General features: G+C 48.1%; 6 protein-coding genes across 7 annotated transcripts in view; 2 read left to right on the top strand and 4 right to left on the bottom strand.

Moving 5' to 3' along the window:
• The window catches only part of LOC136493982 (uncharacterized protein At1g65710-like), a 4,208-nt gene extending 1,109 nt beyond the window's left edge, over nt 1-3,099 (top strand). Inside the window, exons 2-3 of one of the 2 annotated variants that reach the window (XM_066490113.1) lie at nt 1,023-2,025; nt 2,114-3,099. In XM_066490113.1, coding sequence (XP_066346210.1) covers nt 1,023-2,025; nt 2,114-3,013 — 1,903 coding nt within the window. In that variant the 3' untranslated portion in view covers nt 3,014-3,099. Of the gene's footprint in view, nt 1-901; nt 2,026-2,113 lie in introns of those variants that run through there. The other variant, XM_066490114.1, reaches the window with a different exon arrangement.
• A 27,283-nt stretch (nt 3,100-30,382) lies between these two features.
• Nucleotides 30,383-33,261, top strand: LOC136493753 (uncharacterized). The gene is made up of 6 exons (XM_066489900.1): nt 30,383-30,609; nt 30,719-31,200; nt 31,936-32,113; nt 32,215-32,297; nt 32,391-32,460; nt 32,542-33,261. Exons 1-6 carry the CDS (start codon nt 30,558-30,560, stop codon nt 32,664-32,666), a joined length of 990 nt encoding a protein of 329 aa, XP_066345997.1. The 5' UTR covers nt 30,383-30,557; the 3' UTR covers nt 32,667-33,261.
• Nucleotides 33,262-34,062: 801 nt separating this feature from the next.
• LOC136490978 (ABC transporter G family member 11-like) lies at nt 34,063-39,549 on the bottom strand. The gene is made up of 10 exons (XM_066487194.1): nt 38,967-39,549; nt 37,094-37,383; nt 36,818-36,989; nt 36,547-36,669; nt 36,309-36,437; nt 35,990-36,184; nt 35,768-35,854; nt 35,412-35,684; nt 34,752-34,859; nt 34,063-34,659 (listed from the first exon to the last, which is right to left on the bottom strand). The coding sequence occupies exons 1-10, from the start codon at nt 39,426-39,428 to the stop codon at nt 34,327-34,329; spliced, it is 2,172 nt and encodes a 723-aa protein (XP_066343291.1). The 5' UTR covers nt 39,429-39,549; the 3' UTR covers nt 34,063-34,326.
• Nucleotides 39,550-44,797: 5,248 nt separating this feature from the next.
• On the bottom strand, nt 44,798-46,424 carry LOC136492071 (uncharacterized). Its single transcript, XM_066488219.1, has 2 exons — nt 45,954-46,424; nt 44,798-45,878 (listed from the first exon to the last, which is right to left on the bottom strand). Exons 1-2 carry the CDS (start codon nt 46,422-46,424, stop codon nt 45,339-45,341), a joined length of 1,011 nt encoding a protein of 336 aa, XP_066344316.1. The 3' UTR covers nt 44,798-45,338.
• A 72-nt stretch (nt 46,425-46,496) lies between these two features.
• On the bottom strand, nt 46,497-48,981 carry LOC136494851 (protein ALP1-like). Its single transcript, XM_066491024.1, has 3 exons — nt 47,453-48,981; nt 47,160-47,385; nt 46,497-47,084 (listed from the first exon to the last, which is right to left on the bottom strand). Exons 1-3 carry the CDS (start codon nt 47,978-47,980, stop codon nt 46,849-46,851), a joined length of 990 nt encoding a protein of 329 aa, XP_066347121.1. The 5' UTR covers nt 47,981-48,981; the 3' UTR covers nt 46,497-46,848.
• An 827-nt stretch (nt 48,982-49,808) lies between these two features.
• On the bottom strand, nt 49,809-51,110 carry LOC136494793 (uncharacterized). The gene is made up of 2 exons (XM_066490978.1): nt 50,725-51,110; nt 49,809-50,629 (listed from the first exon to the last, which is right to left on the bottom strand). Exon 2 carries the CDS (start codon nt 50,573-50,575, stop codon nt 50,114-50,116), a length of 462 nt encoding a protein of 153 aa, XP_066347075.1. The 5' UTR covers nt 50,576-50,629; nt 50,725-51,110; the 3' UTR covers nt 49,809-50,113.
• Nucleotides 51,111-69,595: the final 18,485 nt, after the last annotated feature.

The raw sequence follows: 69,595 nt of genomic DNA, 5'->3' as shown, positions 1-69,595 counted from the left end.
GAAGATATTGGAAGAGTAATCTGTCTGAACCTTCTTTCGCTCCGTTCGCTGGTTTGAAACTTGGCTGAAAAACACTGTTCCAGCTGGTTTGTTGTGAGAGAAAAACATTGTTCGACTTGTTTGATAAACAGTAACTTGAGAGTGAAATCAGCCGGCTGGCTGGTCTGGTTCAGACCAGCGAACAACTGGAATGATTTGATGGATGATGCTTCTCTTTGTGCTTGTAGGATTGTAGCTCTTCTTTGTGCCTATCAACATGTACTCTGTTTTGCACTTTTGCTGTGATGTTTATTGTTTTGATATTTCTAGATCCTATGATAGCAACCTGGAATCATGTGATTGGAAATATTACGGTTTATGGGATTCCAAATTATGGGTTTATGGCAATGGCAAGTAGTTCATACACTAATTGCTCTGGCTTTTCCAAAAACAAGGTGCTAAATTATATTTATATGATATGGTTTTATGATTTATTTTTTTAAATGTCATCGTAGCGTTAGTATAGACAATATACTAGTATTTTGTTAATATCGAGTAAAGTCTACTCCTAGAAAGAATTTTGGACATGTAAATATCCAATAAGGCACAACACAACAAGGTTTTACATTTAAAAAAAAAAAAGACATTTGCATCAGACAGAACTCAAAAAAGCGTACAGGTGGCACTAGTACTCTAGACAGCAGAGTTCCTCACTCCCCGTCCGGGGCCGCCGTCTGCTGAGCTCAACGGCTTTCTCCTGTGCTGCGTGCGCATCGTGCGGCGGCCGCTGTGGGCGCAGACCCCGACGAAAACGGCAGAAAATTTGAATTCCCTCTGGCTCCTCGCCGCCGCACCATGCTGCATCTCATGTCATCCTGTGTGCACCACGAAACGCAAAACTCCAATCCACGCCTCCCAAAGCTCTACCCCTCAAACACCACCACCGCATCGGTTCGCCGTTGAGCCGGTGACCTCCCTCTCCCTCCCCACCGCATTCCAAGTTCCCATTCACCCCGTTTGAATCCCATGGGGCTCTGTTTCAGCAAGAAGCAGCAAGCGAAGCGCCGAGACGGGGAGCCGTCGAGTGACTCCAAGAAGAGCGGCGGCCGGAAATCCGGCATGGACACAGTGTTTGTCGCCGATGCGAAGAAGGCGCCTCAGGCAAAGGCGCCGGTGCCGCCCAAGAAGGCTGTAGCCAGGCCGGAGGAGCCGACAGCCGACAAGAGGACGGTGTTCGTTGTCAAGGCCGCGGCGGCGGCTGCGGCCGCCGAGGTCGCGGCCGCCTCGAAGGGCGGGCGTGAGGAGGCGGAGGCGAAGAGGGCGGCGCCGGAGGAGGAGCCGAGGCCCGTCGCCGTGGGCCGGGCGCCGGTGCGGACGTCGAGCTGCACCAAGGAGGAGGTGGACGCGATCCTGATCCAGTGCGGCCGCCTCAGCCGGAGCTCGTCCGCGTCGGGGAAGGCGCCGTCGGGCGAGCACCGGAGGTACGCCGGATCCAAGCGGAGCTACGACTTCGACCACGAGAGAAGGGGCGGCGGCGGCGATGTCGACGAGTGCGATTGGGGCAGGGAGGGGGCCGTGGTGGCCAGGTCCTCCCCGCGCCGGAGGACGCCGGAGCGGAAGCGCTCGTCGAGCCACGATGGCCGCACTGGCGGCGGGAGCGGGAGCCGGAGCCGGAGGATTAGCCGGTCGCCGGGGCGGCGGGCGGACGTCGTCCCCGCCGCGGGGAGCTCCGGGACCGGCGAGCGAGGCGCGAGGCAGCAGCCGGGCAAGATGGTGTCGGTCCCGGCCAGGGAGAAGGGGCGCCCGCCGTCGCCCGTGAAGGCTGCGTCGTCTGGCAAGAGGTACCCATCGCCAAGGTCGAACTCGCCCGCGAGGGCAGCGGCCTCGGGGAACGAGAATGCCGGGGCGCAGTCGACGCAAGGGCCATCGCTGAGCCGCAGCTCCTCGAGGAAGGCCGAGCAGTCGCCATTCCGTCGCAACCCCATGGTGGAACTCGACGAGAATGCGCTCGGCAACAACCACCATCACAATGGCAAGCCTCTAAAGGTATGGATCCACGAAAGTTAAGAATTTTCCTCCATTGCCGCCCTCAGTTTCCCCACCAAATTTGCTGAATCTTCCAAATGACTTGCAGAAATCCGCTGATGGTGCCGTTGCAATTGCATTGCCACAGAAGACCGCGGAGCGGGCAAAGGATCAGATCCCCAGCTACCAAACTGCGAAGGAGGAGATTGTGGAGGAGGCCGTGGCTTCGGACACCAAATCAGCGCCAGCAAGGATGAACGCGACCCACTCGGTGAGCATTGTGGCCGAGAACGTCACCAATCCGAGGCCGGGGAGCCGGTCGTCGAGGCGGTCCTCACGCGACTTCGAGCACAACGGCAACACCTACGCATCCCTGCTACTGGAGGACATCCAAAACTACCACCAGCAGAGCACCAGCGCTGCCACTGCCACTGAAGCGCCGACCTTCGCGCTCCCGGCGTGCGTGTCGAAGGCCTGCTCGATCCTTGAAGCGGTCGCCGACCTCAACTCCTCGTCGTCCGAGAACAAGAGCTTCGAGCTGGAGAGGTCGGTCAACGACAAGGAATCCGTCAACGGGAGGTACGGCGGCAAGGGTGCGGGCACCACCCTCGTGGTGGAGTCGGAGGTCAGCGTGAAGGACGACCTCATGGAGCCGAGCATGCACAAGTACGTCTCCGTGCGTGACATCCGCGGGGAGACCGAGCCGCAGGAGTCAGCGGGGAGCAACAGCTTTGCCGGCAACGCCTGGACGTGCTCGTGGGAGCCCAATTCCGTCGACTCCACAGACCGTACCAGGACGGCCTCGCAGTCGTACAACGGTGACGAGGTGGAGCAGTCATGGCAGAGCAAGCAGAAACCGTCGTCCTCCCAGGAGCCCAGCCACCGTGGTTCTACTAGCAATGTTCAGGTCCAGCGCGTGCGCGGTGCTCACCGCCTCAGCGGCAGCAGCAGTGCTATCATCGGCCAGTCCGATGTTCGCGGTGCCTCGGCGACTTCGTCCATCGCTTAAGGATGCAACTGGAGGTTTTAGGTGCCATGCTCTAGTTGGTCATGGTAGTTCCTGGTTCTCAAGTTGTAATGGCAAGATAGGTTGCTGTGTTCAGACTAGTGTTTAAGCATTTGAATTCTTTGCTTAGTTTGATGATATACATTGTTCAGATGTAATCAGGAGTGACATTGGCAATGTATACTCTTTCGTTCACCTGTTAATCCGTAGCGTTCGGCTGATGGTTTCGTTCACCTGCTTATGTTCTACTTTTCTTTATGGGTGTGAAAATTTTTGTTTTGTAATTGGATTTGTCTCTGTCACTATCAAATTATCAATATACTTGTATCCTGATTTCCCAAGTTCATATAAACTAAGTTGCTTAGCACCAGTTTAGTAAGTGAGAGGTAACTTGTCAATTTTTAGCAAGTTGCTTTCATAGTTCAGTCGGTAAGTCGGTTAGAGCTCCCACAAACACCCAGCTCAGTAAGTGAGAGGTAACCTGTCAATTTTTATCAAGTTGCTTTCACAGCTCAGTTGGTTAGAGCACCCGTTTAGTAAGCGGGAGGTCTTGAGTTCAACTCTGAAAGCAATTTTTTATAAAATTTATTTTTACATTGCATTTTACCTTATATTGAAATGACTAAATTTATTTTTACATTGCATTTTACCTTATTTTCAAATTACTGGACTCTCATATTTTTTTTCAAATTTTATTTCTGCATTGCATTTTACCTCATTTTCAAACGACTGAACTCATATTTTTCTGAAGCTCTTTTTTAAGATCAAACTCATTTCTTACCTCATATTTTTTCATACACTTTTTTTGACCGAGCTCTTTTCTAACTTGTTTAACAACCTAGCTCTTTTCTTACATTTTTAATAACCGAACTCTCTTGTTTCCAAGCTCTTGCTAATTTGTATTGCGATTTTTCTTACCTCTTGTTTTACTCCCTTTATCCATAAATAAATTAATTAGTTTAAAGTCAGTCATTTTTATTTTAATTAATTAAATTCATAAAAATTCAAATATTTATGGCCCAGGACTCTCTTCTTTTCAAGCTCCTTCTAAAGTTTTTTTTTTGTCGTGGGCTTAACATTACAGCCCATCTCTATATAGGAATCCTGCAATTAAAAACGGGCTAATGGATAGGGCCACGTCGCCCGTTAGCCCACTGCCCGTCCTATCCGGCCAAGATGCAATATCAACCGTTGGATCGGGGCTGTAGCGGGTGTCTTACCCGATAAGCCGCGAAACCCTGACACGCGAATGCTCCTGAACCAGCTCGGTTGAGCACTTCGTTCCTCTGCCTCGGGCCGCACTGCTCTCCTTCTCGAAGGCCCATCAGTCTCACCCACGTGATTTTTTTTAATTTTAACACTTTTTGAAAACTAAATTTAAATCTAACACTGTAAATTTTTTTTAAAAACTAACACTTTTAGCCGCACCTATTGCCCTGGTGCGGCCAAATGCCTGTGTCGCGTCATGCATGGTGGCGGCGACCGGAATCGCGATCGTTGACGTGGCAGGGCTCTGTCGCGCCACCGATCTTAGCACGGTAGTGCCACGCCACGGCGCATGGCGCGGCAGGGCCAAATAAATATCACGAGCGAGCCCGCCCGCCCGCACGCACGCCTGCCCGCCCGCCCGTCAGCCGCACGCGCCCGCCGCCAGCGCCCACCGCCAGCCCGCCCATGCCGCACCCACCCACTCCCCAAACAGCGCCCGCGCCGGCCGCGCCACGAACACCGGCACGTCAAGGCCCCCCGCTCCTAAGGTACCTCCCTCTCGATTTCATGTTATTTTGATTATTATTGATTTAGGATAATTAGTGATTTAGGATAGTCAGTAATTTAGGATAGTTAGGGTTTTATGATTGTTATTGATTTATGATAGTTAGTGATTTAGGATAGTTAGGTTAGTGAATTTATTTATGATTTACATAGGTAGTTTTTAGGTTTGAGGTTGTGTGTTCTAGTATAGTTAGGATTTTAGGTTTAGGGATTGATTAGATATTTATTATTTAGTTTATAGTTAGTTATTTAGTTTGGGATTTTGGGTATAGATACTAGTTTACAAATGTCAGTACTTACTAATGCGTGATACGTCGATTTTGATGACTTCATGAAGTTTCGTCAAATGCTTATATTCCTAGTGAAGTTGTTTATGTTACTAGTACGTGATATGTCTGTTAATGTTACTTTGAATATATGCATGTGCTTTTATATTGTGTTCGTATTGCATAACAAGTAGTTTAAATTTTGCAATGCTACATAATGTTAATTTGAATTTTATTAATTTGAATACTCTAACGCTTTGTTTATCAATTTGTAACAGGATAGCCCCTCCCACGCAGCACCTGTTGTACCCCATTCTTGAGGTGGAGTACGATGACCAGCACCGAGCACACATCTTGAGTGACAACGATTCAGAGGTGGCCTTGCCTACTTTGAGGCCCCGCACACACACCAGGGCGCACCAGTGGGACGAGCGTTACGTGCCGTACATATGGCGTGCCGGCTTCCTCGAGCTTGTCCGTGTTGTCAACCACGGTCTTCCGCCCCTTGACCCAGTACTACTTACTGCAGCTGTAAACGTGTGCGAGTGCATTCTTTGTACGTAAACTTTCTTGTAACAAATTTGATGCAACTAATAGTTGTTCTATTCTTATAACAGGTGGAGGCCTGAGACCCATATGTTCCACCTACCTTGTGACAAGATGACATTGACCATGCAGGACGTGAAGGCTATTTTTTTGCCTTCAGTTGGGGGGACTTTCAGTGACAGAGATAGTTGACAAAGATCACTAGAGGGAGCTGGTGGCTCAATTTACTGGCTTTCTTCCACCGGACGACGAGGCTTCCAAGAAAAATAAGTGAGAAATTCAAGCCTATTTAATATTTGCATTGCTTTTCTGCAGCCATCGGGTCTCATTTTCTTTGGTCAATTTTAGGAAAAGTTTTGGTGTTTTGTTGTCCTAGATCATAGAGCGTTTTGATTACTTGGACCCACAGACTGAGGAGGCTCTGATCGATAGGTTCGCTCGAGTGTGGCTCTGGCACTTTCTTGGTGCTTTCCTCTTCCTAGACGCCTCGGGCAACACCATCAGCTGGATCTTCCTTGACATACTACGCCAGTCGTGGAAGAACATAGCGACGTATAGCTAGGGCAGCGCAGTCCTGGCATGGACGTATCGACAGCTATGCGTTGTCTGCCATCGCACCTCAGGGTATGCGAACCTTGGGGGTTGCTCAAACCTACTCTAGGTTTGGTGTTGGGAACGATGGCCCATTGGGAGACCCCTTAATACTGGTTTACCGGTAAGTACTTTGGTTCATTATATTCTTCGATATGGTTACATATGATGAGTTTATTAATGGCTAATTCATTATCGTGTTCAATGCAGCAATGGAACGGACATGATACACTCCCTACAACTCTGTTTATCTAGACAGAATCAGAGTTAGTTAGAGGGAATGCGAGGCGCAAATATAGGGAGTACACGGACGATCTCGACGTCCTGACATAGCACTAGGTTACGCTCTCTTTACTATCATACATGTGTCTTGTTCGATGTACACTATATCACAACCTAACTCAATTACGAAATATTCAGGTGCATTGGTATCATTGGGATGCTCTAGAGCTCTAGTACTATCTTAGTCCTGTCACTAGAGACGAGTTAGAGAAGTATCGCTGCAACGTCCCTCTTATTTTCTTCCACGTGGTCGAGATTCACTTGCCCATCAGGGTCTGCAGACAGTTTGGAAGAATGATAGGCTACCCACCACCGCTTTACTTTACCAACAAAGGATTACATGGGTGCGTTATCAATTAATAACAAAGCTATAATTCAGAGGTGTGTGTGGTACAACTAACATCGTTTTGTTGTAGGTATGACCGCAGGAAGAGGTACAAGACCAAGGATTGGCGCGTGACACACAACGCGCACATCCACTTGTGGGAGACTAAGGAACGGCAGTTGGTCCATGCGGGTCCTCCACACGACCATCACACCTTCGACGAGTACATACGGTGGCTTCACATGTCTACGAGGACACATATCAAGCCCCCGTACACTGAGGAGGCGATTGACGAGGACTCGGAGGAAGATGTCATCGAAGATGTGTATGACGTTACCACTAGGGAGGACACACAGCTACAGAGAGCCCCGCTTCAAAGATACGCGGTAAGATACTTGAATAGTATAATTTGTTATCCTTTTGGTATTAAATATATGTACTAAAACTGTCCAATCGCATTTCTGTACCCAGGCGACACAATTGTCAAGGATGTCCAACGAAGCAGCGTTCTGGCTTCACGAGTCTAGAGGGCAGGGACATGCGTTCTCACGGCTTTTGTGGAGGTAAACATAAACTAGTCAGTTTTGAAAATATTTCTTTAGTGTTTATGCATTTGAGAAATGCACTAACTTTAACATCTATTTATGTAGAAGGTGAATAAGAGTTGCAGGAAGCTAGCTCAGAAGCTGAGCTGTATGGACACTCCTTATGAGGAACCGCCACTCCCGGCACGGTCGGGTGGCACATCTTCAGCCTCTTTGAGGACACCAGTCGGCTCTTCTCAGCCGATGATAGGTGCCACTTCTGCGGTGCGTACACCACCACATCATAGCACTGGGAAGGACCCTGCAACCGAGGACGACGATGACGACGACCCCCTGGGCTTCCGCAGACAGCACGACTAGTGGGACGATTGACCGTAGGACGAGATCGGCATGTCTCAGCTAGGTGGTGCCCTGCTTGGTACCCAAGGAGCCTCACAGGTACTAACAAAGGTAGTTTCTTTAAATACATAGGCTACTTGAACTAATGATCATAAAGAATTCTAAGTAATCGTGCATATCATATACTTATAGGGTACGAGCCGTACGCACCGGCGACGCGACCACACCGACATTGGCTACACTCCCAATGTGTTGCCAACAAATCTGAAGAGACAGAGGCATCCGAGGGATCCTTACACTCCTAGGTCTTAGTTTATTAGGTCAAACTATTATTGGCGTTTGAAACTTGCAGGCTTAGTTGGTTATGTTATGTCGAACTTATGTCAAACCAATGAAAATATTATGTGGCAGCTTATCAACTTGCGCACGGACTTCATTTATTTGCTTCATATTCGTTTCAATGCGTCGCGGCATCACTGCATGCAAGATTAAGTAGCAACTAGTTCGGAAACCGACAGTCTCAGGGTATCTCGACGCCGGTGGCCGGCGTCTTATGCGAGGGGTCGAGGAAGCCGGGGTCCATGGTCGCGTCGCCGCCGATCCTACAATATGGGGCCAAAAAGCCAAATAAATAAGTTCGCTTAAAAAATATTTGTTTCAATCCGATCAAATTTTTCGTAATCGATTAGTTAACATGGTGGTTAACCGTATTATGAAAGACAGAAAAAATCATTGGCTTATCAAATTCTCTATTTGGCCGTGAGAAAAATTCAACAAAAGACAGAAATAAATCCAGTATTGATTTTACGTCAAGCAATACTTAGAATGACTCCCACTATCGATGCGACGCGTTCTGATTAAACCGTCCAGGTACCGCCAGGTGGGCGGCGGGCGCGGTGGCCAGGCAGGCTTGCTACTTGGCCAGGCGGGACTGGCTGCGGGGTTTTATTCGGCTCTGCCGCGTCTAGGTACCCTACAGGCCCTGCCACGTTAATGGTTAGCGAATCCAGTCGCCGTCATGTGAGCCCTCTGCCGTGCCACCATGCATGGCGTGGCACAGGCATTTGGCCGTGCCAGGGCAATAAGCGTGGCTAAAAGTGTTAGTTTTTAAAAAAAACAGACAGTGTTAGATTTAAAATTAGTTTTCAAAAAGTGTTAAAATTAAAAAAAAATCACCCACGCCGCCTGCAGTAACGCCGCCGCCACCCTCCCTTCCGCACTTCCCGTGAGCTCGCCATGCTCCTCCGGCTAATCCTCGCGAACTCGCTCGCGCGGGCGGGGAGATCGGCGAGGCCACGTGGGGGCGGCCAGTCGAGGGCGGTGAGACACGGGGACAGGCACGTGCGTCGAGTACATGCGAGCATGGTGGCCGGGGACTACGGTATGCTGCTCACGCCGCCAAGCATGCTCGAACTAGTTGCGCTGCCCGCTGGCTTCTTCCCTTCGTACGCCTCGCCGCCCGCACCTCCCTCCGCCACGGCCCTCGTCCCAGGCCTAACCACTTTGGCCCTTCCATAGTGATGCAAGTTGGGGGTCATCCCTCAACCACGGGCAGCAACACACGCAAGGAAGAAGATATTGTCGGGGACCTAATACCGGGGTACCCCAGAAGGTGGAACCAATTACCACTGAATGTGAAAAACTTCTGGACGCATAAGGGCACCGTTTCATCCCTTACTCGAGTGACAGGAGTTTGGTTCCGCCTCGCCCAATGCCTTTGTGAGATAAACTCTACCTCGCCCGAGGGCTCAGGGTTAATCTCCGTCTCTCCCGACGCCTTTGGGACAGGCTTGGTCTCACCCGAGGGCCGAGAGATAAACTCCGTCTCACCCGACGCCTTTAGGGTGGGCTCGGTCTCACCCGAGGGCTGAGGGATAGATTCCGCCTCGCCCAACCCCGGAGGGGTGAGGTCGGTCTCGCCCGAGAGATAGGAATTGGTCTCTGTTTTGCCCGACGGCAAGGAACGAGTCTCACCCTGCTCCATATCTAAAGATTGGATTCATCTTACCTGACAACTTCTCCCCATTCCCTCAAGATGAAAAGTACGGGGCAAGACAAGACGTTCGGGTCAACCATGGCTCCAAGGACCATACCCTACGCCCTGGCAGGAAAAGTATTACTAGGGGATGACGGGATAGGTGCTTTAGACCCTTCCGGGCACCGCAGAGACCGAAAGGTTGTACAGGTGCGTGCTCCTTGCCCTGTAGATTCGTAGGCGCCGCCTTCAAACCTGGGACACGGAACCCGACGAAGATATACGACAACCGCTATGCTCCAGAAAAGGATTTACTATCTCCACGAACGACGGATTTTTTGTCACCACGCTATGGACCCAAGGAGCGGCGCCCGCTTCCCGACCCCTCAGTTCCACCAAGTCAGAAGGCCTTGACCACAGCATTACGCCGGATCCCGACCCCTCGTCCCTCCGATGATGACTCACAAGAACCAGAAGGCATGTGGAGCAAGGCAAGGGGAGGCTAATAAGTCAAAACCACTGTGCTACAGCCCATACCCTGCGCAGGGCAACGTTCTGTGATCAACCTGACATTCTACGGAGACATCGATAGTATTGTAGGCACTTATCTTCCTTCGCACTCATCAGAATGAAGAAGGAGGATTGGGTAGACGTGAGCCACAAGAATAAGGTAGAGCCCTCATCCTTATAAAGCCGGCCCCTTCATCTATAAAAGGGGATGTGCTTCCTCCATCAGGGGGAGGGACTCTTGAGACCGAACAATACGACACATAGATACACATAGTCAAGTTGCTTCGAACCTCTTGACCTACCTTCAACCCTTCCATCAGAGACTTGGGACCAGTCCCTCTCTCTCTATTGTTTGTACCGCTTACTACAAACCGTTCACGGTGCTAATAACACGAGCAGCAATAAACTGGACGTAGGGACATTCGGCCCGAACCAGTATAAATCTTGTGTCCTTTAGCGCACCATCCGAGCCTAACGTGCATTACTATAAATTTACTTGTCGGTGCTCGTACGAAACACCGACAGTTGGCGCGCCAGGTAGGGGAGCTTACGCGTTCCAAATCAGGCCTCGGATGGCCACCCATGCAATCAGCTGGGCCCCGGGCGCACACGTGCGTTTCGGCGACCTGGATTTCATCATCACACTAGAAGGAGAGCTGGCGCTGACTCACTTAGCCACCCCCGTCTCTCCCTTCCATCAACCTCAGTCGTCTTAGGCTTGAGGGCCCACCAGGCAACTCCCTGGGAGTCCAGTCACCAAGGGAGGCCTCTCACAACGCCACCCTGTGTCTAGAAGGGTCCGTTCGGAGCGCCCCGATGGCGTTTTCGTTCGGTCTCCGTAACGCTGCGGCAACCGCTGGCCGCCTTCAGGCGCTACGTATGGTTTAGTCACCCACGGACATCGAGTTTGTGGGGACGATTGAGCACAATACGGAGACCCTCTATGGGCTCCTCAACGAGGAGCCAGGATCATTCTCTAGCTCGAATTCCAGTAGGGGAAGCCACCACCCTTCCCGGGAATGCTTCATGATGCAGACCCCCGAAGGTCACGTCGAAAGTGCCTCTAGGGAAGAGGTCACCCCTACAAACAACCCTGACAGTAGATCCGGGGAAGAGATGACAGCCCCATCTCGCCTAAGGATGGAGCAGCTGAGGGCTCGTCAGCAAGAGATCGATGAGGTCGGGCAGGGGCTCATTCGGGAGTACGCGGACATCAATCGCGAGATTGAATGCCATAAAGATGGGGGGGGCGCCACATCCTGCGCCGTACACCAAAGGATCCTCACCGACGATGGGGCCCTTCCTCACTTTGCCTGAGCCAGCCAGAACATCACCGCAGCAACCGCCTTGCTGCATGGCCTTCCAGAGGCCACAACGTCCGAGGATCGCCGCGCTCGCCGAGAAATTCGCACGTTGCTCGAGCGTGCAGTGGCACAGCAGGCAGAAAGTTCGTTGTCTCGATGACGCGAACCCAACACCAGCCAGCGCACGCCCTTAGTGCATCCCACCAAGGATGCATCCGTTCACCAAACACCGCCAGCCGGTAGGCAGCCCTCCGTCGTCCCAGTACATCAATGCCTCGGCCATGGCCGCGATGTACGCAGCATCATCGATGCTCGGAGATGTGCCCACGGCGACGATGGAGAAGCAGCGCGCCGCGGCTATCATCCCCGACGTGGCGGACGCTACGACAGCAACGAGGACCGGAGCCCGAGTCCCGGCCTGCCAGGCCCTCAGGCCTTCGGCCGACACATCCTCAACGCTGCGTTCCCCCTAAGGTATCAACCACCTACCAACATCCCTAAATATTCTGGCAAAACAAATCTCAGGCTTTGGCTCGAAGACTATCGGCTTGCATGTCAGGCCGGTGGTGCGAGTGATGACAATTTCATTATTCGCAATCACCTGCTGTTCTTGGCCGATTTAGCGCGAGCATGGCTGGAGCACCTACCGTCCAATGCTATTTAGAGTTGGGCGGATCTGACGGAGATCTTCATGGGCAACTTCCAGGGCACGTACAAACGCCCTAGAAACCCATGGGACCTCAAAAACTGCCGCCAGAAGGCCGATGAAACCCTTCGTGGGTACATTTGGCACTTCTCTCGACAGTGCAACGAGCTCCCTAATGTCGCCAACGCCGACGTGATAGGAGCCTTTCTGTTCGGAACAACCTGCGAATCCCTGGTCCACAAGTTAGGACGTAGGGGCCCGCAAACTACCAAGGAACTCCTAGACATCGCCACCAGTCACGCCTCTAGAGAGGAGGCGGTCGGAGCCATCTTTGATCGCTCCGACAGAAAGATGAGGCGGGACGAGGACGCCGGCGAAGGCGCCTCCAACCGTCTCGCCAAAAAGAAAAATAAGAAGCAACGGCGCGACAACTCGCTCGTGGCCGCTGCCGACCGCAAAGGTGGCCAGAAGCCCGCGGAAGGCACTCCGAACCACTTTGAGAAAATGCTCGAGGGGCCATGCCCAAACCACGCCTTCTCGGCCAAGCATCTATACAATGATTGCGGCCTCATGCGCAAATACTTGGCCGAGGGCCTCAACAAAGGGGAGCAGGGGAAGGAACCTATTCCCGCCACAGATGATGCAGAGGAGAAGGACGACGCCTTCCCAACACTGAACGGCGCCCTCATGATCTTTGGAGGATCAATGGCCTATGACTCCAGGCGCCGCCAGAAGGTCGCGCGTCGCGAGGTCTATACCGCCGGACCAGCCACGCCAGCCTTCCTTCGGTGGTCGGAATCTGCCATAACCTTCAATCGGACTAACCATCCAGATGTCGTCCCACACCCGGGAAGGTACCCGCTTGTCGTCGATCCGATCGCCGGTCCAAAGTGGCTCACCAAAGTACTGATGGATGGGGGCAGCGGCCTCAACATCATGTATGCCAAAACGCTCGACGAGATGGGTGTCGACCGAACGAACCTCCGTCCCATCCGAGCACCTTTCCATGGTGTCATGCCTGGTAGGCAAGCCGTACCACTGGGGCAGATCGACTTGCTTGTCACTTTTGGGGATCGGTCCAACTACCGGACTGAGACCCTCACCTTCGATGTAGTGGGGTTCTCGGGGACTTTCCACGCCATCCTGGGGTGACCATGCTACGTGAAGTTCATGGCCGTTCCCAATTATACATACCTGAAGCTGAAGATGCCGGGCCCCCACGGGGTCATCACCATCGGCACCTCCTTCCAGCGCGCTTACGAGTGCGAGGTCGAAAGCTGCGGACATGCATCCACAGTCATCGCCTCCGAAGAGCTCGCCACCCTCAGGGAGAAGGTCGTCGAAGAGGCACTCGACGCAAAGAAATCAACCGGGTCGTTCGAATCGGCAGAAGGCTCCAGGGAGGTCCTCTTGGATCCCAGCAACTCTGAGGGCAAAAAAGTCCATATCGGGACCGCGCTCTCCTCCGAATAGGAAAGCGTGCTTGTCGACTTCCTCCGCGCCAACAAAGACATCTTTGCGTGGAAACCCTCGGATATGCCGGGCATCCCGAGGGAGGTCACCGAGCATACTCTCTAGATCCTCCCGGGCTCCAAGCCGGTGAAACAACGCCTGCGCCGCTTCGACGAGGAGAAACACAGGGCCATCGGTGAGGAGATAGCCAAACTACTGGCCGCAGGATTCATTAAGGAAGTATACCACCCAGAGTGGTTAGCAAATCCTGTTCTTGTCTGAAAAAAGAGCGGGAAATGGAGAATGTGTGTCGATTATACTGGCCTCAACAAAGCGTGTCCAAAGGATCCGTTTCCTTTGCCACGAATAGACCAAATAGTTGATTCCACCTCGGGGTGTGAAACCCTCTGCTTCCTTGACGCATACTCTGGCTACCATCAAATCACGATGAAAGAGTCCGACCAGCTTGCGACATCTTTTATCACCCACTTCGGATCGTTTTGCTATGTTTCAATGCCATTTGGTCTGAAGAATGCTGGGGCAACGTACCAGCGCTGTATGCTTAATTACTTTGGAGACCTCATCGGGCGAACCATTGAGGCCTATGTCGATGACATCGCAGTCAAAACCAAACGAGCTAACCACCTTGTCGCTGACCTGGAGCAAACCTTTGCAAAACTCTAGGCAAACGGCATCAAACTCAATCCCAAAAAATGTGTTTTTGGGGTCCCGAGGGGCATGCTGCTCGGCTTCATTGTCTCTGAGCGTGGCATCGAAGCCAACCCGGAGAAGATATCAGCCATAACAAGGATGGGCCTGATCCAAAACATAAAGGGGGTTCAGCGGATCACAGGGTGCCTCGCCGCCCTCAGCCGATTCATTTCACGCCTCGGTGAACAAGGACTCCCCCTTTATTGACTCCTAAAGAAAGCTGACCGCTTCGAGTGGACGGCCGAGGCTCAGAATGCGCTTGACATGGTTAAGCGATTTCTAACTAAACCACCGGTCTTAGTTCCTCCATGCAACGGAGAATCCCTCCTACTGTATATATCGGCCACCACCCAAGTGGCTAGCTCCGCCTTAGTAGTAGAGCGAGAGGAAGAGGGGCATGCCTTCGAGGTGCAGCGCCCTGTGTATTTCATCAGCGAGGTGTTATCCGACTCCAAAACCCACTACTCCCAAATCCAGAAACTGCTCTACGCCGTCCTCATCACCAAAAGGAAGCTACGCCACTACTTTGAGTCACACCCCGTGATAGTAGTGACGTCGTTCCCCCTCGGCGAGGTCGTCCGTAGCCATGACGCTACGGGAAGAACTGCAAAGTGGGCACTCGAGCTGATGGATCAGGGCATTTCCTATGCTTCCTGAACAACGATCAAATCTCAGGTACTAGCTAACTTCATCGTGGAGTGGACCGAGGTCCAGATGCCACCAGCGGCCGTCGATCAAGAGTACTAGATAATGTACTTCGACAGATCACTGATGAAGAAGGGCGTCGGAGTAAGACTAGTCTTTGTATCTCCCCTCAGGATCCACATGAGGTACATGGTTCAGCTCCATTTCCCCTCGTCAAACAATACTGCAGAATACGAAGCGCTCATCAGCGGCCTACGAATCGCCATCGAGCTAGGCATCCGACGCCTCAACGTCAGGGGTGACTCTCAGCTGGTCATCAACCAGGTCATGAAAGAGTCATGCTGCCACGACGCCAAGATGGAGGCATACTATCAAGAAGTCCAACGGCTAGAGGACAAATTCAACGGCCTCAAACTCAATCACATCCCCAGGCGCCTCAATGAAGCAGCCGACACGCTCGCAAAAGCAGCATCCGGCTGAGAGCCAGTCCCAACTGGCGTCTTTGCCAGTGACCAACACAAACCCTCGATACGCTACGTGGGGTTAGAACAAGCCGACGATGGCCCTTCTAGTCCAACCCTAGGGGCCGATCCGCCAACTGCTCCGCCCGACCCCAAGGTCATGGAGCTTGAAGAGGACCCAGCAGTGGAGTCCGACCCTCCCGATGACTGGAGAACGCTTTACCTCGACTACCTCCTCCATGACACACTACCGGTAGACAAGACAGAAGCCCGACGGCTCGCACGACGCGTCAAGTCCTTCGTTCTTGTAGAAGGCGAACTCTACAAACGGAGTCACAGCGGAATTTTGCAACTCTGTATTCCTGGCGAACAGGGAAAACTCCTGCTGAGCGACATCCACGGTGGAGTCTGCGGTCATCATGCCGCACCAAGAACGTTGGTTGGGAATGCATTCCGACAAGGTTTCTACTGGCCCACCGCAGTAGCTGATGTCGAGCAAATTGTACGCACCTACAAAGGGTGCCAGTACTACGCTCGGCAAACACACCTCCTAGCCCAAGCTCTCCAGATGATCCCCATCACGTGGCCCATCACGGTCTAGGGGCTCGACCTGGTTGGGCCACTCAAAAAGGTGCCCAGGGGCTTTACCCACCTGCTTGTCACCATAGACAAGTTTACAAAATGGATTGAAGCTCGACCTATATCCACGATCAAATCTGAGCAAGCCGTGCTGTTCTTCCTCGACATCGTCCATCGCTTTGGAGTACCGAACTCCATCATCACAGACAACGGCACGCAGTTCACCGGTAGGAAATTCATTCGATTTTGTGATGAACAACACATTCGGATCGATTGGGCAGCCGTCGCACACCCCTGGACGAACGGGCAGGTCGAGCGCGCAAACGGTATGCTCCTTCAGGGCCTCAAACCTAGAATTTTCAACCGATTGAACAAATTCGGCGCACGCTGGCTAGCTGAGCTCCCGGCCATGCTCTAGAGCCTAAGGACAACTCCTAGCCGGGCCACCGGCTACACACCTTTCTTCATGGTCTATGGTTCTGAGGCTGTTCTCCCAACGGACCTCGACTACGGAGCACCAAGAATCAGAGCATACGACGAACAGGGGGCCGAAGCATCTCACCAAGAAGCCATGGACCAGCTAGATGAAGCCCGCAACATCGCCCTCCTCCGTTCGGCTAAGTACTAGCAGGCGTTGCGATGGTACCATAGCCGACGAGTGCGGGGTCGAGCCTTCAACGTCGGAGACCTCATCCTCCGTCTTATGTAGAGCAACAAGGACCGCCACAAACTCTCCCCACCCTGGGAAGGGCCCTATGTCATCGTGGAAGTACTTTGCCCAGGCGCCTACCGGTTGAAAACCATCAACGGCAAGGTCTTCACCAATGCCTGGAACATCGAGCAGCTACGTCGTTTCTATCCTTAAAATAAGCTTACGCTCTTCCTTATCAGATTTTGTCATAACAAAACCCTGATCCTTAGTGACTTCCGACCCCTGCAAATTGTGAAGGGTCAGACCTCACTCGGGGGCTAGCGCGTGATCGTAACATATGACATATGTAATACAAGTATTACACTTGCAAACAACCTCCTGTGTTATATTTACAAACATTCTCTAAGTTTTCCATTCGCCTCATAAACGAGTCCCAAGGGCTAAGATTTTGGGAACCAATTTTGAATACAACTGGTAGGACTGCGAGACACCCACACCCCAGTGGCTGCAACCTCTTTGCTCACCAGTTCAACCAGAATTAGTTCGCCCACGTTCCTAGCTTCTTATGACTTAGACCATGAGAAGGGTTGGAAAACACTAAAATCATTCCTACAGAAAGGAGAAAGATAAAAATTGCTTGCCATAAGCAAAGGATGTAATTTTGTTCTTTTTTTGCACAAATTCGTCACTTACAAAGCGATTTCATTACAAAAAGGAACAATATACTTATAAATTCAGAGGACTGTTTACTCGAGGGCTTCCCCACAAAGTTATTTCATTACAGTCTCTGCTTAGCTCTACTACAAGTATTACTGCGGTCGCCGTACCACGCTCTCCATCGGCGATGCCCGAGGCATGTACATGGGCCAGCTCGTCTACTGTGGTTACCGCACCACGCTCTCCATCGGCAACCCCCGGGGCATGTACACGGGCCAGCTCGTCTACTACGGTTGCCGCGCCACGCTCTCCATCGGCGACGCCCGGGGCGTGTACATGGGCCAGCTCGTCCACTGCAGTCGCCGTGCCACGCTCTCCATCAGCGACATCCCGATATCCCGCCGCTTCGCTGGATCCTCAAAGGCGCCACCATCTGCGACGCCTCCACCAGAGCGTCTAGGGACTACGCCATCGTCGTCAGCCGCAACCCCGACAGCGATGCCTCCGCCGGAGCATCCGGGGATTACGCCATCATCGTCAGCCACAACCTCGACAGCAACGCCACCGCCAGGGCATTCGGGGACTACGCCATCATCCCCAGCCACAACCCTGACAATGGCGTATGGGCAGGAAACGCCTCCCACCAAAGGAGGAGCACAGCGGACGACGGCGCAGTCGACGACGTACGACGCCCACCGGCGCCTCTTCTCCTTCGGTAGCAGTGACTCCTCAGCAAGGGCGGCACGCACCATCTCATCTATGTTGGATAACCTCTGGCTCGACATCACGCTCCAGATTCACGAGCGAATCTGTAAGTTCTCTCTCTCTTTGGCATTACTCTTCCTCACTCAGGAACCGCTGCGACGCACGAACGCATTCGGCGGAAAGGAAGAAGAAGGAGAGATAGCGGCTCGGTGGCAGAAGATGAGGTGGGATGAGAACTCCCCTCCCCCTCCCTATTTAAAGAGGAGCCAGCGCAGCTAAGGAAAGGCGAAAGGTTGGACAAAAAACCCTCTCCCTTCTCCTCTTTAAATACAAAATCAATGCTGATTGATACCTGAGGGGACGCGCCAAAACTGACGGGACGCGCCCCGGTTGATGAGGCGTCCTCCCTGGTCAAACTGAACACTGCCTGGGTATGGCCCGCCACTGACCCACTCTGGCCACGGCAATTAAGGCGCCCACATAGGTAGACAACCCTTCGCCTCCCTATGCAGGACCACGGGACGATCCGACGGCACGACCTTTTTGGATCTCCTGGGCCGACCATTCTGCCCAGAAGAGACGATGAACAAACGTCCAAAGAAAGATAAGCATCTCAGCTTTCTTACTTTATGCGTTAAAATTCATTCTCAAGCTTCCAACCCCGTCAAACGGCGGGAACACGAACATCACTCGGGGGCTACCGAGGATGTCTACCAGTCTAGACATCCTCCCCACCCGACCCCCTCCGTACACTTGAAACTAAGGATGCAAAATACGAGCATAAAACTTTGAGTAAAAACTGGACGAACTAGCAGACCCTACGCCTCGATAGCTACGGTGTTTCTGTTCACCAGAAAAACCTTGCTCAAATGCCCCTCGCGTCTCCGACTTCAATGTCTGCCTTCTCAAGAAGGGTTCAGAGGGGTCCGCCTACAGAGTCTCTCCCAAAGGAGAAGCTGTTAGGCTGCCCAAGTTAATTAAATGGCTCGGATCGCCACCGAGATACGAAAAACAAAGAATAGCAATTCTTACGCAGGTTACTCCAACCTCATCGTGAACATCAGGGTCCAAACCCCGCATGGACACATTTGGTAGGAGCTTTTCGTCACTCATACCGCCACGGTAACGTTACCGACCCCACCTTCATTTCGATTATATTATACATATGCAAAACATCCCAACGCTTCGTGTTGCATCACAAAACGGCCGTCGCCTTATTTGATATAGGCGACCACAGGCCAAGGTTCGAAGGTCGGTCCACGAAGGGCTCGAGGCCGCCTCATGCCAAACAGAGCCAGGGAGAAATAACCAAGACAAGCCCCAGCGGCCCTGCCTGACTCCGCTCAGAAGCGGACAGGGACGTCTCGACCTTTTCTCGTTCGATTCTAACCCCGAGCCAAACCCACAGAATCTCCATCGAGGAGAGGCCATCGGGCCACCGGAGCCTATCGAACGGCTTGGGTATCTGTCGGGAGGCGGGTTAAGAAGTTGTGGAGTGCCACCAGAGGGCTCTGCCGACCCCATCAGCAAATGATGGACCCGGATTCCACATGAACGTACCCGTTAGTGAGCTCGTTGAGCGCGATACTCGAGCTGTCGAGGCAAGTGTCGTTCACTCAGCCCCTCCGATTGCGAAAACCGAGGACGGGGTACTATGCAAATAACGGCCGACCCCTATCAGACCCTAACAAGGCTCGGGGGCTCGAGCCAATCAATACAGGGACATAGGTTCGAAGGCCCCACCTTGCCGAGCCCATAGAATCCCCAGTTGGGGATTTCTGTTGGAAGACAAGGCGGGGAATATTGCGATGTCATCCATGGACTTCGTCGACCCTATCACCAAAACCATAGTTCCGATCTCCAGTAACCCCTGACCCCAGCAAATGCAGGGGGTCGGACCTTACTCGGGGGCTGGTTAAGGTATGGCTACCTCCTTTCTTTCTTTTGAAACAATCTCCTCGCATCATGACCAGCGACATAATTCAGGGGAACAGATTGGTAAGATCGCAAAAAATCAAACAAAACGAAATTACAACGCAAAATCACGTAACCGCGTCCAGACTCGAAAAATACCAACACTTGTCCACATATTACATATAAGTTGTTCTAAAAATTGTTCGACTAATTACTCCCGCAGAGGGAGAACCATCTCTTTCAGATTGTCTGCCAGGTTTTTCGCAAGGGGAGCAACCATCTCCTCCATTTCCTCCAGCTCTTCATCCTCATAGGTGGACGGGAAGCCTTCGCTCATCACCTTCAGGTTGATTTCCTTCTCGTAATGAGCATGGGCGACGGTGAAGGCCTGGGTGATCCCGGCGTGAAAGGCACTCTCCTCAAGCTGGCCCACCCGAGCCGTGATACCTGCGACACGAGCCGCGAGCGGGCTGGTCTCCACCGGCTCCATCACATTCAGGGCATTAAGGACCACCCCAACCGTAGCTTGCAGAAGATCGTGCTCATCGCTCTCAACCTGAAGGGCCCTTCGTGCATAGGCAGCCTCTTTTTCTAGCTTGACGGAGACGTTTTCAGCGCTCAACCTTTGGTTCACCGCGTCACCGAGCTCCGCCCGGAGAGAGCGGACCACCTCGACGTCCTCGTCCACCTTCTGCTGGAGGGCCATGGCCCTACTCTCGGCCTTCCACCGGAGGTCCCGCTCCATCTCCAGCTCCTTTAGGACTTCGCCGGCCTTCTCATTGGCCGTGGCATTCCTCTGCAACAGCTCGTCTCGCTCCTTTTGAAGCTTGGCGATCTCCTCCCCATCTAGCTTGGACATTGCCGACAAATACTCGAACATCCTGTGGGCCTCCTCCATATCTTGACGTGCCTGGGCCTCTCGCTCCTAGGCGGTAGCAAGCTGTACGGCCATGTCTGCTCACAGCCGGGCCTCCTCGGAGAGGCGATCCCACTCCGCCTTCTACTCGCGGAGGAAGCAAGATTTATTCCGGCTACGAGCAATAAGAACCCGAAGAGGAAAAAGACTAGAATCAGAAATGCGAAAACACAAAAACATGCGGAGAAAGAAGAAAATCAGGCAAGTACCTGGGTAGTAGGAATGACAATTTCATGCAGGGCTCCTCTGGCCTGGTCCAGGGCCTCCAGCATGGTCAAAATTCTGATGTCAAGACCCTCCCGCTCCATGCTCTCAGAATGATCATCGAGCGAGAACAGAGCTGGCGTTGGGTCCTGGGTGGCCATCCACTGAAGCGGCGGCTCCCCCCGCGCGGGGGAGCGGCTTCCACCTGACAAAGGGGCTGAGAGCAGCTCCCTCCTAACCCTGTGCGGCACCATCGCCGCACTCAAGGACCCTCCGGTTGGACCCTCCTCCCTCTGGGTCGCTTCGAGCGCCACGAGCGGATCCACCTGGGCCCCTGGTGGCGCGGATTGCACTACGCCCTCGAGCGCCACCACGACTATGCCCGACTGATCCTGGCTTGGAGCGGTCATGACCACCTCCACCGGCGGTATGCGGCCCTCGGCCGGCTGTTCCACATCTACCATGGAGGAGACCACTCGCTCAGTAACCTCCACAGGTGTGGGAGCCACCACGGGCATCGTCGGGTCGGCCAACGCGGCCCTGACGTCGACACCACTCCTGCCCAAAATGGGGGTGACTCCAGGCGACGCCGTCTGTCCCGCTTGAATGGCGAGACTCTTCTTGGGTGCCAGCCCCAGGGGGTGACCCATCTGCAAGAACCTACACAAAGGTAATAACCATTAAGTCAAAATAGAAATGGAAAAAGGATGAAAGCAGGGGAATCAGCAGCTTACGTTGACGTCCTCGGCCGGCGGAAGCATTTTGGGGACGGATCCCCAGATCCCTGCCCCGACTCATCTGGGAGGAACCGTTTCAAGCCTGCCCCCTGCTCCGGGGTAGGGGGGTTCATCTCATCGGGCGCGCCACTGGAGCCGCTCCCCTCCATCGTCTCATCGGGCACGGCACCGGAGCCGCCCCCTCCATCGTCTCACGGGGCACGGCACCGGAGCCGCTCCCCTCCATTGTCTCGTCGGGTGCGGCACCAGAGCCGCCTCCCTCCATCATCTTGTTGGGCGCGGCACCAGAGCCACCCCCCTCCATCGTCTCATGGGGTGCGGCACCAGAGCCGCTCCCCTCCATCGTCTCGTTGGACGCGGCACCAGAGCCGCTCCCCTCCATCATCTCCTTGGGGTTGGCGGTAGCAAGCCTGCCCTCCCCCATCCACCGGTCCTCGGCCGGCACGCCATGTGAAGCGGCGAACTCACCGGCCTCCACCGACCTCATCGATTCACTTCCCTCCATGTGGAAAGGGAAGGGCCCCTGCACGGATGGGTGGCCACTTGTCAGCGTGTCCTCGTCCTCTAGGACGCCCCAATCCATGCCAATGGCTACCTCGTCGTCATCATCATCATCATCATCATCGTCGTCGTCCTCACTGCTCACGTCCTCTCCCCGATCCTGTGCCTCCTGCTTCAATCGTTTTGCCTTCTTCATCTCCTCCCTTGCTTTCTTGTCCCGCTCGGCCGTGAGTCGATTCGCCGCCGCCACGACCTTGTCCTTTAGCACTGGAACCGAACTGTCCTTGAAGACCAGCCCCCTCGGCTGGTCCCAACATCACAAAGCAAGTGTTAAAAAATGGAGATCCAGGAAAAAGAAAAGAGCACGGGAAAAGAGGGCTTACGAATTCAAAGAATCCAGGCTCCGACCATATTGGGGGGTGTCTGGGCACCGGATACACAATGTCGAGGACCCTGCCTACAGAATCCTTCATCGGCTCTGTCACCTCCTTAATGTGCTGCGCCACTTTCGAGAAAGGGAGCGCCTCGTCAACGAGCACCGTCCCCTCGAACGATATCCCAGGCATCATCTGATGCAGGGGAAGCACACACACCATCAGTGGTGCCACCCTCCTCGCATGGTAGGCACCGATAATCCCCGTCCCCTTTACACCCCGATCCTTCAGGGCTTGGAGAGCGGAAACAAGGTCAGAGATATGTTTCTTGTCTTTGGACTGGACACCCTAGCCCCATGACTCCAGAACGTCCACAATAAGACGTCTAGTGTACTTCGGTAGGGTGGCACTCACATCATCCCTAACATAAAACCACTGCGAGTGCCATCCCTTGTTCGATGTCGCTAGATGCATGTATGGGTAACCCCTCGACTTGGTATGACGCAGATGAATGCTGGCACATCCCATCGGCGCGTTCACATCTTTCCCCCCAATCTTCCTCTTCGACAAACTAATGTTAAAGAAATACCGCCACAGATCAAATGGGGATTGATCCCCAGGAAACCCTCGCACAGGGCAACAAACGCTGCCATGTGTTGAATCCCATTAGGAGTTAGATGCTGCAGCTCTACCTCATAGTAATCCAGCAGCCCCCGAAGGAATCTATGCGCGGGTACCCCGAATCCCCGCTCATGGAAGATGGCAAAAGAGACGACATACCCTTCAGGCGGCACCGGCTCGTCCTCGTTGCCAGGTACTAGCCACTCCTGGACGGCGGACAGTGGGCGGAGAAGGCCATGGCGAACGAGGCCCTCCAGACGCTGGGAGGTGATGCTAGATCTGTCCCATAACTCTATTAAAGCAATAGGGGAGGAGGGCAGGCGCGAGCTTGATGGCAACTGCAACACAAACGCAAGCCGGTCGACGATGGCGATGCGGGTGCAGGAGGCTGGGACGATTGGCGGTGGATGTTTCAGAACGCAAAGGTAGGGGAGCGAAATACGGAACCTTGGGGGTGAACCCCATGGTTTTATACGGGACGATGGACATGAGAAGGGCAACCGTCCGCCTCGATCTCCGGGCCTGCCACGCGCGCCACCATGTCACATCACGGGACACGCACCCACAGTCCCTATCCTCTCACCCCAAAAATCTCGGCGGACGGTTCGGCTTCCCGAGACAAATCCGGACTCTCTACCCACCTGGGAAACGTAGGCCACGAAGGCCTTTTCTTTTCTCTTTGGCCCACCTAGGGCCCAAAAGCTCGGTGGCTGGCCCAACTAAGGAAGGATCCGTGAACGATCCGAAATCAAGGGCACCAGTTAGGTCAGCTCTGAATCAGTTCCTAGCGAACGAGATGCCACGACCCGCTCGGAAAAACATCCGGTGGACAAAAAACTAAGTCCTTCAGTCTTACCCGTGAAGGGACCGATACAACCCCCCGGGCGACTCTACTCGAATCACCCAAGGGCTCGGGGGCTACACCCATCGGGTGCGCTCGCGCGCACCCTCTGGCAAAGTAACTTCGACGAAGTCATAAAAAACACCCTCCAGGCGGTTCTACTCGAATCACCTAGAGGGTCGGGGGCTACTGTTGGGGACCTAATACCGGGGTACCCCAGAAGGTGAAACCAATAACCACCGAACGTGAAAAACTTTTGGACGCATAAGGGCGTCGTTTCATCCCTTACTCGAGTGACAGGAGTTTGGTTCCGCCTCGCCCGACGCCTTTGTGAGATAAACTCTGCCTCGCCCGAGGGCTTAGGGTTAATCTACGTCTCGCCCAACACCTTTGGGACAGGCTTGGTCTCGCCCGAGGGCTAAGAGATAAACTCTGTCTCGCCCGACGCCTTTAGGGCGAGCTCGGCCTCGCCCAAGGGCTGAGGGATAGATTCTGCCTCGCCTGACCCTGGAGGGGTGAGGTCGGTCTCACCCGAGAGATAGGAATTGGTCTCCGTTTTGCCCGACGGCAAGGAACGAGTCTCACCCTGCTCCATATCGAAAGATTGGATTCATCTTACCTAACAACTTCTCCCCATTCCCTCAAGATGATAAGTACGGGGCAAGACAAGACGTTCAGGTCAACCATGGCTCCAAGGACCATACCCTGCGTACTGGCAGGAAAAGTACTGCCAGGGGATGACAGGACAGGTGCTTTAGACCCTTTTGGACGTCGTAGAGCCCGAAAGGTTGTACAAGTGCGTGCTCCTCGCCTTGTAGAGTTGTAGGCGTCGCCTTCAGCCCTAGGACATGGAACCCGACGAAGATATACAACAACCGCTACGCTCCAGAAAAGGATATACTATCTCCACGAACGACGGATTTTTTGTCACCACGCTATGGACCCAAGGGAGCGGTGCCCGCTTCCCGACCCCTCAGGTCTGCCAAGTCAGAAGGCCTTGACCACGGCATTATGCCGGATCCCAACCCCTCGTCCCTCCGACGAAGACTCACAAGAACCAGAAGGCGTGCGGAGCAAGGCAAGGGGAGGCTAATAAGTCAAAACCACTATGCTACAGCCTATACCCTACGCAGGCCAACGTTCTGTGATCAACCTGACATTCTATAGAGACATCGACAGTATTGTAGGCACTTATCTTCCTTCGCACTCATCAGAATGAAGAAGGAGGATTGGGTAGACGTGAGCCACAAGAATAAGGTAGAGCCCTCATCCTTGTAAATCCGACCCCTTCATCTATAAAAGGGGATGTGCTTCCTCCATCAGGGGGAGGGACTCTTGAGACCGAACAATACGACACACAGATACACACAGTCAAGTTGCTTAGAACCTCTTGAACTACCTTCAAGCCTTCCATCAGAGACTTGGGACCAGTCCCTCTCTCGATTGTTTGTACCCCTTACTACAGACCGTTCACGGTGCTGATAACATGAGCAGCAACAAACTGGACGTAGGGACATTCGGCCCGAACCAGTATAAATTTTGTGTCCTTTAGCGCGTCATCCGAGCCTAACGCGTATTACTATAAATTTACTTGCCGGTGCTCGTACGAAACACCGACAGATATGATGGGTGCACTGGACACACGCTGCCCGGACACTGCCATTGCACCCGCCGTGTCTCCTTCCCCAGCACCGGTCTGCAGGGAACCCACAGCGGCCACGATGCAACAGGGCAGACATGCAAATTTGGCCCAGCAGCGAGTATATCCGACCGTGCTATTTGCTGCTCGATAAGGAGCACATTTGTGCTTGTTTCAGAAAAAAAAGGAACAAATTTTTACAGCAGAACTCCATGATCTTTCCATCCTTCGGTAGCCACCCAAAGGTTTGCTTCCTTGTATTGCTTTGAAAATTTTCCTCAATTGGATGTCGTGCTCTTGCATTTGCAATTTTGTACCAATACTGTGGTCCAACTGATCAAGAACTGTTGTGCAACTTGAGCTGCAGCCAATTCACATTTCACAATGGCATCAACTGAGGCTTACTTGATAACTGCTAATGATGTTGTAGTTTGAAGATTCAATCATCAAAATTTGACGGCTACTAAATGACCCCAATATTTCATATGGGGTAGTTTCCCATGCCTAGAAAGAGAGGTCCTACTACTTAACTATGTTGTATGCATAAGGATGTTCAATTACATTTGCCAAATATTTATCCCCACGAGAAAAATAAATTTGATTAATACCCCACTTTTCTTTTACTCAAGAGCTCTATATCAGTGTCAGTTAATACTCAGTACTTTGTAGGGTAGTAACCTGGGTTAGCCATGCTAGAAAAAAATGTGCTTGTTGCATCCAAGCTAGGCTCATTGCAATTATCAGGTCGTTGATGATATGCCACAAGTCATGTTTATTTTCACGTAACCAAGCTTTTGATGTCAAGCTTCTGATGCAAGTTCCGGAAGTGGCTTGTTTTCAAGATTTTCTTATATGATAGGAATGGATTCTCTCTTATTAACCTTCTGAATTTCTCAGAGAAGATTTCAGATGAGTATGCCTTGATCAGTAGTTTTATTTTTGTAACTACTTATAATGTTTGAGTTATCAAGTCTCAGGACTTATTAGTTATTCCTTCATGTCAGTATTCATGCTTTATGACTTTGTCGCCATGGTTATTAATTTATTCTAATGTCAAATGCAAATTATAGTGAGAGCTGCCATATCCAGGCTCCCTTATGTGCCCACGGTGTTTTGTATACTAACCTACTCAATAGGTTACTCCACATTTTATTTTAAGATGAAATGCAAATTTTAGTGAGGGCTGCCATATCTAGCTCCCTTTTGTGGCTTAACCAGCCCATAGTATTTTCTATACTAACCTACTCAATAGGTTACTCCATATTTTATTTTAATGTGAAATGTAAATTTTAGTGAGGGCTGCCATATCCAGCTCCTTTTTGTGGCTTAACAATAACCTACCAATATGTTACTCCACATTCTTTTGTGTACTCTCCTACTATTTCTTTATTTTTCTTGCTCGAGACATCTTCCTCAGAATCTCAGATACTCGGCCCTCGCTCTTTATTTACTGAACTTTTATCTTTGATTCCTTTTTACAATTTCACAGTACCTCGCCTAGGCCACACAATATTTTCAGATTCAAAATAAAAAAAGTTGGCACTCCACTCAGGTGCGCGGCAACGCCACGTGTTACTTTTCAGTAAGCTTATTAATGGAATCAGCTATTTTAAATGTTAGAACATTCCAAAACAAAAGAAGCATATTCAGGCCAAAAACATCAGTAGCACTCAGCGCATGTGTTTTTCCTGTATTAATTATAATTGTGCTACTGCTATTTATTCCCTATTAAAGCTTCTGGCAGAAAATTACATCATGTTTCCTCTGCATCATTTGACCCTTCTTTTTATGCTGATGAGTGATGACAGGCTTTGCAGGAGAGATCCGTGATCTCTTGATTTTATTCTGATCTAATAACACATTATTAGTTAGATAATAACGTTGAAATGCATTGTCAAAACTGGCTTCACAACTACGGACACTCCACATAGCTGCGCGGCAACGCCGCGCTTTGTTTTCTAGTCTTCTTATAGGAATCCTGCACCTAAAAGAGGGCCAGGCAGCGTGGCCACGTCGCCCGCTTTTCCCGGCCATCAGATCGGCCGCGCGGACGGCCCAGATCGTGCGAGCCCCGGTCTTTTTGCAAAAAAAATCTTGAAGGTCGAATCAACCCGCAGTCTAGGCCTTCTCTCAGTTTTTTTTTCAAAAAAGCCCTCGAACTTTACCGAAATCAACCCTCCTGCTCCCTGGTCTCGACGCTCCTCATCCCGCAGCCCCGCGCCGTGCCTCCGCCTCCTCCTCCGCCGCCGCTCCCGTCCCTGTCCCAGCCCCCGGCGCCCCTCTTCCCGCAGGCCCGAGCCTTACCCCCTCCGCGGCCACTCTTGCACCCGTCGAGCGCCACCCCCGCCCCAGCCAAAGCGGCGCCGCCGTTCACCGCCCGCGACCCCGCTGAGGCCGCGCCGCCGCTGTCGCTCGCCAAGAGAGGCGCCAGACCGGTCCGGACCCTTCCACTGTGGGGAGCACGATCTCGTGGCCTCGTGGGAGGAAGGTGCTCGAGCTTGCTACTACAGCCACAGAGACGAGCGTTTCTTCATCTCCAGGCACCAGATTTCTGCCATGGTGTTGTTGCTGCACAAGGCTAGGCTTGGCCGTGGTGTCCAGCGCATCTACGATGGCATCCATGGTGACCGGGGCATCCGACCGTGGGTTGTCGTCGCGCACCTGCTACTCCTGTAGCCGTCGATGAGCCCAGGCTAACCTAGCTGCATATGCAGCACTAATTCATCAACAGTAATCAAAACTGAAGATGGAAAGCAAAGAGAATTCACTCAATGTTTGAATCCCAAGAAAAAAATCCTAATAGAAATATTATAAGTCAGATATTGATTTTTTGCATAATGCTTCAGGTAATCTGATACCTGAGAAGATTTATTCATCTGGAGCAACCTGCAAAATCTGTGGACATGAATAGCTATTTAGTGTCGTCGAGTGCTTGGCTCAGTTTTAGAGTTTGGCCAAGTATTTTGATGTATTTTCCTATATCTTTCTGAGGAAGATTCCTAACGGTAGAGATAAAAGTAGTGTGACATGAATATGAATAGAACACCAAGTTTCAGATATTTGGCATATATTTATAAATTTTTTCCTGCTATTTATTTCTAAGGAAGACTAATACATGTTAGCATAGAAATGTCTTGTTTAAGCAGTGGATAGAAGGTGAATTAGTTCCAATCAACAAATCTAGCAGTATACGAAAATGCATGTTACACCAAGTATTTGTGTAACATAGTTTGGATATAACCGAGTTGACAAGCATTTGATTCATTGGTTGTCAATTAAGCATCTTTAAAGTGGTTTGGGCAGAGTTCAGGTATTCTTAACATTGTTAAAGATGTCCTGGTCATATTACCTACAACATATGGTCGCATTCAGTGCTTACCAAAATATCATGGTATATCTAATATATAATATCTAATGGCTAAAAAGAGTCGCTGATTATGCATGATGGATGTGCTGGAACAGTATGTCTTTGGGAATTGAAACCATTGTTGATCAATTTCCGAGAAATCAAATCTTGTGAAACTTGCAGATTTCGGTACAAAGAATCATATAACTTGCATAGAGAACTCTGGAAGAATCTATCAAGTGCATCAAATGCTTAGTGTGTAAATTTTTTAATAGAAAATTAGACAGCGAGCGGGACATTTTTTGTCAAGCATCTTGCAGGCAGTGGTGGAGGCAACCCCGGCAAAGGGCATTGCAGCCAAGCATGGACGGCGCAGAAGCTGGTTCTCGCACTGGCATCGCCTCATTCCTCCTGTTTTCATCGCTTTACTCTACGGTTGCTCTTCAACAAATGCACTTTCCCACTCATTGAATAGTCATTTTTATTGTTGTTTTAGCCGTCGATGAGTTAATGTACTATCTCGTTCATTGTGTGTTTACGCTGTAACACATTCTGCAAAGCTTGCTCGAAACAACTGATGTGTGCTCTGTTCTAACTAGTAGGTGCCTGAAATTGCTTGTCCCATGGCCCCATTTTGAATGGCATCCTATTGGCATATTCGTTGCTTGCTTTTAATACTTCTTCGCCACATCCGTTATGACTAATCAACTTTTTATCACTTATAGTGATGATTATGAGGACCACATAGCACTTGACTTAAACAAAACCATCACTGACGTGCTTATGATGATCAAATAAACAGACCGCCACTTATCACTAATTGAGGTAGTCTTAATGAAGATAGATCGTGCGTTCCCTTGTCATATTAGTAGACCTATAATTTAACCCCAATCTTTTCATTTGTCAAGGGTGAAAATTGGAAAGAGCAAATGTACCTTATCGTTCTTTCATTTAGCATGCAAGTTTCTACATTACTTGCAAATTTTGTGTTGTGCAGTCTCCTATTTTATCGTCCTTTAATGTGATTCATTTCTACATTACTTAAGCATCACAATGTACCATGGAAATTTTGTGTTGTACTGTTGTTCATCGTATATTTATTTTTTTTGCCAAATTCTACTAATGATCCTGTGTTTCTGAATTGATCAATTGGTCTGCCCACTATAATTTTATTGAATATATATCTTCCATTGATTAACTCCGGTCCCCTAAGCATCTGTTTTTCTGGCCTCAAATCACAACAGCAAATGAATGGCCCAAATCAAAACTGGCCTCAAATCACAAGTACTCCTTGCAGGCGCCGAGGCGCGGCAACGCCGCGCGATACTTTCTAGTCATTAAAGAAAACCCATCGAAAAAGTATTGTTAACCAAGCTAAGCCTCTTCGCCTCTTCGGGCGCCAAGCCTTTCCAAACCCGCGGCGCGCAACTGGAAGACGAAGAAGGCAAAGGCAGAACCGCAGAAGCCGCCGCCGTCGCGGAGTGCAAGCCATGAAGTTCAAGGCCTTCTTCACCGACGATGGCATCTCTCTCCTCGACAAGCGTAAGCGTGATATCGCACAAGCACTGCTCTCCTCTCGCTCTTCCCCTCCTTTTCTCTCCCGCAATTCATCGAGCACGCCTCGTGCGTCCCCACGATTTTTGCCGTACAGGATTCCTACCGGCCATGGACAAGGTGGGGCGCGTCTGCCATGTTTTCTTCACGCCCACGCACGCCATGCTCCTCCACAACCTGCTCGGCGCCACGGCCGCTGGGCCCGACGGCGGCGGCCCGCAGTGCGTCGCGCAGTTCGCCAAGGACCTCCTCTTCCGTGAGTACAACGTGTCCTCGCGAAACGGGAACCAAATCGCCTTCTCCGTCGAAGTCACGCTGCTTCACCGCGCGCTCCGCAGCGTGCTCGCCGTCCACGCGCAGCCGCCAGCCGCCGGGGACGCCCCCGGTGCCCCCGCTATACAGGTGAAGCTCGTCAATAAGCTGCCCGCAGGGTCACGAACCGCCACGCCATTCCTCACTTTCGAAACCAAGGGCGCCCGCGCGGCCGTCGTGCAGGATGTGCCCATCTCGCGGCCTCTCTCACGCTCCGACATCGAGCGGTTGCAGGCCGCCCTTGACGCTGCCAAGGATCTCCCTCAGGTTTGTAGCCTTCATGTATCATCTTATGGTTCCTAATCATTTGTCGCACAAAAAAAATGGACCTGTGGTTCAGGTTCACCAGATCAATTCGGATTCAAATTTACAGCGATTGAACCTAATGGAAGTGTTTTTGGATTATTTGTTGTTGGATGGGTAAACTAATACTATGATTCTGTCGTATTCACATTCTAGTTGAAAGGCTGGTTCATGAAGTGAATGATGTTTGGATTCAACTCAGAACAAATTTGTCCTGGTGAAATGGTGAACTGCATATTTGTTACTAGTAAAGATATTTTAATTCTTATAGAATGGTGTTTGATCCAGACATTTATGTTAAGATTGTAAAAATGCCCTTGGATGCAATACTGGACAAGAGCAATCCATAGCCATAGTAACATTTAAAAAAAAATTTGTAACAGAATTACCAATATTGAAATACCAAATGCGTATTTTGAATACTTTATAAACTACAGCTGCAGTTTAAATGCTTTTTCTCTGCTGAAATTGACTTGCACTCTCTAATAGTAGTACATGGTTGATAAATAGTTTAAACTATCAAACTATACCTTCCTTTGGGAAATGTGCTTGCAATCTTAAGGGGTCTGTATCTTTTTAATGTTATTTAGCCAAAGGCCCATAGCGCTGCATTATCACTTAGAGTGACCTTTTTGCTTAGTTGACAGTAGCACTAATGAGTGGGGAACTGCTGATACATGGTTGGCATCCTTTGTGCAGACTCTAGTCCAGGTTCCTGATCTGCCACAACTGCAAAGCTTAGTGGATCGTTTGAAAAACGTTGGTGATCTGCTAACAGTGGCTGTCACCCAATATGGTGATCTCCATCTACAAGTTTCTACTTCTCTTGTTACCGTTGGCTCTGAATTTCGGAAGCTCCGGGTTATTGGTGATCGTGGTAAGATATGGCACTAGGTAGTTTAAATCAGCATTAATTTCCTATCCTGGCCTCTTGTTTAATTAATTAATTCAGCTGACTACATATTGCTCTATATTCAGCAAATGCACCTGTTGGCGACCAAAATCTGACTTCTTCGACTCGTTTGGATATGGCAGTTGAGAGAGGGGAAGCACTTTCAGTGGTATTGTTCCCAAGCGCCACTTATTTTACTCTTCCACTCTTCTTTTGGTGCCATTTAGTTCACTGATTTCTTTTTCTTTCTTTGTTCTCACAGCAAGTGAATATGAAGCACCTTGTTAAGAGTCTACACTGTCATTTGGCCAAGCCAGACTGTACCTTCTATGGTTTGTTTACAGCTATAGTCTCAAAGATATTTTTTGTTCAACAGACTTTTTGACTTAACATTGTTCTTACTGTTTGTATAGGTATTGCCCCTGGTGGTGCTTGTTTAACAGTAGTATTCCAGTATTTCATCCCAGGAACTAGATTGGCAGACAAGTCCATTAGCTTCTACTGCAGGCTTCCAGTCCTCGACCCTGGATCCAGTTAAATAATTTACCAGGCATAATTAGATTTATGTATCAACAAAGAATATTAGGTAAGAGTAGCAAGACTATTAGCTTAGCTGCTGCATATTTTCCTTCTTGTCTATTGTCTACCTTAGGGACTTGGGCTACTATATATTGGCTTCACAGTTAGTGTGATATGCTGCTTTATGTGAAATGCTGATATGACATGTTGTACAAGCTGACATGGATCAACTTTGTTATGACACTGGATCTTTACTGACAGCACTACAGAAGCATATTAGAATTGTGACTGCCATTACTATCAGGACAGCTTATATGTAAAGCACACAAGTTTGAATCGTTTTATGCTATATATGGGATTCTGTCTTTGTGAGTTCTTCCTGTTTCAAAGCCCCCTTTGTTTGCTGCTGTTGGCTTCAACTCCCTGTGCTATCCTCCAGCATTCTGAAGAGTATAAGCATAAGGAAGCACTAGGGTATAATATGCCTGTTTAGCTTGAGCCTGCCAGAATACTAACAATATATGAATGTTTGTCTGTTTACAAAATAGATTTGGACAATTGGATGTCCAAACTTGATAGATAGTTTTTTTTTTCTGGGTAGCACTATATATGTAAATGGCTCCAAAATCTGAAAACATTTGCATGCTGTAAAATATTAATGTAGCCAGTATTTCCTTTTGTGATTGGTAATGTCTAAAACAAGGTTATGGGAGGATATCAAAATTAGTCTCTCCCCTGAAAATTACTTTAATTATTGTTTAGGATCTGCTACCAACAAACTGTCACACTGAATCGTTCCATCAGGGAGGTGAGATTAATTTACAATTTAGGTGAAATTTCGATTATTCTGATGCTCCATATAGTTTTGAGCTGACAACAGTGTGATCCTTTTTTTTTTTGAAAAGCAGAAAATCTAAAACAGAAAACAGGTTCCCAAAAAATGGATCCAACGTTGATGCTCGGAATCTTTCTTGGAAGATCTCTGTAGACTGTAGAGCCCATGCGCTCGACTGTGTCCTCTGCCCACATACCACATGGTATCCCATATCCGTACTGCCTCTCATCTGAAAACATCTCGCTGAAAACACTGTTCTGATGTTGCTGCTTATGTTTATTTGTTGTGAGAGGACAACACTGTTCTTTTGCTGAAAACACTTCTGATGCTGCTGCTTATGCTGATTTGTTGTGAGAGAAAAACTCTGTTCTTTCGCTGAAAAGTACTGCTGCATGGATCTTGGCCTTATTCGTTTCGCTGAAATTTGGCTGATGCTACTGTTTATGCTGATTTATTGTTAGTTTATATATTTATATATGGAGCATTTACAGTTCTGTCAATATGTAGTGCTAATTTATGTAACCAGCAAGCAATCAAAATCAATCTGATAATAATACGCGATCATGTGAGCCGTACCAGCTTTAGTGCTCCAACCATTTCTTCGTCTGTCGAAGGCAATAAATTCTGAACAATCAGTCATGTGTCACTCGGCATCTCTCCGATGCCACTTTGCTCACATAGTCACATTACATGCTGTATGTATACCTGTACTCAAATTAGTTTCGGTTCCAAAACGTATGATACCAGTTTAATTTTCCCCGATCTTAAATATACAATATAACACCAAGAGCCGGGGGGAGAAACACCCTATTTCTGCTACCCAAAAGAACCAGATCATCCACCTCTAGCCCTCATTGGAACCGAGCTCTGGATCGACAACGTAGCCTCTCAGCGAAGGCGTCTTGCCGAAAGTGGGACTAGGGTCTTTCTTCTGCATTCTCTTCCTCGCGATGTGGCCGCGGATCCACGGCAGCGCATCCTCGTTGATCTTGATCATGAGGAAGAAGAGGATGCGGTAGATGAAGATCATGCTGAAAATGACTGACAAGTCGATCCACTTGTTCCGGTCCACGTTGACCTGGAAGATGTACTTCAGGATGAAGTCCCCGGGGATCTTGGGTTGATCTGGGTACTGGTTGTCGAATACGAGGCCCTTCATGTCGTTCTGGCACTGGCCCTGTTGGATGTATGGAGTTTGGTGTCAAAAAGTTCAGGTTGGAGTCTAGTGTATGTGGGTTGCTCTACTGTGTGGTGTGGAACCGAATTTACCTGCAGTGCCCAGTAATGGAAGCTGATGTACTGCATGGGGTATCTCCAAAAAGGCTTTGGGATGTCGTATGGAAGTCTGAAGTAGCCAGAGACCAGCATAAATATTCCCTGTCCAGGAAAATTGTTGAGAAGATTTCATCATGATAAATTCCAAACTCATAATCTTTTCAAGGGGAGTATAATGATGTCTATTTACGGTGGCGTGAAACTACTCAACATAACTAAAACACTGAATCACCAATAATGTATATTCTGCACCAATAGCTAAGCAAATCAAATATTTTTTTTGCTGAGTGATAGCTACAAGTTCACCAATGCCTCATGCTGTGCTAAAATTGCTGAGCTTGTACTAGAATGTTGGCCAATGTGTAGTAAAGCTCCAGATAGTACTGGTCAGGACAAGCTGGATGCCTTATTGGATCAATAAACGTTGAAGTCCTTTGATGTATTCTGGTCCCAGAAAACCATATCAAGTATGGGTGTTCTTTAGTTCATGAATTCAACTTAAATATCACAGTCTTAACATCTGAGCTCAAAAGATATTTTACAAGTTGATTCATAATCCCGTACTTAACCACATATTTTGAACACATATCCCCAAGCAATAATAGGTTATAAGGGCAGATAAACTGACATGGGAGATGGGTGAAAATGTCATACCTGAATTCCAGCCCCTATGATGATACCCATGAGAAAATTGGGAATGACACTGGCAATTGCCATCATTAAGCTTTCAACCACTGTAACACTGGCGTACAGGTTCAAGACGAAGAAGATATAGTGTTCGAAACCAGGATGCAGGCGCACCATAAAGTAGCATATAGTTCCCGACAAGAAGCATATTAGAATCAGGAATGGCGTTGCTGAGATGGTGTTACTGATGACAAATGCCGCGACACCATAGTGCCCATTCAGCCGTTCCCGTTGGAAGACCTGTATAAATGAAGCAAAGGAAAGGTGAGCAAAATTCATAGCGTTTCTAATTTGCAAATGAAATAACACAATCTTAATTTCACCTTCATTTCTTCAACAAACGAAGGGAATCCTCCAATGGACATGAATGTAACGAACCCAAAGACGAATGCAGAACAGGAAGCTCTGGCCTGCAGAGGCAAGGTAGAGTGAATGCATTAAAATCAACCATATGCTTCATGACAATGGTCATGTGACTACATTATTGTGCATTCATATCAGTCCAGCCCAGAACTTCCTGACCAATTTCTTTTCTTCCTACTTACAAGGATGGATGTGTATTTAGTGCCAACATCCAGGTAGATTGTGCCGATGCAAACAGTCACCAGGAGATAGATCAGGAGCCTGAGCCAGTAATACCCAAAGTCCCGTGACATGTTGATGAACGAGCGCTTGGTCAGGGTGCAAGCCTGCATCAGGAAGCTGGCCTGGCTGCCACCTGAATCCAGCACAGTTCCTTTCTGTAAGGAACAAGATGGTTATGGTTATTTCCTAGCCCCAGATGTGGTATTTATTATGTGGACACAGGAAACAGATACAACATATCAATGCATAATATCGCATTTGATGACTCAGAAAACGTACCATTCGCGAAATATCATTAACTTTCTCCCTTGCAGCGTAGTAGTATTGGGACCTGCTGTAGGATGCAACCAATTTCCTGATGGCTTCTGATGTAGTCATCCTATCAAGGGGATCGTCGGACCTCTCAGCCTTTTCATGAACACCAAAGGTCATATTAGTATTTATTTACAGCAGAGAACAAGTTTTTTTTTTCAAGTTTTGTTGGCTCTGATTTGCCCATGGACCTGCTTCTTCTTACCCTTGCTTTCATTGATCCTTTCAGGGTGGCCTTCACCTTGTCGAAGTCCGAGTTGACACACCTCAGGAAATGGTCCGATGGATTCCGCAGAGGCGGGCAAGGGAAACCGCCTTGAGCAAAGAACTGCAACCGAGCGACGCAAGGAGTCAGTCGCAACAATCTACTGTGTAATTCCAGCGATGTGTTCCTTTAAAAAAACAACCACAGTGTTGCGGAAGCATGCATTCAGCATCGTGCGGTAACACCGGCAAGAATCCAAAATTATTATTACCTCACATGCTTGCGATGCTTGGCCGAAGTACACGGTTTTGCCCCCGGACAGCAGGAAGAGCATGTCGAAGAGCTCGAACACCTCGCTGCTGGGCTGGTGGATGGAAGCAATCACTGTCCTGCCGTCCCTGGCCAGGCCCCGCAGCGTCTGCGTCACGAAGAACGCCGAGGAGCTGCACACATACAGCCACGCAGCAGCTAAGTTAATTATCCACCACCAACTGACACTGAACACTGAAGGCTCACGCTTTGCCGTGCACCACCACGTGCTGCTCACCTGTCGAGGCCGCTGGTGGGCTCGTCGAGGAAGAGGAGGCGCGGGCGCATGAGGAGCTCGAGCGCGATGCTGACGCGGCGCTTCTCGCCGCCGCTGACCCCGCGGAGGTGCCAGTTTCCGATGACGGTGTCGGCGCAGTCCTGGAGCCCCATCTCGACGATGGTGCCCTCCACCAGCGCGCGCTTGTCCTCCCGCAGCATCTTGTCCGGCAGCCGCAGCAGCGCCGAGTAGCCGATCGTCTCGCGCACCGTCAGCGTCCCGATCAGGTTGTCGTCCTGCGTCACGTACGCCTGCAAGCAGAAGCACGCGCGCGGATACACGGCACCAACGCCTCTGGGTCAGTCTCTCCTCCGACAGCTCTCTACTACTACCAGTAGTACAAACTCTCCCATAAAAAAAAAAGTTGCGCCATGTTTAGTTCCCCCGATCCGCAGTCGCCGAATGTAGCGCACCGTGGCATTTCGTTTGTGTCGGTAATAATTGTTCAAACATTGACTAATTAAGGTTAAAACGTTCGTCTCGCAATATGCAATTAGTTTTTTATTTCGTCTATATTTAATACTTTATATACCATAAGTTTGATTTGATGGAAATCTTCTTTTTACACCGTACTAAACATGGCCTTGGTCCACTTTGGCCGATGCGTTTGGGCCTCTGCAGGATCGCGTTGCGTGCAACTGCTGGTGAGAGAGGCCCAAACGCCACACAGCCGGCCGGTTCGTATCACCATAAATTCGCAGCAGGATCAGAGAGAAAAACCCAGCTGTCAGAATTTATGCCGTGTACTCCGTAGGTGGCTTCAGCCGTTCTGGCCCTCAGAGACATGTGTATTGTATCGATCGCCATTTTTTTTCGCCTCTGGATCTATTGATGAGATCAAAACGATACTACTAGCAGTACGTAGTACGACCTACGGAGTTGGAAGGGGAGACGCCAGCGCCATCGACCAACCGATCTAGGGCGAATTAAATCCGCTCACCCAACTGCACTGCATTACACGCCGGAGCTCTATGCATAGCCCGTACGTGCTTTCGACATCTTGGCCGGATGAGAAAAAACGACCAGAATCGATTGGATTGGACATGTATCTGTGATCGGTCGCTAAGAGCGTGTTTAGTTTCCACCCAAAATCTAAAAAAGTGCCATAATATCCGTCACATCGAATCTTATGATACATACATGGCATTAAATGTAGACGAAAAAAACTAATAGCACAGTGAGACAAACGTTTTGAGCCTAATTAGTCTACGATTAAACACTATTTATCAAATAAAAACGAAAGTACATCGCGAGAGGAAAACACTGTGTCATAATTAATAAGCATGACCGAAGAGCGAATATGGTGTAGTGGTAGGTCTTAAAAAAAACAGAATGAGTACTAGTTATGTCAGCACAGCCGCATATATATTTCATTTGGAAAATGACTCTTTCTTTGCGGCTGTTTCATCGGCACTTTTCAGTTCTCTAAAAAAAATCAAAGTCAGCATCAGACAAATTTCAGCGAAGCCAACAGGGACAACATAAAATACTACACTTCAATTAGCAACGATTTTTTTTTACTGACACGAAGCAGATTACCAGATCCGGACACCTTCAAATACGATTTGCATGCTCCGAGATGACAGTTATATATGGATGATAGTTTCGAACTTCAACAGATCCTACCTAAGAAACCCTTAACGGAACTGCTAGCTAGCTCCTATATATGGATGATCTGGCTGCAAGTAGCAGTATGGACTGTTTGGTGTTCAGAAATAGAACAGAGATTCTATTTTTCCCAGTTGAGAGTACGTGCTGCATGATCTAGGAGCTTAAGTGAGGACTGAGGAAGCAGCAAGGTCACGTGGATGCGTAATAATGGTAGTTTACGTACCGCGGCGCCGAAAGAGAGCTTGGCCTTGCGGCCGTTGAGGAGCACGTCGCCGGAGAGGAAGGCGTTGGCGGCGAGGCGGCCGGCGAGGGCGTCGAGCAGGGTGGACTTGCCGGAACCCGAGGGGCCCATGAGCGCGGTGAGCGAGCCGGGCTCCGCGTACCCGGTGAGCTCGTCCAGCACGGTCTGCGTCTTGCCGGGGCTGAGCGCCACGGTGACGCAGAGGTCCTTCCACGTGAGCCTGGCCGACACGTCGCCGATGAGCGCGGCGGGGCCGGCACCCGGCGGGAGCGCCTTGCTGTCCCGCCACAGGGTCTCGCTCAGCGGGCTGAGCCCCACCACCATGGCGCCCCCCGCGTCCGCTGCCGACCCGTTGGCCTGCAGCTCCACCATGGCCTGCCCGGGCGCCGCGGACCGAGGCGTCGTGCCGTCGCCCTGAAGGCTGTCTCCACCGGCCCGGCTCATGGCCTGCAGGCGCGCAGCGGTGCTGGGGCTGGAGCTGGGAGCTGGAGGCTAGCTAGCGTGGCGGGGCCGTGCACTGGGGACGCGTCGAGACAGACCGGCGGGTCGATGCGGTGGAGAGGCAGCTAGCGCGGAAGGAGTTATAAAGGAGAAAAGCATGCATGCACAATAAAGAGGGGGAGTTAATGGATGGATGGAGCAATCAGAGAGCAGCGAGCAATGGAGGTGAGGTGAGCAGCCCTCGGCCTCGGTAACAATCTGCAACCAAATTGCATGTCTTGGTTCCTCGCATTGTTGGGCTCCCATCCCATCCTGCCTCTACAGTTCTCCTTTCTCGAATGCCAATAATTATTAATTTCTCATTTCCATGATGTAGCATTTCGTATTTTTCGAGTAGTACTATATATCGGTATAATAATAGATCAAACATAGTAATGGTTATCACATCAAATAGCATGTCATGGAAAAAATTATCTTAAAAAAAACTATTTTCAAATCATTGATCACGCTGGAGGCATTGCATTACCCACTCTTTTTCTTTTGTCTAATAGGATTATATATATACACGGAAGAACCACGTACATTTGTATTAAGAAGAAAATAGTAGTTGCAGTATATTACAACGTGAACCGTGTCATTACATTAAAAAAGTGCTAGACGTTCGTCAATTATACGTAGAGTGGACTCTGCCTCTGCTCAAAGTAAAGCTTATTTTAAGCTTATTTAAATTTTGACCAAAATTATGAAAAGGTATCAACATCCATAATTTTGAGCTAGTTTTATTGAGTTCTCCATAAAATATGTCTTTGCAGGATATCTAACTTTTAGATGTTAAACTTCATCAAATATGTTACTCATTCTAAGTTAAAGGCATGTCAGTGACAAGTGACGACCCATCTATCGTAAAGGAAAGATAACAATGCAACAATTAGAGGTCCATGCTTTACTAAGCGCCCATTTAATTATATCTCATCCTCTAAACTTTAGAACTCTAAAAACCTTAGAGTACTTTGGCTCAGTTTTGAGATCATATCTAAAACTCTAATGTGAGTTAGGATAAAGTTTAGAGTTAATTTTGAATCCCCCATTTTGAGACTGGCTCTAAAGTGTAGAGAAGAGTGTTATGTATCCTAAGAAAACCTATAGGAGAACCAGGGGCAACCTAGGCTACACCTAGTAAGACTCCGTACCCCTATGTATTATTGGCTCATAAACGAAAACATATTTCATCCATTTTAAATTATAAGTTATTCTTAGTTTTTTAACCGGTACATGATTTTTACTATACTACGAGCCACGGCCTCACACCGCTGCCACCTCTCGTGCTCTCCATGATTATTTTTCTTCCTCTTCTATGATTTACCTTCTCTACTGCTTCCTGTTCGTTTTGCTGAAATTTAGCTTATGCTGATTCGTTGTGAGAGAAAAATAATGTCCTTTTGCTGAAAAATACTGCTGAAAAACCTAAATTTGAAATCTAGTGAGTATGAAAACAAGCATATACGGACAACCCTATCCTATTCATATGGACTGCCAGTTCACGACTCGTATCGTATTCGCATGTACGTACGTGGTCAAATGCACAAACCCGTGCAGCACACCGCGTGCGCATGGTACGGCGAAAAACGACTCCCCTTCGCAACATTTGGCTTATGCTCATACTTATATGATTTGCTGTAAGGGAAAAAAACTATTTATTTATTGAAAAATACTGTTAAAATAGTGACGAAGCACGGGACAATTGACCGATCGGAGGAGCTAGGCGAACGGAGTCCGGTGATGGCCGATGGGAGTCAAGCGGCCGGGGCCGAGGCAAGCAGGCCACGACGGCGACACGTTTCAGTTACGGGGGCGCGACGCCGTCCGCACGCATGGCCGCACGCCACATGACATGATGAAGGCGAGAGGGAGAGGAGAAAGGTCGGAGACGGATGAGAGGTCCACAGCCAACAGGTGCATTTATGGCGGTACTGGTAGACGTTGGCACTGTACTTTCATCGCCATACCACACCTCCTTCCGACTCGCTCCTTTTTATCCCCATAATTCTCGGCTCCTGCGCGGGCATTCAATCGCGCCCCGCCGACCCCGTCTCCTTTTTTTCGTTTCCAGCGGAGCGGATCATTCACTGGCCGGGACGGATGGTGCAGACGACGACAGCCAGCGATGGCTGCCCTTGGAGTGACTAGTATATTTCCGTTTCTGCGAATATTTCACCTGAGCATAATATTATGGGCACAAGCAGCTGCCGTTCGTTCCATTCGCTTACTTATAAGCCATATTTTTTCAGTCAACGAATAATAATATTTTTTCTCATAACTTTTAGTCATGGTTTATTAGTCAAACGAATAGGGCACGTATGGGCATGAATTTAACCTAACTTGGTACTACTATGTTTGTGTGATGTTTCGTTTCAAAGCAAGTCAATCAAGTTCTGATGTTGATCCAAAAGGGAGATTAGTGTTGCTAATGCATAGTGCTAGTAGCCTAGTACTAGTATGGTGGTGGTACTCGAGTACTCGACGTTGGAATTGATGTTTGGAGAAAGGACACGTACAGGAAAGAAGAAACGGTGCGACACTGCGATATCTGTCGAATTCTGCCGATTATCAAGCTCCGACTCGGAGCGATCGACACTCGTGCAATCATACTAGTATCTGGCACCAGCAGCTGCGGTGATCTGACTATCACGCATCGGTGACAATGCGTTCGGCCGGTGCAGTGAACAGTGAACTTTCGATGGTTTTGGATGATTTAATAGTATTATATAAGAGAGAATAAACTGAAACAAGCTGAAAGCGTACCAGCCAAACGCAGATAAAGTTGACAGGAGCAAATGGCGTCCCAACCTCCAGTTCCCCATGCGTCCTTGGCCGACCTCTTCGCAGACCTGTTCTGTTCCCCTCGTAGCAGCTCCTCTAGCCAAGTTTTCGGGCTGGCAGTCTTGGCACGCAGCCACGCAGGCAAGGAAGGCGTGATGACCGCTGGTTGGCTGGCTGGCTACTCGACTCATTGCCACCTCCGAAACAAAACTCCCTTCAAACTCTAGCACGGACGGACATGGTTGACCGTTGCGGTGGCCAGCCTAGCTAGATGAGACCAACGGAACGGAGGAGACCGACGAGATCAGAGCTCAGACTCCAGAGCCACCACCACTCCTAGCTGAGATCTCCGCACCTGCCATCCTCCCAACAAGACGAGACGAGACACCCAGGGTTTGACCCGCGCGCTGCTCGGTCCTCCTGCTAGCTGCACATACACTCATAGTACAATATTACAGTCAATACAGATACAGAGCACCAGGCGCCCGCCGGAAATAATCAATGACGTCGTCGTTAGCCGAGGCACGCGCGTGCGTGCGAGAGAACGAAAACAAAACCAAAAACCCCGTGCATTAGCACCACGAGAGGCCGCTGCCCGCAGCGCCGCACCAGCATGGTGGTCGCGCTCACGCAGGTGGCGTTGTTGTTCGCTGAGAGAGAGAGAGAGGCGTGCCGTGCCGTGTGGTTGCGCGTCAATTCGCGGCGCCGGGCAAGTAATGAGCCCCGCCGGCCCCGGCCCCGGCTTCCGGGGAGCGCCCTGCTGCCTCTGGCTAGCGGCTAGCTCCAACCGCTCACGCGCGCGCGTTACGTCCAGCGGTCTGCGGGCATCTACTGCCCTCTTCGCTTGCTTGAGAAGTCATGGTGAAAATATTGTTGAAAAATAATGTTTGTTGTCTAAAAAAAATACGGCCAAAGATTCGCGTGCGACCCTTCCCTTTCCCCGGGTTTTCGATGCAGAATGCCAGAATGGCGATGCGCAACCGCGCGATGGCGATTGGCGCGATGCGTCACGGTACGGTGGCCATGCATCCGGTTCCCAAGGGACGCCCTGCCGTGCACGGTCGCAGCTAGCGCACGGGGATTTTTCTTCCTGCCGGCTTGCGCGCGGCACCTGTCTCTGCTTGGATCCCTGGAGGCCTGGACCGACCCTAGTACGTGTAGCTTGCTCGCGCCACGTGATCTGAGACTAGACGTACAGTACGTGCTACTGCTAAGTACTACAGGGCATAGAACGCTGCTCCGGAGCAAACAAAATCAGAATTGTTAGGCGCAATATGCCCATTCGGCTTACCCCATATTCAGTTTGTTCGGGTTTTTTTTTCAACCGAAATAATGTTTTTCTCTCCCAATAATCCAGCCAGAACAGTATTTTTTCAGTCAGTTTTAATCAAAATTCTACCAGCCGAACTAGGCCTATATAGAACTTGTGAGTCCATTGTCTACAAAATTAGAGTGGATAAATTCGCACAGCCAGCCGTAACCGACGGACGGACGTGACAATGTCAATGCGCCAGCATGGGTGACCGAGGGCCTCAAATATTGCGGCACATGCATGGAGTACTAAGGGCGTGTTTGCGCACCTGGCCCAGCATGGCCTAGCCAGCCCAAACGGACCAGGCCGGGGCAGGTCTGCCCTAACTGCTGCAACGTAGCTTGTTTGCGCACCTGGACCGATTCAGCCCGGCCCAGACGAGCTGGTGTTTGTGACCCAATACTCAGCCGGGCTCAAACGCCAACCGTTACCAACTGCCAAGCACAGATTGTGTTTGCCAGTTGCTGTGCTCGGCCTGGCCCAAAGAGAAGGAAGAACAGCAAGATCAATAGAGAAGCAAACACTTTGAATGAAAATATACAAAAGACATAGGCCTCAGACTAATTCCATTTAATCAACACATATATTGCCGGCTACATTGCATAATCAAAGAAGCAAATTAAGAACAGTAGCAGAATTAAGTAGTTTGGCAAGCCGAGAAGGGCAACAAGTTAACAGAAAAGAGAGTACATGAATCAAAGTGACATGTAGCCAGCTAATGCAGTCATCCTATTGTGTCATCATCGGCCTAATTAAAACAACAGCTGTGGCACATGAACAGCTTGAATGACAGACCAACTACAACCATAAACAAGATAAAGATGACAGCATTTTTGCAACAGCCTTGCAGCTCAGGTGAATGAGGATAGATTTCAGAACCTTGACCTGTCACCAGTTCATGGGATGCTGATGCATCCCCATGAGGGTCATGAATTGGTAACAGCAAGGGTTCTTGAGGTACCCTTGTATTAAAATCTCTAAGAGCATCATCATAGTTGTTGTACTTCTGATAGATAGCCCCTTCTTCCCTAAGCACTTGCTTAGCACACTCATACCATGTAAAATAAATCCCAGGTTTCTTGCCTTCAAAGACCACATAGCAAGGAGGCATTCTCTGAAACCAACCAAATGTAGAATATGTAAGTGGTCTGAATGACATGCCTCAGTCGACCATTCAGTTTGAATGATGGTGAACATCATCGGCAACTTGATAAAAAAATTAGCCTCAGCTGTTATTTTCCTTGTTTAGTCATTGGTGGCTACCAAGAATTGTAAGAACCAAATAAAGAGGCAAATAAACAACAGTTGCACTCACTGCCATCAGCCATCACAAGAGGATGTTGTTGCTGTGGAGTACAACTGAGCAAATAAAGAAGAAAGCACAACACTGTAAACCATCAAAACAAGAATAAGGTAGCCACCTCAAGTTTGTTTTATGCATCATAGGCCTTTAAATCCCATAGTTACCACCAGAGGCATAAACAACAAAAAAAAGGCAACTAGTTATCAAATAAAAAGTAGCCAACAGAGGCTACAAATAAGTTTCTTACAATACCAAGTTCAGCCCAACAGCCAAGGGCTCAAATGTTCCCAAATCCTTGCCTATTGTTAGCCACCCTCCTAGGCAAACTACACTATCAAGGTCAAATGTCAAAAGAACAAGCAGACTGCACAAAAGGTCCTGTTGTCAAAAGAAGAGAGTGGGTGAGGGGGGGTGGAGGAACTATACATCTCTACAGTTAACCCCCTCGTGGCCTTCTAGCCCTTCATGTGTAGTGGAACTACACATAGTAGTTTTTGGCCAGGAAGGTCCTAAGCCAAAGGGCCCTGTGGGCATCACTCATGTTCACAAAGCCCCTGCCTTGGGCCTTGTTGTCCAGGAGGAAGGTGTAGGCAACAATAAGTGCCTCCTCACTGAAGCTAGGCATCTCCATCACAGCAAGGTACAGATTGGCATCAACATGGGCAGGTCCAGTCTCCCTAAGAGCATTGGCCACATTGTTCACAGCATCTGACATGTTAGTCAACATGAGCATCTCCTCCTCAGAGAAGTTCCCTCTCTTCCTCTTTGGGCCAGCAGCTGAGGAGGTAGGAAGCAGTTCAGTGGCCTTGCTATCCCCTCCCTGTTCACTAGGAACTGTGGTGTGGGTCAAAGGAGGACCATCAGCCTTGGCACCAACACTGTCAGCCTGGTTCTGCCCTAAGGCTTCACCAGACCCAAGTGCAAACTTGCCTGTGGCCATGGCATTAGCAAAGATAGCCTCCATCTCAGTGTAGAACCTAATAGGGCAGTTAAGAAACTCTGCATCTTTAGGATGGTCCTGCAGAGTTGGGCAAATATAGTATAAGAAAGGCAAATGTAGGTAGTCAAGGCAAAGACGAGATCAAACTGCTACCTTGCAGTGGCCAAGGTAGTGCTCTTGCTCAAGCATGATAGCATGAGCCTGGTCATCCCAAAGAGCAGCACTAAGGTCCTTCAACTTGCTCACCCTAGCCCATTTCTGCCTCCACTTCCTCAAGTGGTTGTACACTTGAGTTGGGCTAACAACCTCCCCACAGAACTGCTTGAGGGCTTTGGCCACAGAATTCACATCTTTATCCTTGAAAACCTTCTCAGGCCTGCTACCATCACTAACAAGGGCAGCCATCCTCCTTAGCACAAAGCCAGAGGTGGTGTTGGTCCACCTCATTGCCCTCACAGCCCCATTCCCAGCTACAGGAACAGCAACATCAATAGGGTTTGCTGCAACAGGGGCAGCAGCACTAGCACCAGCACCAGCTACAACAGGGGCAGAACCACCATTGATGAGCTGCTCCATCACTGAAGTACCAGCAACAAACCCACCCTCAAATGCACCTGAATCCATCCTAGGACTGGCATGTAATGAAATCAACAACAGAATTAGTCAAGAACAGGCTGACAACAATATTAACAGATCATGAAGAACAGAATGTTTCAAGAACAGAATGAATGAGGCATAAAATTGGTCTCAGCTTTGTCCACCAAATTATTACATCAGCATGACACACATGAGTTCCATAGCAGGGTACAGAAACTAAAATCAAGAACATATTACATCAACTAGTGTTTGTTCCCCTCCCTTCCCACATAGCATTGCAAATGGCATCCCTTATTTCAGCCATGTCAACAGAGTCTTGGTCCAGATGGGCTGGGGGCAGGTTGGTTGGATCAGCAGAAGTAGTGAAACCTTCCTCATCAGGAACTACTTCATCAATGCCAAAACCTAGGATCCAGTTATGCAAAATGGCACAGGCAACTACAAGCTTCACTTATGTCCTATACTTGTGGAAGGGTTTGTTGTCCAAGATCCTAAACCTGCCCTTCAGTGCACCTATAGCCCTCTCCACAGTCACTCTAAGTGATGAGTGCCTAAGGTTGTAGAGCTCCCTTGCATTGGTGGGCCTGTTCCTTGGGCCATACTCAGACAAATGGTACCTAACCCCCCTGTAGGGAGGTAGGAAACCATTTTTGCATGCATACCCAGCATCTACCAAGAACATTTTACCTACACAAGACATCTACTGTGAGAGTGTGTGTTAATAGGCCATGGAATATGTAATTAGTGTTGGTGTGCAATTACCTTCTGGCAAACTCAAGCCATCTTCCCTGGCTACAGCATCTGCCAAAACAGTTGCATCATGGGCAGAGCCCTCCCAGCCAGCCAGGACATAAGTGAATTTCAGATCACAATTCACAACTACCATCACATTTTGGGTGGGATCCTTTTTCCTACCCCTAAAAGCTTGTTGCATGCGCCTAGGAACCCTTGCTAGGAAATGAGTGCCATCTATAAAGCCAATAACATCCTAAAAAGCATGGGTCAGTCATTGCAATAGGTCCAATGTAACTAATGAACCCAGGGTATACAATTACCTTAAAATATGGATTCCATGTATGGCTTCCAAGAATCTTTGGGTGAGTGGTAGTGCTAGCTGGCTTTATCATTTCATTCCTAAGCTCACCCACAGCATACAACACCTGATGGAAGTGCTTGTGGACAGTTTGGATGGACCTCCTAAAGGACTGGTGGACAACCCTAAATCTTTGGTTGTGCCCTACAACATGTAAAAACATGGCAACCTGCTCTTCTACTGACACCCCCTCCCTATCAGTGACAAGACTCCGCTCTCTAAAAGTTCTCACTAACTTAAAAAAAGCAACTCTCTTCATCCTAATCATAGAAATACACTCTGAATCAGTGGAATTGTATATCATTCTCAGTGTTCTCTGTCTATGCTGTTCATTTTCATCCCTAATCAGGGCCAGTGCTATAGGATCAGGCAGTGGGGTTTCAGGTTCAGGGGTTTTTCTTTTCAGCCTAGTGGATACAAAGGTAACCATAACAACAGTCAAGGCAGCTGCCTTCCTACACAGCATGTCACGGCTCAAAGACAGATCCATCTACAAGCATGTAAAAATGTAACAGGATTTCAGTTAATGAGCCCTGCTAGGCATCAACATGACTGTGAAATGAATGCATGCCAACAAAAGCACGGCTGCATCTTTATGTGATGCCTCCCAGTACTATGTGGACAACATCATCGACCAATGATGGAACAAAAAACTCAGATCAAGAACAGCAAGGTACAAGTAACACTAACAACTGCATCAAACAGTTATGAACAGCAAGGTACAATACAAATCTGAAACAGATCAACAACCCTAACAGATCACGAGCCCAACAGATCAAGAACAGCAAGGTACAAGTAACCCTAATAGGAGCATGAAGCAGTTATAACAAGTATGAAACCCTAACAGATCATGAACAACAACGAACAAGAAACCCTAATAGGTTCGAGAAGCACCACAAAAAAGAAGATTAGGGGTCGATTTCACCTTGGCTCGGGGTCCAAACAACGGAGAGGAGGCAGATCTGGAAGTAGAGGATGCAGATCGGGAAAAAGACGAAGCAGATGCGGACGGAGAAGAAGAGGAACACCGCAGCCACGGAGTCCCAGCAGCAGCCGGAGCGGGGAAGCGGCGAAGAAACTCGGCGCCGGTGACCTAACCCACAACCAGCCGGAGGTCGTCGCCGCCGCCGCCACGCACCACAACTCACCGCCGGTCTCTCACGAGGGAGGTGGAAGAGCAAGCACCGAGTGGAAGAAGGAGAGAGTGGAGAGTGGGAACCCGAATATAAAGGCCGGCGAAATCGCCGCCATTTCGCTTCGCGCGCGGCGGCCAGAGCGGGAGCGGAGAGCGGGGACGCGCGCGAAGACGTTTCCCCTTCCCGCCAGAGCCCGCGCGAGCCACCCCGCCGGCGCCCAAAATCGCCCGCGTGCGTCGCAGACGAGCGCGGCTCGGAAGAAACGAGGGTTTCGGTCGTTTCCAGAGAGCCAGGCGGAGAGGTCGAGTGTTGCTCTGCGAAGCCAGGCTCCCTTGCGGGCCATCGACGACAAACATGACAACTTGCAGCCCACGGGCGCAGCCGGGCCTCCGGGCCAGGGTCGCAAACGCGCCCTAAATGTATACGAAAAAAACTAATTGCACAGTTGGGTGAGAAATCGCGAGACGAAACTTTCGAACCTAATTAGTCCATAATTAGACACTAATTACCAAATACAAACGAAACTGCTACAGTAGCCAAAACCCCAAAAAAATTTGGATCTAAACGCGCCCTGAATCAATGCGTGAAGGCAAGATAGACTTGAGAGCTCCTGGCCCGTTCAGAAATCTCAGAATACACAAAAGCAGCGTGTCAGCGCACGCTAAGGCTCGCCCGTCATGCATGACTCATGACGTACGGCAGAGTTGGGCCAGCAGGAGCACCGTCATGAACAGACAAAATTTTTTTTTCTTCCCCCCGTGTATCTGTAGTTATGTACGGCTCGCATAGGTTTTGCCTGTCTGAAATCCGCGCAGCAGCACTCGGGGAGGAGAAGATAGAATTATTATGGATGGCTGCCAACAGCCCCGGACTCTCAACTGCAAACCACACACAGTAATAGCGAGGTCTCTTTCCGTTGCAGGTCAAGCGTTAGGTGAGTGAGAGAGAATGGGGATCCAGCGAATGAGCACGATCGAGGTAGCATCTGCTTGCTGATCGGTAATGATCGTGGCCATCTGACACTGTCCGTGCACGTGTCTAGCAGTTCGTTCAGCGTTCAGCCCTCCCGTCGTCAGGCAGGCCGTCAGTCGTCAGAAAGGAGCCATGCATACGCGCCCGGTGACCCATAACCTACAACTGCAAGCATGGCTACTACTACGAAGCACTGTACATTGTGCACAAATTAAGTTGCTGACTGTGTAACCGTACCCTGGAAGTAAGCAAGCGTAGCGACGTTCATGGAAGAAGAAAAAAAAGCCGCATCCAAATTCCAAAAACGCACGGGCGGAGTACAGTGTCCAAGTCACTATTCACTTAGTAGCAGTGTTCGCTAGTCCCTATACCTACTACTACTGCATGGAACAGGTTTTGCATCTTTTATTTATTCCACTGAACCTACGACAGAAAATGTGGATCGGAGCTGCATGCTGCTGAGGCTGAGCAGGAGGAGACCCATCGGCCATCGCAGAACGAAGAGAGGATCGGATCTAGCAGGTGGGCACGCACTTCCTGCACTTGACGACGCACCGTGACGGGACGTGGTTGAGGCTGACGGCGCGCGAGGAGGCGGAGGCGCCGTCGTAGCACCGCTTGCCGCAGATCACCCGCCTCTTCCGGCACGCCGCGGCGCTGACGCAGCCCGCGCCGCCGCTGCCGCCGGAGCCGGCGGACTTCCTGGCGGCGGGCCGCCGCCTCCTGGACGCCGCCACGGCCCTCAGGTTCTTCGCCTCGCCATTATCGGCGGCGGTGACGTTCGCGGCGCGCCAGCTGGCGCCGCCGTCCGATCTGAAGAGGTTGCCGGCCCTGGCGATGAACCCCCGCAGGTCGCGGCCGAGGATGGCCGCGATGCTGGTGCTGCTCTCGTGGTCGTGGCCGGCGAGCGAGAGCCTGCAGCTCGCCATGGCGATCGCCAGCAGGAGCACCAGCACTACGGCGCGCGAGCTCTTCATGCTTGCTTGCTGCCACCACCACCTCGATCTTTATGTTGCTAGATTGTTAGTGCACTGCAGATGAACTCACGTTAACCAACAGTGTTTGATCTCTGTTTATATAGGAGAAAGTCTCCTCAGGATGGGATGGAAACATCTGCATGAGCTACCTAATTTCAGCGAACGTCCAATGCGTGGTGGCGAACGTACAGGTGGTGCGTGAAAGCGTCAGCAGCCATGGAGGGAACGGCGAGGAAAGCACGGTTTTCCAAGCCATGGATCGAAGTAGCTAGATAAGCCGGTGACTGGAGGGGTAAAACACAAGATGGCAGGGAGCCTCATACCGTGCCTCCGCGGACTGCCCTGCTGCTTTTCACTTGTGAATTAAATTCTTGGCGATAGATGAGGTCATTTGAGCTGACGGTACACCCTTCATCAAGTCACTAGCTGGCATGCAAGATTGTACAATTCTTCCCCACATGCCAGGAACGTAGGTGTACCGAAATGGACTTCCAAAGAGAGAGAAAGGGACGTGTCAGGTGACAGGGCCCCTATAATTGTGTCACCATATTTTACTAGCAAAAGAAGCGACCTATTTAGTTCATGCTAATTAGCCAGGTGTCTGTTCTAGGACCAACTGAATGTAAATCAACACATAACAGTGATGTAATATCATGTGTTGCGGCTCTCAATTGTTACGACGACACGGCAAAAAATCTAATTGAAATCTCATTATACTAGTACGACGCTTACGATGAGTGGACGACATGACAAAAAATCTATCTCATTATACTAGTACGTCGAAAGGCTGTTACCGGTACACATGTTCCTGATACTCGTATCTTAAATTATTATAAAGCAAAACTCCACTAACCTATTTTTCTCGTTCCACAGCCCTCCACGTCATCGTTCCCTATCTCATACCATAGCGTTCCACGTCATCAAATGATCTAAACCATCTGATTTTAGTTGGCAATATCTGCCCCTTCGTTTATCGTCTGGCATCTCCATCTCCCGTGGACCTCCAAGCCAAAGTGGAAGTAATTAACCATGCATTTTCTTTGTCAGTTACTAGACTCCTTAGTTCCTCGCAACAGCAAGCATTTCAATTCAACCGAGGAGTCCAGAAGCAAGCAATTCATCTCCTCTCCCATGGAACGGCAGCAGCGGCCATTAAGCATGCACTACTCTCTGTGGGAACCCGTTGCCTGATCACATCCAGTAACCGGTGATGGCCTATTTATCACCAAGAGCCAAAGAGAATCACATAGGTCGTCAACAAAGGTTGCTAATGTCTGACATGATCGTGTCCTTTAGTCTCTTCACCGTCATTTCGAGTGCTCGCCTCATCATCGCAAACGCGCAAGGGCAGCTGTTCGCATGGTCCTTCGTTCCCAATATATTGATCAGGACCGTTCTTAATCATATCTCAGAAGTCTACGAAGTTGGTCAGTGATGGCCTTCTTCTTCATTATCAGGAAGGAATTCAGTATATCCACCGCGGTAAGCTTTATGCCTTTACTGAGGTATCCTATCTTTCTTGCGTGTACCATCTGAAAGCTCTAGTTTAATTTTAGTGAATTGATGAAACCCTAAGTGCTAACCTAGTTTATCAAAGTGAACATAAGATAGGTAGCACTATTTCAAGTAATGGAGCAAGGGTGAAGATTATAATGATGGTGTGGTGACCATGATGATCAAGTGCTTGGACTTGGAAAAGAAGAAAGAGAAAAACAAAAAGCTCGGTGAAACTTGATATGAGCTTTTTGATTTGATGATCGAGACATTTAGCGAGTGTGATCACATTTAGGATAGATGGTCGTATTATTAAGAGAACAACCCGATCATCTAGTGCCACTAGATGGTGAAATACTTGCATTACATTTTAAGCCTAGTGCACAATCGGTGAGAAAGTGATTAACCTTTGAAAAATGATTGTCAAAATGCTAACACACTTGCACGTGATGGTGAAACACTTGGAGTGTTAGCACATTTGCAAAGGTGGTGAAAAAGGTGAAGAAAAGGAGGCGTTGTCGGGCTCAGGGTGCTGCCACGGGGGGCACTGCCATGTCCTGTCCGGTGCACCGCCACCCCATGGCGGTGACTGGCTGAGGAGGCCGAGGAGTAGGTGCTCGGGTGGGGCACCACCACCCTGTCCGGTGGCACCGCCACCCCTAGGGCGGTGCCCACCTAGATGTGGCCGAAGTGAGCTGGTGCAGGGGCTGGCACCGGAAGCCACCATTGGCGCGACGGTGCACCGCCACCCTGTCCGGTGCCACCGCCGCTTTTCAGCCGAGAGCAGGGGGAGGAGAGTTGGTCATCGCCGTGGGCACCGCCGCCCTGAGGGCGGTGCACCGCCATAATTTTCTAGAGGCTTGGATTTCTCGGTGGGTTGACCGGGTGGTCACTGTCACCCCAGGGACGGTGCCACCGCCACATGTCCGGTGCCCCAACGGCTAGTGACCGCCGTGTCCGGTGACCTTGCAGAAAGCTACTCCAAAGGGTAACGGCTCTATTTGCTCGTGGGCTTATAAATATAGCTAGTGGTCGGCCTTGGCCACTCTCTTGGCACTTCTAACAGCTGCATACACCGTTTGAGAGCTGAGCACACCACCTCACTCACTTGCACACTTGATTTCATCATCTTGAGTGAGATTAGAGAGCCTCTAGTGCATTGCTTAGTGTTCTAGCATCTTGTGGCACTAGTTGGGCGATTTGGGCTGGTGGACATCTTGTTCTTGGTGTTTGCCGACACCTAGACGGCCCGGTGATTGGTGGATTGTTGAGCGGAGGAAGATGATTGTCTCCAGCTCCGATTATTGTGATTGTGAGGAGTTCTTGTGCCTTTCCCGTGGGAGATCACGAAAGTCAACTCTAGTGGATTGCTCGTGGCTTGTGTGATCTTTATCTTATGTTGGTTGTGCGGCACCCTATTGAGGGTTTGGCGTGTGATGCCAATTAGCACGTGAATCTCCAAGTGAGTGAATCGCCACAACGAGGACTAGCTTGTCGGTAAGCAAGTGAACCTTGATAAAAAATAATTGTGTCATCATTTGATTCCGAAGTGATTGGTCTTCATTGTCATTCTTTCTTTGTGATTGATTGGTTCCATTGGTGATTGGCTCATTCCTCTATACGGTGGTATAACACTCCATCCTTCCTGTGTACTTACATTTCTTAGTGTAGCTTGGGCCTTTAGTGTAGCTAGTTTTGAGGGCAAGCAAGTGTCGTTCTAGTTGGTTAGTGAGGCTCTTTAGTTAGCCTTTGAGAGCTCACTAACTTAGAATAGTGACTTAGCCTTTGAGTGAATAAAGACAATAGCAACTAGAATTATGATAAGTGGTTTGCTCTTTTAGTATACTAGCGCAACACTCGCTTCGTTGTTTAATTATCTAACATATTTGCTAAGTGTTGTTATAGAATTTTTCAATAAGCTATTCACCCCGCTCTAGCCATTAGGACCTTTCACTGCCTCTCCGTGGTTCTGTATATGCAGAAAAACTTGAACTGTGATTCTGTCAATACAATCCTATGCACTGTGCAATAGTACCCAATCTGCATGCGCGATTGCAGCAAATTGGAAGTGTTATGCCATTTTCCTTATGTATATTAGGCAGATTATGAAGTGAGACTACCAGTCTGTTCGCTTGTTGATTTCAGTCAGGACTTATCAGCCATGGTATAGTATTTTTCTCTCATAACAAACCAGCACCAGTCGGGCTTATCAGCCCAGAAACCAACCAACGAACGGGCTGCATATATTATTTTTTTGTATTAGATTTGTTTTTTCTTATGTAACTTTCTTCTTTATAAGTTTTTTTGAGAAGATGCATGAGATATAGTACGTTGAAGACTACCTATATCTAAATTTCACATTACATATTCGTCATGCAAATGCCCAATATCAATAGAGTACCTACTCAATTATATAATAAAGAAGAAGCAACGATACGTAGTAGAATTGGAACTCGAAGAATATACTTGATTTTTGTTTATCGGTATGTTATGCTAAATGTCAAATTGGCCCTAGAACTAAGCAAAATAAATCTACCCGCTAATGTCTTTTGGATTCTGCAGGCTGTAGTATAAATTTTCAAGCTAACGCGGACTTTTTCTTCGCACTGAAATTTCACCTCTAAATACCGCGGCAACGCGCTGGGAATCCATCTAGTTCTCAAATAATGTGACGTGCAGTAAATTTAAGTTGCCTCGCTTCAAGGGTACCCCGTCCATGTTTTCCTCATTTTGAAACAAATAAAATCTGTATTTGAGCACACTATGCTAATGTTAGTTTGCGTCACTTCAGTACCCAACTACCTACTATGAGCCTATTCGCTGGTTGGTTTCTGGGCTGATAAGCCCAGCTGATGCTAATTTGTTGTGAGAGAAAAACACTGTTAACTAGCTGATAAGTCCTGACTGAAACCAACAAGCGAACAGGCTGTATATCATATTCCAAATTATTAATTGATAAACCATACACGACTTTTTCCCATGTTATTTCTGGGAATGTTCTGAATATGAATTCATGCCATTTCTTCATCGTCAGCATTAAAGGGCAATCCCTTTCCAGTGAGAAGCATAAAAAAAAAATCTAGCAGAAATATGACTGTTCCAGTCATCAACAATGAGAGGCATAAAAAGTCTAGCGGAAACATGTTCCAGTCATCATCAAAGTAGTTAGTGGTTGCATTGATATATCACTCGAGTTCACGTCACTGCCTTGAGATCAAATCAACGAAAGCACAGCTTCTGGTTCTGGAGTGCCAACCATACTTGTGCCATTACCATAACAGCTCGCCTCTCAAGTTGGAGCTCGAGACTTACAGGCGAAGGATATTTTGATGGCCGTTCCTGCTGCATCCGTGTCCATAATTGGGTTAGTTGGAAAGCACCGCGTAACAGCCTGATCTGGTCCCCCTTTTGAGTTTTGACCACCCGAACTCTCCGTGGGGAAGGGATGACCCAGCCCTAGCCCCTCTGGCGGGCTCGCCGCCGCCGCCAGCCGCCGCCCTGGTGAAAGTTCCTAATAGCTAGAGGGGGGTGAATAGTCTAATAAAAATTTCTACAACAACACTTAACAAAATGGTTAGACAATTATGAGACAAAGCAAGTATTGCGCTAGCATACTCAAAATACAAGCCACCTACCACAATTCTAGTTTAGATAGTATTTATTCACACAATAGCTATAATACTACCCTATTTTAGTGTGCTCTCAAAGGCTAACTAAAGAGCCACACCAACCAAGCAAGCAAGCTCTCACAACTAGTTACACTAAAGAACTTGACAACTAGTTTGCGGTAATGTAAGAAGAGAGATCAAGGAGGTTATACCGTCGTGTAGATGAAGGAACCAATCAATCACAAGGATGAATAACAATGAAGATCAATCACCTCGGAATCAATGATGAACATAATGATTTTTACCGAGGTTCACTTGCTTGTCGGCAACCTAGTCCTCGTTATTGCGATTCACTCACTTGGAGGTTCACGCGCTAATTGGCTTCACACGCCAAACCCTCAATAGGGTGCCGCACAACAACACAAGATGAGGATCACACAAGCCACGAGCAATCCACTAGAGTACATTTTGGCTCTCCGCCGGGGAAAGGTCAAGAACCCCTCACAATCACCACGATCGGTGCCGGAGACAATCACCAACCTCTGCTCGACGATCTTCGCTGCTCCAAGCCGTCTAGGTGGCGGCAACCACCAAGAGTAACAAGCGAAATCCACAGCGAAACACGAACACCAAGTGCCTCTAGATGCAATCACTCAAGCAATGCACTTGGATTCTCTCCCAATCTCACAAGGATGATGAATCAATGATGGAGATGAGTGGGAGGACTTTGGCTAAGCTCACAAGGTTGCTATGTCAATGAAAATGGCCAAAGATGTGAGCTCCAACCGGCTATGGGGCTTAAATAGAAGCCCCCACGAAATAGAGCCGTTGTACCCCTTTACTGGGCACAACGCGGGCTGACCGGACGCTCCGGTCAGTTGACCGGACGCTCCGGTCAGTTGACTGGACGCTGAGCCCCCAGCGTCCGGTCGCTCACAGTCAGCCACGTGTCCTGACTCCAACGATCATTAGTCTTGACCGGACATTGCGCCTGAGTTGACCGGACGCCGAACACCAGCGTCCGGTCGTTTACAGTAAGGTTCCAAATCCGACTTTTGCCGACCGGACGCGTCCGGTCATGCTCGACCGGACCCTTCCAGCGTCCGGTCACACTGTAACTTCTTATTGTGCTGACCGACAATTGAAAGGTCCTAGTATGGCTAGAGGGGGGGTGAATAGCTGTAACACCCCGGGTGTTTAAAATACTAAAACTGTCATATCATCATATGCATTGCAAGGCATTTGGCATTTGATGAAAACTTTGAGATGCATACACTAAAACAAGTTTATATTCATGTGGTATGTGTTGAATTGTATTGTTTGGCTCAAGTTCAAAGTTTGTTGGGATTTTGAATTTTTCGAGAAAACCCCGATTTTCAGCATTTAAATCCTACCCTGAAAATCCATTTCAAAATCTAAGTATATTTTGGGGTTGATCCCAAAAGCAAAAGTGTAGAGCTTGGCAAGTTAAGCAAAGTTTATTTTTGGAGTTTTTCAAGTTGTTTAGAAAAATTTTGAGTAATTCAAAAAGGCGTAATTCGTTAAATATCCCCTATTTGAATCTAAAAGATCATTTCAAAATCTAGACCGAATTAGATGATGGTTATAAAAGCAAAGTTGTAGAACTTTTGATTTTGAACAACTTTTGTTTTTGGAGATTTTTGAGTTGTTATGAAAATTTGAGAGTAATTTGTGAATTTTGGCGAATGGCAATTCTGTAATTTGGATGAACAGTGTCCACCGCCGAAGCTACATGGCCGGCGATCTTCGGTTTGCTTCCAGGCGCGGTCGTGGCCGTCTTTGGCGTCACGCTGGCGCGGTGAAGGCCACAGCGCAGCTTCCTTGAGCTTCTGAGCCGTGTTATTTGAACCGAGGCGTCGTCGTCGTCGTTTTTCTTCTTCCTCTGTTTTTCCCGTCGCCACCGCCGCAGCTCCGTCGAGCTCTCGCCGTCGACTTAGCGCCGTTCCCGTCTCGGCAAAGCGTGCTCCAGCTCCGCCGTATCCTTGCGCATCCAGCCAACCCATCCAATTCAGCTAGTCTTAGTCAGGAACTCGAGTTGCATCGTCTTCTTCCTCGCGGCCGGCAACTCCTTCGCCGAGCGCGATTCGCCGCGGCCAGAGCTCCACGGTGCATCTTCGTCCCTGGTTTTGGCTGATTCTGTTTCGTCTCGATACCGTGGTGCTTACTCCATAGTTGGTTGTTCATTTTGACCACTGCAGTCGCCGGTACACCATCGCCGACGACGTTTTGCTCCGCCGTGATCACCGTGATCGTCGTCACGCCTCTCCGTTGCTTCTCCGACCTCGCTCCTTGCTTCAACGCGTTCGGGGTGAGCTGCTGGTGTTTCCTGAGCCATCCATTTAAGCTTTACAGGTCTCACATCACCGGCGTAGTGCAGCAGCGCCGTCGTGGCCGCCATGGTCGACGTAGTGCTCGGTTCAGTCCGTAATTGGTCGCGTTAGTGCCATAAATCGATGCGCCTAGACTTGGTGATCATTTTGGTACGTTGGTCGTCGCCGGTGATCTCACCGTCGGCGAGAAATCGCCGGTCAGAGCCGTCGCTGCCGTGGTCAACGTCGGAGGTTGAAGATGACATGTGGGACCCGGGTGTCAGTGACTCAGCGTTCTAAGTGGATTTTCTATTTTTCAGAATTAAATGAATAGTGCTGTAATTTGTTATTTTTGTGTAGAATTATTTAGAGCTCCAAAAATTATGAAAATTTTTGTGTGAATTCTCTATGATGTATATTATATAACAAAAATTTGAAATATTGATTTCCAGTATCCTTGGGGTATGATAAAAATTGCTCAATTAATTAATAAATGACTTTCCATGATTTTTCTAGGCTTATTTATTTATCCAAAAATTATGAAATTTGTTTTGCCACTTAGTTATCGTGTAATGAACATTTACAAAAAAATTTAGCTCAATTGGAATAAGTTGATTTATTTCATAATTTTGAATTAAATAATTAATTCATAAAAGCAAATAAAAACCTTTAATGATTTAGGTTTTGTTTGTAATTTTGGATTGAGTGATGACCTTGGGTCATTAGTTGATAATGATCCTTGGCAATTGATGTATGTGTTAACGAAAAAGATTTAATCTGTTTGACTTGCAACTATACCGCGAAGGAAAGTTGTATTTAAATTCTTAATTTTTGTATCCATCATCGAGCATCATGTTTCGTATTCCGCATCATGTTAAACATAGCATTGTTATTACGTGTAGTGAACGAAGGTGAAAACGTGGTAATTAATCAAGTTATCGGGGAGGTTGATCCGTCTGTTGAGGTCGGATCGAATACTTGTGTAACGACGCAGGAGCCGGACTTTTCCGTCAACGAAGGCAAGCCCCGGATGCATACAACCCTACCTTGTGTTTTACAAATTAATTTTGCTTTTGCTTTCCGTTACTGCATTAAGTGATTAGGAGTTAAGTAAGAGCCTAATTGGTGCATTACCATCCTTGTTATTCCATATTTACCATATTACTAGTTTTTAAACTCGTATATGCCTAGTTTTGCTTAGCTATGCGTAGAACGATGAAAGTCGGGTGATTACCTGCCACCTGCAAGTTTTAAATGGAACATCGGTTAATTATGTTAGCATGTGATATGGGAATGTGGAGTAATAAATCTAGACCGGGCGGACTCGTTGTGTGTGAGCCACAAGACATGGAGGTCTTGTGAGCGGGTTCTTTCCACCTGTGTCGATTAAGGCACGTCCGTTGTTGAATTGCATGAGGTGAGAATTTGTAGTACTAACCACATACTCCGGTAAGCCTGAACTGGCGATTCTATTACGAGAATGGCTACTCGCGCACTGGGAGTGGAGAGATGGCGGGAATAGCGTGTACCCACGTGGCTATGGGCTGGATTGGTGGAGTACTGTATTCTCGGGTGGCGTGGACCCGTTCTTGTTTTAGAGGACCTGAGGGTAGGTTGGTATATGTAGGTCGGGGACCTGCATATGTCGTGTGGTCTAGAATCCCCAGCTGGGTTTAATCGGTTCGAATCGTCGTTGCTCCTCGGTTATGGAGACTCAACTCACTGTTCATCATCGTAGAATTAATAACTGGAACTTGAGGATGGTTTGAGAAAATGTGGGATATGAAGTTTTATGATCTCATTTCGGATCGTGTCATCTTTGTATATGATTTTATGAAGTTTCAATTGTTGAAATAAAGAATTTTGTTAAAGAGCTTTTACGCAAAATAACTTTGATTATTGCTAAAACCATACCTTGAATCCCTGAACCTGCATTCCTGAGTTCTATCAGTTTTATTTCGGTTAAGTCTTGTTGAGTACTTTTGTACTCAGGGTTCGTTGACCCCTTGTTGCAGGTGAGCCTCATGAGCAGATCTCTTTTGGATCGTGCTGCATGACAGTTGTACCTTGTGATGACGATGCGAAGTAAATGTGTGGCCCTTGGGCAGGGCAATCTCCTTGTGTGTTTTGTATTATATTATAATGCCACTCCACTACTACTATGGTTTGTATTAATTATCGAACTTAGTCTGTAAGGTTTGAAACAACTGGTTTGTAAACTATGTTATCGTAAGACTTCCGCTGTTTTTACTCTGGTGTAGATATTTGAATAAATGTTGTAATACTGCAATGACTCTGTAACGTGATCCTGCTCGGAAATCGTGGATGATTCGGGGTTCCCCGAGGACACCCGACAGTCTTTTTAAGTTAATGGAAACATATGCATAAATGTCAAAGGTCGTCAGACAGTGACAGGTGCATATGGGCCCTATAACTTAGGAGGTTCTGCCACAGAATGGTATCAGAGCGATCGTTACAAGGTTTTTGTTGTATTGTTTTATAAAAACTTCAAAAGGATTTGGATGACTAAATTTAACTTGATAATTTGGTCCAAATTGCTTCTGACTTATCTTGTTTCTTTCTCACCATTCCTTATTTGATTAAAAGGGTCTTGTGTGGTGGAGTAGTAATCTTACTATGCCCTATATAAAAATAAATGTTGTTTATGTGCATTATAAACTTTGATGTTTTTGTTCATAAGAACGATTCATGCATCATTATTAATTCACTCGTTACTTCCTTCACCTCTTAGTCTGGAGTTGAGTAGTGAGACTGGTTTGAGTAATGTAATCCATCATAGCTGCTCTTTAGACTTTGATCAAATGGTCTTACTTGGATTAAATTGGTTTCCTACAGTATGGCTCATGCCAAGATGACGCCCCGTAAGTCCACTGGACCCAAAGGAGTTCCTCGTCACCAACTTGCCTCTAGAAACGATGGTGCTAGCAGTAGCAGTTCTAGGCCTGATCCCCAAGCAGAGATACAGAGGATTTCTGCAGAATTAGCACAAGCTACTAGAGATAGGGCTTTGGATGCTATACAGTTAGGAGAATTATAGGATCAATTGAGGCGTCTCACCACCACACACAGGAACTGCGAAAGCATGTTAGTTCGTACGGTGGAGGGACGAAATGAGGCTTGGCATAGGGAAAATGTAGCTAGAGCTAGAACTCATGAGCTAGAATTCTATGTAGAAGATTTAGAAGAACATAATACCTATCTACATGAGGAAGTTCATAGGCTTAGCAATCTACTAAACCCGAATCATGAGCCTCAAGCTGATGCCATGGACCCTGGTGTCATCCTTGCCGATGATAATGAATCGGAAGCGGAAGAAGAAGAAGATCCTGAAGAATTAGTAATGATCAATGAAAGTGATGATGAAGGCGGTAATAATTCCGGAATGGATACCGAGCCTGAAGTTTGAAGTAATCACGGAAAAGAGTAGAGTTGTATAATAGTTAGTTATAGTTAAGTTATGTATCTTGTTTTGGTACTTACAGGTTCTGGTGTTTATAGTAGTAAACCCTATGTAATGTGTCTGGAGTAAGCTTTTGTGTAATTCAATAAAGGCTTATGAATAAAGTTTGGTTTGTTATGAGCAGATGCGTCGTACGCGGGGATCGCATATTCCTGGTACTTCACAAGATGATGATGATATCCCTAACCCACCACCGATGCCGACCAATCTGGCTGATGCTATCGCTGCATTAGTCAATGTGACTGTGGAAAATTCTCGTTTGCTTCATGAGATGGCTCAAAGTAATCAGAATCAGATGCATGGAAACCGTGGCCGCAATTATAACAGGCATGAGGCTACCTATGTGGATTTCACGGATACAAAACCCCCAGTGTTCACCAAGGCAGATGAACCACTGGAGGCTGATGACTGGCTTAGGACCATGGAGCAGAAATTTGATCTTATTCACTGCACAGAGTTTCAGAAACCGGTGTTTGCTGCCCAGCAACTTAGAGGTGCAGCTGGTGCTTGGTATGCAAATCTGATGGCCATGCAATCCGCAGGCATTCCGTTAACTTGGACAGAATTTCGCACTGCTTTCAGAGCCCATTATATCTCGGAAGGAGTGATGGCTATGAAGCTGGATGAATTCCTTGCTTTGAGGCAAGGGGATCAAACAGTGATGCAGTATATGGGAAGATTCAATCATCTGTCGCAGTATGCATCTGAACATGTCAATACGGATGCCAAGAAAAAGAAATGGTTCATGAGAGGTCTGAATACCAAACTGCAGACAATGATGACAGCCTGTACCAATATCACTTATCATGAGGCAGTAAATATTGCAATTGCTTCAGAGGCAAAGTATCGACAGCATAAGGAGCTCAAGAAGAAAAAGAATGTGCCGTCTAGACCTTTTGGTGGAAACCAAAAGAGGCAGAGAGTGATTTATCATCCCGTAAACCATTATCGTCCTCCTTATCGTCCGCCGCAGTTCCAAGCCGGGCAACAGTCAAATGTCCGTCCTGCTATAACCTATCCGAACTCACAGTCAACCAATGCTTCTGGTGGCAATGCTCCAACATCCCAGGGTCACAACTATCCGTGTTACAATTGTGGAAGGACTGGTCATTTATCTAGGGAATGTCCATATCCTAGGCAGGCTAATCAAAATTATCAGAAGGCCCCTGCCAATCAACAACAGGGTCAAGCACCAAACAAGAACCACAATCAGAATGCTCAGAAGGGCAAAGATGAGAGGAAGACAGGAAGGGTTTTCTATATTCAAGCCGGGGAAATTCCTGAAGGAGAGCCAGTGATGATGGGTATGTTTCCTGTCGCCAATCACCCTGCAGTTATACTTTTTGATTCTGGCGCATCGCATTCATTCATCAATAGAACATTTGTCATGAAGTATGAAATTTCAATTGGGGCAACAAAGGAAAGTTTCTTTATACAGTCGCCCGGGGGACGTCTGTGTACTAAGGAAATGGTATACCAGGTACCCGTAAACCTGGGTGGGCATATTTTTCCCACTACCATGATTATCCTTAAGGATCAGGATATAGATGTAATCTTGGGAATGAATTGGATGCATCAGCATAAGGCTGTTATAGATGCTTTGAATAGGACTTTAAGAGTAAGTTTGCCTGATAGTAATTCTCAACTTCTCATCCAACTTCCAACCCTAAGAAGGTCAGTGGGCAAGATTTGTGCAACTACTGTCAAAGAGATTAGAGATATTCCGGTAGTGTGTGAATTTCCGGATGTGTTTCCTGAAGATTTACCCGGTCTACCACCTGATAGGGATGTACAGTTCAATATAGAGTTACAACCTGAAACAGCTCCGATTTCTCGGAGAGCTTATAGGATGCCACCTAAGGAATTGGCCGAGTTGAAGACTCAGTTACAAGAATTGATTGAGAAAGGGTTTATCCAACCTAGTTCTTCACCTTGGGGATGTCCGGCAATTTTTGTAAAAAAGAAAGATGAGACCCTGAGGTTATGTGTTGACTATCGTCCGTTGAATGAAGTGACCATCAAAAATAAGTATCCATTACCTCGGATAGATTTGCTTTTTGATCAGTTGGCCGGAGCCAAAGTTTTCTCCAAGATAGATTTGAGATCAGGGTATCACCAAATTAAGATAAAGCCTGAAGATATTCCCAAAACGGCATTTACCACAAGATACGGATTATATGAATACTTGGTGATGTCTTTTGGTTTGACAAATGCTCCCGCTCATTTCATGTATCTGATGAACTCAGTATTCATGCCTGAGCTAGACAAGTTTGTAGTGGTGTTTATTGATGCCATTCTAGTGTATTCCAAGAATAAGGAAGAACATGCGGAACATCTCAGAATTGTTCTAACCCACTTGAGAGAACATCAACTATATGCCAAGTTCAGCAAGTGTGATTTTTGGCTTAAGGAAGTGCAATTTCTTGGACATGTCTTGTCAGCTGAAGGAGTTGCAGTTGATCCCGGCAAAGTGAGGGATGTGCTTGATTGGAAACCGCCAACCACAGTTCATCAAGTTCGGAGTTTTCTTGGATTGGCGGGGTATTACCGTCGGTTTATTCCAGAATTCTCTAAAGTATCAAAACCTATAACTGAATTGTTGAAGAATCAAGTCAAGTTTGTCTGGTCATCAGATTATGAAGAGGCTTTCCAGACTTTGAAAAGACTGTTGACTACTGCACCAGTGTTAGCTCAACCTGATATCGAGAAGCCGTTTGATGTTTATTGTGATGCTTCTGGTATTGGTATTGGATGTGTGTTGATGCAAGAAGGTCGAGTCATTGCCTATGCGTCCAGGCAACTTAAGCAGCATGAAGAACACTATCCGACCCATGACTTGGAGTTAGCAGCTGTGGTTCATGCTCTGAAGATTTGGCGGCATTACCTGCTTGGTAATACGTGCCATATTTACACCAATCACAAAAGCTTAAAGTATATCTTCACTCAGTCAGAATTAAACATGCGACAAAGAAGATGGTTAGAACTGATTAAGGATTATGATTTGGAAGTACATTATCACCCTGGTAAAGCAAATGTAGTTGCAGATGCTCTCAGTCGCAAAAGTTATTGCAATTGTGTGATAGTGAGAACAATGGGTCTGAATTTATGTCAAGAAATGAAGAAGTTGAATGTAGAAGTAATTCAACCAGGAAGTTTGACTAACATAATTGTTGAAGCTACTATTCGAGATCAAGTTATTGCTGCTCAAAAGGAAAACAAGGATATAGTCCATATCAAGGAAAGAGTCAGGGATGGAAGAGCAGAATGTTTTAGCATAGATAATGAAGATGTGTTATGGTTCAAGGATCGCCTGGTGGTACCAAAAGTTCCTGAGTTGCGGCAGTCAATTCTAGATGAGGCACATGCTACTAGGTTATCTATCCATCCGGGAAGTAATAAGATGTACCATGATTTGAAGCAAAGATTCTGGTGGACTAAAATGAAAATAGAAATTGCTAGATATATAGCGAAGTGTGATACCTGTCAAAAGGTGAAAGCTATACATTTGAGGTCTGCTGGTGAATTACAACCATTACCTATTCTATCTTGGAAGTGGGAGGATATCAGTATGGATTTTATTGTTGGTCTACCCAAGACATCAAAGGGATTTGACTCAGTATGGGTTATTGTAGATTGACTCACTAAGTCAGCACATTTTCTTCCAGTCAAGACCATATATCCTACGATCCAATATGCTAAGATGTATTTGGCAAGAATTATGAGTCTCCATGGAGTACCCAAGACTATAGTGTCAGATAGGGGTACACAATTTGTCTCCAGCTTTTGGAAACACTTACATGCTTCGTTAGGTACCAAACTTCTGTATAGTACAGCTTATCATCCGCAGACTGATGGGCAGACTGAAAGAGTCAATCAAGTACTTGAAGACATGTTAAGATGTTGTGTCCTTAACTATTCCAATAAGTGGGATGAGTGCTTACCTTTGACCGAGTTCTCATACAACAATAGTTATCAGGAAAGCATTAGAATGGCTCCATTTGAAGCACTCTATGGTCGTAGATGCAGAACATCATTGAGTTGGTCTGAGCCAGGAGAGAGAAGATTCTTTGGAGTTGACCTTGTGAAAGAAACAGAAGACAAGATTAGGCAAATACAGAATAATCTGAAGATAGCTCAGTCCCGCCAAAAGAGTTATGCGGATAGACGACGGAGACCATTGGTATTCAACAAAGGAGATTTTGTATATCTGAAAGTATCACCAATGAAGGAAGTTAACCGTTTTGGTGTTAAAGGAAAGTTAGCACCCCGATACATTGGGCCGTATTAAATTTTGGAGAGGTATGGAAAAGTGGCATATCGCTTGAAATTACCTGAACATCTCACAGCTGTGCATAATGTGTTCCATGTTTCTCAATTGAAGAAGTGTCTCCGAGTGCCTGAACAGAATGTTGAAGTTGAAGGAGTAGAACTAGAACCGAATTTAACTTATTCCGAATATCCTATCCGAGTGTTAGATCAGAAAGACCGTGTTACTCGAAGACGGACAATCAAGTTCTATAAAATACAATGGAATCAACATTCAGAAGAGGAAGCTACTTGGGAATCAGAAGATTACTTGTTAGAAAAGTTTTCAGAGTTTCTAGCGTCAATATAGAATAGAGTAATGTTAGTTGAGTTCGGTTGTACAAGTTGTGTTTTGTATAGGGACCTCAGCTGTTTTATGGACAGATTTGGTATGTGTTCTCACGACACATTTCCTTTTCCATTACTTACTCTATGGCTTTGAATCTCGGGGCGAGTTTTCTTTTAGGGGGAAGGATTGTAACACCCCGGGTGTTTAAAATACTAAAACTGTCATATCATCATATGCATTGCAAGGCATTTGGCATTTGGTGAAAACTTTGAGATGCATACACTAAAACAAGTTTATATTCATGTGGTATGTGTTGAATTGTATTGTTTGGCTCAAGTTCAAAGTTTGTTGGGATTTTGAATTTTTCGAGAAAACCCCGATTTTCAGCATTTAAATCCTACCCTGAAAATCCATTTCAAAATCTAAGCATATTTTGGGGTTGATCCCAAAAGCAAAAGTGTAGAGCTTGGCAAGTTAAGCAAAGTTTATTTTTGGAGTTTTTCAAGTTGTTTAGAAAAATTTTGAGTAATTCAAAAAGGCGTAATTCGTTAAATATCCCCTATTTGAATTTAAAAGATCATTTCAAAATCTAGACCGAATTAGATGATGGTTATAAAAGCAAAGTTGTAGAACTTTTGATTTTGAACAACTTTTGTTTTTGGAGATTATTGAGTTGTTATGAAAATTTGAGAGTAATTTGTGAATTTTGGCGAATGGCAATTCTGTAATTTGGATGAACAGTGTCCACCGCCGAAGCTACATGGCCGGCGATCTTCGGTTTGCTTCCAGGCGCGGTCGTGGCCGTCTTTGGCGTCACGCTGGCGCGGTGAAGGCCACAGCGCAGCTTCCTTGAGCTTCTGAGCCGTGTTATTTGAACCGAGGCGTCGTCGTCGTCGTTTTTCTTCTTCCTCTGTTTTTCCCGTCGCCACCGCCGCAGCTCCATCGAGCTCTCGCCGTCGACTTAGCGCCGTTACCGTCTCGGCAAAGCATGCTCCAGCTCCGCCGTATCCTTGCGCATCCAGCCAACCCACCAATTCAGCTAGTCTAAGTCAGGAACTCGAGTTGCATCGTCTTCTTCCTCGCGGCCGGCAACTCCTCCGCCGAGCGCGATTCGCCGCGGCCAGAGCTCCACGGTGCATCTTCGTCCCTGGTTTTGGCTGATTCTGTTTCGTCTCGATACTGTGGTGCTTACTCCATAGTTGGTTGTTCATTTTGACCACTGCAGTTGCCGGTACACCATCGCCGACGACGTTTTGCTCCGCCGTGATCACCGTGATCGTCGTCACGCCTCTCCGTTGCTTCTCCGACCTCGCTCCTTGCTTCAACGCGTTCGGGGTGAGCTGCTGGTGCTTCCTGAGCCATCCGTTTAAGCTTTACAGGTCTCACATCGCCGGCGTAGTGCAGCAGCGCCGTCGTGGCAGCCATGGTCGACGTAGTGCTCGGTTCAGTCCGTAATTGGTCGCGTTAGTGCCATAAATCGATGCGCCTAGACTTGGTGATCATTTTGGTACGTTGGTCGTCGCCGGTGATCTCACCGTCGGCGAGAAATCGCCGGTCAGAGCTGTCGCTGCCGTGGTCAACGTCGGAGGTTGAAGATGACATGTGGGACCCGGGTGTCAGTGACTCAGCGTTCTAAGTGGATTTTCTATTTTTCAGAATTAAATAAATAGTGCTGTAATTTGTTATTTTTGTGTAGAATTATTTAGAGCTCCAAAAATTATGAAAATTTTTGTGTGAATTCTCTATGATGTATATTATATAACAAAAATTTGAAATATTGATTTCCAGTATTTTTGGGGTATGATAAAAATTGCTCAATTAATTAATAAATGACTTTCCATGATTTTTCTAGGCTTATTTATTTATCCAAAAATTATGAAATTTGTTTTGCCACTTAGTTATCGTGTAATGAACATTTACAAAAAATTTTAGCTCAATTGGAATAAGTTGATTTATTTCATAATTTTGAATTAAATAATTAATTCATAAAAACAAATAAAAACCTTTAATGATTTAGGTTTTGTTTGTAATTTTGGATTGAGTGATGACCTTGGGTCATTAGTTGATAATGATCCTTGGCAATTGATGTATGTGTTAACGAAAAAGATTTAATCTGTTTGACTTACAACTATACCGCGAAGGAAAGTTGTATTTAAATTCTTAATTTTTGTATCCATCATCGAGCATCATGTTTCGTATTCCGCATCATGTTAAACATAGCATTGTTATTACGTGTAGTGAATGAAGGTGAAAACGTGGTAATTAATCAAGTTATCGGGGAGGTTGATCCGTCTGTTGAGGTCGGATCGAATACTTGTGTAACGACGCAGGAGCCGGACTTTTCCGTCAACGAAGGCAAGCCCCGGATGCATACAACCCTACCTTGTGTTTTACAAATTAATTTTGCTTTTGCTTTCCGTTACTGCATTAAGTGATTAGGAGTTAAGTAAGAGCCTAATTGGTGCATTACCATCCTTGTTATTCCATATTTACCATATTACCACTTTTTAAACTCGTATATGCCTAGTTTTGCTTAGCTATGCGTAGAACGATGAAAGTCGGGTGATTACCTGCCACCTGCAAGTTTTAAATGGAACATCGGTTAATTATGTTAGCATGTGATATGGGAAAGTGGAGTAATAAATCTAGACCGGGCGGACTCGGTGTGTGTGAGCCACAAGACATGGAGGTCTTGTGAGCGGGTTCTTTCCGCCTGTGTCGATTAAGGCACGTCCGTTGTTGAATTGCATGAGGTGAGAATTTGTAGTACTAACCACATACTCCGGTAAGCCTGAACTTGGCGATTCTATTACGAGAATGGCTACTCGCGCACTGAGAGTGGAGAGATGGCGGGAATAGCGTGTACCCACGTGGCTATGGGCTGGATTGGTGGAGTACTGTATTCTCGGGTGGCGCGGACCCGTTCTTGTTTTAGAGGACCTGAGGGTAGGTTGGTATATGTAGGTCGGGGACCTGCATATGTCGTGTGGTCTGGAATCCCCAGCTGGGTTTAATCGGTTCGAATCGTCGTTGCTCCTCGGTTATGGAGACTCAACTCACTGTTCATCATCGTAGAATTAATAACTGGAACTTGAGGATGGTTTGAGAAAATGTGGGATACGAAGTTTTATGATCTCATTTCGGATCGTGTCATCTTTGTATATGATTTTATGAAGTTTCAATTGTTGAAATAAAGAATTTTGTTAAAGAGCTTTTACGCAAAATAACTTTAATTATTGCTAAAACCATACCTTGAATCCCTGAACCTGCATTCCTGAGTTCTATCAGTTTTATTTCGGTTAAGTCTTGTTGAGTACTTTTGTACTCAGGGTTCGTTGACCCCTTGTTGCAGGTGAGCCTCATGAGCAGATCTGTTTCGGATCGTGCTGCATGACAGTTGTACCTTGTGATGACGATGCGAAGTAAATGTGTGGCCCTTGGGCAGGGCAATCTCCTTGTGTGTTTTGTATTATATTATAATGCCACTCCACTACTACTATGGTTTGTATTAAT

Source organism: Miscanthus floridulus, chromosome 11 (genome assembly GCF_019320115.1).
Source record: "Miscanthus floridulus cultivar M001 chromosome 11, ASM1932011v1, whole genome shotgun sequence".
Taxonomy (NCBI): domain Eukaryota; kingdom Viridiplantae; phylum Streptophyta; class Magnoliopsida; order Poales; family Poaceae; genus Miscanthus; species Miscanthus floridulus.
This window is presented reverse-complemented; position numbering and strand designations above follow the sequence as displayed.

Bases quoted from the DNA above. Each gene is read 5' to 3' on its own strand.
- LOC136492071 (XM_066488219.1), bottom strand. From the start codon at position 46,424: ATGGATTCAGGTGCATTTGAGGGTGGGTTTGTTGCTGGTACTTCAGTG. The intron at 45,879-45,953 runs GTAGCAGTTTGA...CCAACTCTGCAG, and splicing joins ACTACCTTGGCCACTGCAAG to GACCATCCTAAAGATGCAGA.
- LOC136490978 (XM_066487194.1), bottom strand. From the start codon at position 39,428: ATGAGCCGGGCCGGTGGAGACAGCCTTCAGGGCGACGGCACGACGCCT. The intron at 35,685-35,767 runs GTGAAATTAAGA...TCATTTATACAG, and splicing joins CGTTTGTTGAAGAAATGAAG to GTCTTCCAACGGGAACGGCT. The intron at 34,660-34,751 runs GTAAATTCGGTT...TACATCCAACAG, and splicing joins TCCATTACTGGGCACTGCAG to GGCCAGTGCCAGAACGACAT.
- LOC136493753 (XM_066489900.1), top strand. From the start codon at position 30,558: ATGAAGTTCAAGGCCTTCTTCACCGACGATGGCATCTCTCTCCTCGAC. The intron at 31,201-31,935 runs GTTTGTAGCCTT...TCCTTTGTGCAG, and splicing joins CTGCCAAGGATCTCCCTCAG to ACTCTAGTCCAGGTTCCTGA. The intron at 32,461-32,541 runs GTTTGTTTACAG...CTGTTTGTATAG, and splicing joins GCCAGACTGTACCTTCTATG to GTATTGCCCCTGGTGGTGCT.
- LOC136494793 (XM_066490978.1), bottom strand. From the start codon at position 50,575: ATGAAGAGCTCGCGCGCCGTAGTGCTGGTGCTCCTGCTGGCGATCGCC.
- LOC136494851 (XM_066491024.1), bottom strand. From the start codon at position 47,980: ATGGATCTGTCTTTGAGCCGTGACATGCTGTGTAGGAAGGCAGCTGCC. The intron at 47,386-47,452 runs GTAATTGTATAC...CATGCTTTTTAG, and splicing joins CATGGAATCCATATTTTAAG to GATGTTATTGGCTTTATAGA. The intron at 47,085-47,159 runs GTAATTGCACAC...TGTCTTGTGTAG, and splicing joins TGGCTTGAGTTTGCCAGAAG to GTAAAATGTTCTTGGTAGAT.